Source organism: Delphinus delphis, chromosome 15 (assembly GCF_949987515.2).
Source record: "Delphinus delphis chromosome 15, mDelDel1.2, whole genome shotgun sequence".
Classification (NCBI taxonomy): domain Eukaryota; kingdom Metazoa; phylum Chordata; class Mammalia; order Artiodactyla; family Delphinidae; genus Delphinus; species Delphinus delphis.
In genome coordinates, this window is record NC_082697.1 from 83,479,154 (window position 1) to 83,531,696 (window position 52,543).

General features: G+C 54.3%; 1 protein-coding gene across 3 annotated transcripts; it reads right to left on the minus strand.

The window, feature by feature from the left end:
• Positions 1–2,316: 2,316 nt before the first annotated feature.
• On the minus strand, positions 2,317–36,205 carry GRID2IP (Grid2 interacting protein). 3 transcript variants are annotated; one of them, XM_060033201.1, is made up of 22 exons: positions 35,789–36,205; positions 27,757–27,911; positions 19,420–19,668; positions 19,105–19,190; positions 16,507–16,576; positions 15,919–16,013; positions 15,403–15,586; positions 12,705–12,859; positions 11,556–11,711; positions 11,203–11,300; positions 10,906–11,023; positions 9,777–10,132; positions 8,946–9,362; positions 7,099–7,186; positions 6,232–6,309; positions 5,522–5,718; positions 5,042–5,197; positions 4,831–4,917; positions 3,844–3,973; positions 3,636–3,754; positions 2,624–2,788; positions 2,317–2,388 (listed from the first exon to the last, which is right to left on the minus strand). In XM_060033201.1, the coding sequence occupies exons 1-22, from the start codon at positions 36,200–36,202 to the stop codon at positions 2,317–2,319; spliced, it is 3,645 nt and encodes a 1,214-aa protein (XP_059889184.1). In that variant the 5' UTR covers positions 36,203–36,205. The 3 variants fall into 3 exon arrangements, with proteins under 3 accessions (XP_059889184.1, XP_059889183.1, XP_059889182.1); XM_060033200.1 differs by lacking the exons at positions 27,757–27,911; positions 35,789–36,205 and adding an exon at positions 26,650–26,663 and having other exon boundaries at positions 11,556–11,708; XM_060033199.1 differs by lacking the exons at positions 27,757–27,911; positions 35,789–36,205 and adding an exon at positions 22,339–22,373.
• Positions 36,206–52,543: the final 16,338 nt, after the last annotated feature.

Sequence of the window (52,543 nt, forward strand, 5' to 3'; positions counted from 1 at the left end):
TGAATCCACACCCTCTGCCATGTAGTTCTGCAGCATCTCTCATCAAGAGGGGAGCCTATTTCCCCTCTCCTAGAATCTGGGCTGGACTTGTCACTTGCTTTGACAATATACTGTGGCGGAAGGGATGGTGTGACAGTTCTGAGGTTAGGCTTCCAGGGGTCTTCTGTGTCTCTGCTTGTTCTCTTAGGCCCCTGACCTTACCACGTGAACTGCCCTGGCTATTTGGCTGGAGGATGAGAGACCACATGAAGCCATCTCAACTGTCCCAACCAAGGCCCCAGACATGGCAAGAGCCCTGCATGACTAGCAAAGCTGCCCAGCTGACCCACAGAAGACTATAGACACCCAGGTGAGTCCACTGAGCCCAGCTCGGATCAGAACTGCCCAGCAGGACCCATGGACTCAAGAGCAGTAGTGGCTGCTGTTCTAAGTCACTGAGTTTTGGGACAGTTTGTTACACAGCATTGTGTGGGAAATAGGTAACAGTTACAAGGCGTTATAGGGAGGAAACCCAGCTAGCAATTGGCTTGCCAACCTGAGTCCCCTGGCGCGGGGCTGGAGCTACCTGAAGAGGGTGTGTGTTTCTAATTTGCAGGAAAATGCCATACAGGACACCTGGGCCTGGAGGGTCATGCCTATTCATGGCCTGGTGGAGTCTACAGTCTCTACGGATCTCATACTAGGATTTTAATGGACCTTTTGACATGTTTCAGAGACGAAGGCTTTGGGAAGTTATGGAAATTATCCGGCCTGAGCTGCTGGGGAGAAATGCCCTCCACTAGCCAAATCTGGGTTCATTTCCCCCACCTGAATTACACAATTTGGTTTAGATATTTTTATATGGTGGCTGTGAGCGGGGAACAAAGGAAGAACATACATGGCCTCCACAAGGGGCCTGTGGGAGACCGGGTAGAACTGGATGGGTCTGGAATACTGTCCAGGGGCAATACCAGCTATTCAATCATAGTGGAGGGAAAAAAAAGCCAGAAGATGGTTTCTAAAGTCCATTTCAGACTTCTGTGGAAGAAAGTTAAGGGAAGAGGTAACAGGAAGCTGCCTGATCCAGGATTTGTCGATTGGAGAATGGAAAGGATGAAACAAAGAAAGGAAAGGACGCCCCCAGCATCCCTCTGCCCCCAGCGTCCAGGTAGCTCCCTCCTCTCTCCCCAGTCCTCACCAGGGGCTCCAGACACACATGTAAAACAGACTCTGAGATCCCAAATATGTCCCAGGGGGTGTTACTGCCTGTAAGCCTGCTCTGCTCACACGGCCTGCTCCAGGGAACATCATCATCGCCACCCACCCAGGCGAGAAACCTGGCAGCCGGCCACCAAGTCCTGCTCACCCGTCACCTGAGCATCTCTCTGCTCTCTCTGCCCTACCGCGACACCCCCCTCCCACTCCCAGACTCCCCACTTCCAAGGCACCACTTCTAAACTGGATTTCAGTTTGTCTGCTGGGTGAAAACTTCAATTCTGCAGTCTGATATAGTCTTCCTAATGCTTTCCTGTTTCTCTGCCCAGCTTCTCTCCTGCCTTCTCCAATCCAGCCTTTTCTCTTCTGCAGCCAGCTGAGGTTTCTTCTGGCTTCCAAGACCCAGGCTAGGTGCGCACCCACCCCCCTCCCCCAGGTCCCTGGACTTGGGGCTCTCCTTCCATCCTGCCTGCCTTCGTCCAAGCAGCCCAGGAGGCCCTGGGCTGGGTGAGAGACCTCCAGGCCTTATCGTGCGCACTGGTGTGGCATGTTCAAGGGCGTCTGCCTCCTTCTCCACAGTCTAAGGTCTGCGGGGTCCGTGCTCCGCGAGGGCGTCCCCTGGGCACACTCGGAGCAGGCTCAGGAGAGGTTCAGACGGCCTTCCTTGGGGCCGGGCACCCTCTGGCCAAGACGCCGCCCTAGTGCCGCGGCCATCTCGGAATCCACCGGCTGGTGGCAGCGGCCCCTCCCCGGGACCCCGAGGTCCTGAGGGCGTGCACAGCCAGCCCTTGCTGGAAGGCCCGGGAGCGGGGAGGGGGCGGGGGTGGGGCGGAGAAGGGGGAGTGGACAAGGCGCGGGAAGCCGGCGGGACCTGGCGGCGGGTGGTTCACGCGTCCCGGGGAGTCGGCGTGCCGGCTCCGTCCCCGCGCTCCCAACCCTCGGAGCCCCGGGATCGGCCCCAAGAAGGGGTCTCCGCACCTTCGAGGGCGGCCGGAGCTCGACGGCTGAGCTAGCTGGAGATGCGCACGTGGCTGGGCCCCACTCCCGCACCCGGGACGCTCCGAGCCACGCGGGCGGCGTCCGCTCCGCGCTCGGGCCGCCGAGGACGCGAGGCCGCCGCCGTCACCAGGAGAGGGGCGAAATCATCCCAGAGCTGCGTGTGCCCTCCCCAGCCTGCAGGTCGCCGAGCGCTCGCTGGGGAGGGAGGAGCACGTGGGGACGGGGGTTGGTCAGTGGTCCCGGGACCGCCCCCTCCCTGCGTCGTCTCCCCCCACCCCCTCCCTCGCCGGGGCAGAGACCTACTGGCTCCGCCCCACTGGGGGAGCGTGTCACTCACTAGGGGCCCTTTCCCACCCCGGGCTTCACAGAGGAACCCCCTCGTTGGACCTATGGCCCTGCTCTCTCCTCAGGGCCTCCCACCGTGGCTCACCTCGAACTTGCTCATGAACTCCGCAAAGATGCCGAAAAAGGCCTCGGAAGTGGTGGCTTTGGAATCCTCGCCGAAGAAAGCCAGCGCCTTGCCCAGCTGCTCCATGGCCTCCCGCTGCAGCCCGTCCAGCGCCCGCAGCACCGGCTGGGCTGTCTCCAGGAAGGACTGATAGGCCTCTGTTAAGGAAACTGCCCCAGGTCCCTGGGGCAGGTCCCCGGGCAGTGACCCAAACAGCGACCACTCCAGTCTACCCCAGGCCCTTTGCTCACCTGGGCACCATGCCCTGGTCAGAGGCTCCAGTCCCTTTGCCCACTGCCCCCCAAGCTCGTCCTGACACCTGCCACGTCCAGTCCAGCCTTAGGCCTTTCACTTGCTCCTCTCTCTGTGGGGCAGCTCTCTCTTCCCTCCTGGCTCTGCTCAGATGCTACCACCTCTCTTCCCCAACCATCCACTTAGAGTGGCCCCCTCTCTCTGTCTCTCTCTCTTTCTATAGCATTTGTCACTGTCTGTGCTCAGTCGGAATATTCCCCTCTCCTGACTGCCTTTGGCTGGCCAGGCCTGCCAAGTCTGACAAGCCTCTCCCTGTATCTTGTGACTTAAGCCTGGACTCTGCCACCCCTGAGGACAGAGGGGGCGATGCAGCCAATCAGAAGAGCTCCTTGGGCTTCCCTGGTGGCGCAGTGGTTGAGAGTCCGCCTGCCAATGCAGGGCACGCGGGTTCGGGCCCCGGTCCGGCAAGATCCCACGTGCCGCAGAGCGGCTGGGCCCGTGGGCCATGGCCGCTGAGCCTGCGCGTCCGGGGCCTGTGCTCCGCGACGGGAGAGGCCACAACAGGGAGAGGCCCGCGTACCGCAAAAAAAAAAAAAAAAAAAGAGCTCCTTCTCAGACCCCCTTCCAGAGCCCCTGGACCCAGAGCAGCCTCTGCCCAGAATCTCTGCAGGCCACTGGAGCTACAGCCAGCTCTACCTGGCCCCCCCCGCCTAGGGTCCACTGCGGCACTGGGACAGGATACCGCCATGACCACGGCAAACTTGTCCTCGCTGGTGGGGGACATGCTCTGGCAGGCGGCCTGTATCTCACTGATGGTGCCGTGGAGGTCAGCCAGGTCACTGGTCAGGGCCCGTTGGTTCACTGTAGGGTAGGCAACAGAGCCTCGTGGGGCTGCCCTCTCAGCCCAGGACAGCGGTGCCTCTGCCTCCCTACCCATCCCCCCAGCCTACCTTTGGCAGCCAGGGGCACGGTGGGCAGGTCCTGAGCAAAGCCCAGGAGTTCGGGGAAGTGCTGGCTCAGCGATTTGGCAAGGATATGCAGGAAGGTGGACTTCCCATCCACCGTCTTGGTGGAGTTCAGCTGCAAGTGACCCCAACATATATCTTCCTCAAGGACCCCATCAGATTCCTGACCACACGGGCTCAAGTGCTCTCCTCCCTGCTTCCCCGGGGCTGTGGCGTCAGTTCCTGGCCCCCCACACTCTCCAACTCCAAAGCTCATAAGCTGATGGCTAGTAATACTTAACTCTGAAGCTGTCATCTGCTGGGATGCCACAGGCCTGTTTCCTGGCCCAGATCTTTGAGACCCCCAGGAACCAGGCCCCAGCCCCCAGCTAGGGAAGGACCCTAGGTTTTTCTGTCCTTGTGAGTTTGCCCTTGTCAAAAGATAGAGCCCAAGATTCTCTAACCCCAGGGAAAGCGGGGAGCATCACTTACAGTTCTTCCCTTTTGTGGTTTTCTGAAACCATCTGTGGCCCATCTGAGCCTCAGACACCCTAAACCATTCATATCTATAAAGGGGGTTTTTCTTTCTCTTTTTGAAAACAACCAAAGGCGTCATGGGGAAAAGTCCCAGAAACACAGGAGAAAGGCTGGATATTTGAGCTGTCCCTTCTCTGATCCTAGATCTTTCTGGGGTAGGACTGGCCTGATGGTGGTGGTGGTGTTGAGGGCACAGAATCCACCAGGTGGGACTCGCCCCTTCCTCCTGGAGCCTTCCCTCCCTGCCCTTCTCTTCTCCCACCACTCCATTTTTCCAGATCTTGAGGATTGGCTTGGAGACACCACCTTGTCCCCCCAACCCCTCAACCCCCGAACTTTGCTTCTGTTACATCCTGGCCTGCGGGCAGCCAGCTCTTCCTCCGGGGGGGATGGGGGTGGGGAAGGGCCTCAATGGTAGAGCAAACAAATCAGTGACTGTCTGACAGGCCCCCTCACCTCCGTCAGGAAGTTGATCTTGAAGCCCGTGGTCTTGTTGGTTTGGGGCTGTCCATCGTTGAGATAGTTGCCCATAGCCAACACAAACTGTGGAGAGAAAGGTGGGCAGGTCCTGCCCCACGCCCTGGCCCCTCTCTGGATGAACCTCCAGGCTGGAAGCCCCAGGGGACAGAGGGGCAGGTAGAGTGATCTGAGAAGGGGCGGTTCTGACCTCCAGGATCTTGGCGAGCTTCCGGCTGTTCTTGAGCTCGAGGGATGCCTGGCGCAAGCACTCCAGGCTGCCCCGGATCTCTTCTGTCTTCTCCTGTAGGGTGGCCTGGAAGTGGAGGCTACGCAGGCGGGTCTTGTACTCGGGAACCGACAGCATCTGACGGGAAGGCAGGGCCAGGATTCATCCATCCCGCCGGGAGACCCGCTGCCCCGGGGCAGCCGGGCGTGGGGGTCAGCGGGCTGCCCGGTATTCCCTTAGGAAAACAAGCACAACCTCTAGGGGGCACCCTCATCCCATCTACCTTGGACCCTGAGTGAGAACTGGCTGTTACAGGTGTAAAACCGGGACTCAGGCGTGAACGCGGTGGCGGGAGGGGAGCGAGACCCACGCACAAAGGCACAAAGCGAAAGCCGCGACAGAGGAGGCCGAGGCCGCTGGGCAGCCGCCCCTGATCCCGGGCGGGGGTCACGGCCGCAGCACCTGCAGGACGAACTGGTCGGGCTCGCTGAGGCGGCCGGGCGCCTCGCGGAAGGCCTGGTAGCGCTGCTCCTCGTCGGCGTCTGGCGCGAAGAGCAGCAGTTGCGCCAGGTGCGCGGGCTCCAGGCGCCGGGGCTCCATGCTCATTAGCACCTGCCGCAGCTCGGCCGGGCTCAGCTTCAGGTGCGCCAGCAGGATGGCTGCGGGCGGGGCCGCGAGGGTGAGCCGGGGCAGGGCCCGGGCGGGGAGTGGGCGGGGCTTCAAGATCCACCCTGGCTCCTGGGTGTGTTGGGGGACGGGGGGCCAGGAACCGGGGCGGAGCAGGAGCCTGCCCAGGGGCGGGGAGGGTCCTTCCCGCGACCTATTGAGGGGCGAGGGCGGGGTTCTCAAAGAGACAGAGTCGGGGCCAGGGAACTAGGGAGGGTCCTGAGACGGGAAGAGTAGGGTATGCGGTTGGAGGCGGGGCCGGAACTGGGGAGCCGATTACAGGATGAGGGCGGGGCCGATGGGGGTGGAGCCAAGGCCAGCACCTGCGCCCGGTGGGATCGGGCTGGCCGTGGGACCTGGGAGAGGGTCTTCACCGCGCGGGAGGCAGGTGTTGGGGCCCCCACGGCCTAATCTCGATCATCCACCGGAGTGGATCAAAGGCTCGGTGGCCCGGTGGGGGGTCGCGTCGTGCCCCCCACAACCACCCGGCACCCCCAGCCCCTCACAGGTGTTGTAGGCCTTCTTGTGGGACAGGATCTCCACCACCTCCTTCTTCCTGAAGGGCTCAGGCCCGGGCACCGGCTCTGGAAGGGAAACTGATGGTTTAATGAGGGGACGCCAGGCTAAGGCTGCTGTGCGAGGGCCCAGGAGGGGTGTGGCCACACCCCACAGCCCAGACGGCCCCGACCATGGACTTGACTGAATCAGCTCCACGTGTCCACACTCCCCTCACTCATGGACTCTGGGGTCCAGTCTAACACAGTGTGCGTGATGTGGCGTGTGTCCGCTCCCCGCCCCCCATCCTCTCTCCCCTGGGCCCTTGGGACTGAGCTGGTCCCATAAGGAGAACCAATCACCTCTCGACCTTGCAGATGCTTCCTGGACGGACAACGGCCTTTCTCTTCAATCCCGGGACCACTTTCCACACACAGTATCCCTGGCTGCCTGGAGCCCCACCCAACAACTACAGGGAGATACCCTGAGAGGGGTAATGGGAGAGACTTGGAAGGGATATCTGTCTACCTTATTGTGGCTGTGTGACTTGGAGCAAATTACCTAGCCCCTTTGTGCTTCCTCATCAGGAGGATGGGGGGATCACAGTCCCTACCCCACAGAATTGTCACAGGATTAATTTAGAAACAAGGGTGTCTGACATTTGGTAAGCATGCAACACATGTCAGCTCTTATTATCTCCATTTTGAGGTAGGAAACCTGAGGCTCTGAGAAGTTCAATAACTCAGGGACACAGTAAATAAATGGCGGTCCGTGCAGACCTTGGGGACTCTAAGCCCTGGGACGCCACAGAAGGTAGTGGGTGGGCTGCCACAGAGGACCTGGTATCTGGGTTCCCCTAGGGCCCTCAGGCCACTCACTAGCAGGTTTCTGGGTGCCAAAGTGGAGCTCCAGGTCGAGGTACTTCACCATGTCGCTCAGCTTATCATAGTCAGAGTCCTCCCCAAGCTGCGAGGGAGGGGGAGGTTCAGAGCGAGGAAGAACTGCCGCCCTCCACCGCCCCCACCCTCTAAGGGCTGCCTTGTGAGCTCCAGGAGGGAGAGCCTTCATCAAGCCCTGGGATAAACCCGGCGGCAGGAGGAGGCTGCAGGAGAAGCTAAATCATCCAAGTTATCAGGCGGTGAGCCCGCCCCTCCTGTGGTCAACAACACTCACACCTGCAGCACTCTCCACGCAGAAGCCAGCAAGTTGCGCTGGAGCAGGGGGTAGAGGGGCTCTAAAGAGGCTGGAGCCGACCAAGGAGGCTTAAGGGGTCTGGGTCTGTTTTGAGTGAGTTCACCAGAGCTGCTCTGGGTTCCCGATTCTGGGGAAACTAAAGCAGGGAAATGCCAGGAGCTAGGAACTGGACAGGTGGTTTTAACAAATGACCTGGGTGAGAGGTGACAGTCTAGAAGGGCCATGGCTGCAGGCCAGGGACACCTGGCATGGATTTGGACTTGGCCATGTGCATGACCTCTGTCCCTGTGTCCACCTTCAGAATCCAGTGGAAAGACCACTCTTCAGAGCAAGGCTTCAAGGACCATCTGAGGCTGGTAGGAGTGAGGTCTCCAGGGGACCCAGTAGGTCCCAGTTTGTGACTTTGTCCTGCCGAGCATCCTTATCAGCAACATGGAAAGCTTCCCTTGGAGGTGTGGGCTGAGGCCAACTTGGCTGGGAAGGCAGGAGACAGAACTGGGACCCAGGAAGCGGCAATGGGAAAAAATGACAAGCATGCCCCAGCGGAGGGTGGCTGCATGTAAGGACATGCTGTTGGTCCCAAGAAGAGGAAGGGACTAGGCTTGAGGATGACGGAGGGAATGAGCACTGCGATGGGGCAGCCCCAGAAGCTGGAGGGTTCCCAGGTCATGTTCAAAGGAGTATGATGTCCAGGTCAAAGGAGATGAGAGTACTGTTTTCTCCTCTGAACTGGTGAAGCCCCATTAGGAGTTCCATTTGGGACCTGACCTGTGACAGACTATGGGGCTAGAAACCACATTCTAGGGGAATGACCTAAAGAACAGGGATGGGGTGAACCTTGCTCATGGGACAGGCTGGTTGGTCTGTGGATAAGGAAATACACTTGCTCTGCCTGATTTCAAAGGGCAGGACATGGGAATCTTGGTGAGACAAAATTTCAGAGCAATACAAGGATGGATGGTGAAAACTGTCCAGTGAGGAAAGGGATGCCTTGACGGGTAGTGAGCTCCCCATCACTAAAGGGGTTCAAGTATATATTGGCAGTGTTGTTTGGGAGGAAGTTCAAGCATCAGAGTGAAAGGGTGGAGGCTGGTGTGCAGGGGTTCGGAACAGCTGCCCTTTTAAGAATCCTTCAGTCTTGGCTCCTGTGAATAAACTACTAATGGTAGACTGGCGGACAGTTCGGAGGTCTGTGACTCTCTAACCAGATGTCCTTCTCTTGGCTCTAAGAGCCTAAGGGAACTGTCCAAATCTCAAGTGATAGGTTTCAAGGGTGAGTGTCGTGCTGTTTCTGGATGTCCCCAGTGTGTCATTGGCTTAGGGACACAGATTGAGCTTCGGTGCCTGTGTCAGCCACCAAGGGTGGGCGTGTTCATGGGCTGGGCCTTCATTCATCCTCTGCTCAGCATGGGGACGACCAGAGGATGTTCAGCTGACGCTGGAAGAGGCCTGGAGAAGGGTCTTGCCTTCACTGCTGCTGCCCAGACCACCTCCCCCGGCGCAGAGCACTCCTGGCCCCCGGGTCACCTACCTGTCCCCAGATGGTGCCTTCCGAGTTCTCCACCTGCTCCCACCGCAGGCGCTTGACGCTCATGTGGCTGGTCTCACTGCGGCGGTGGCCCAGGCCCCGGGACAGCATGGGGGGCGCACAGGGGACAGGTGGGGGCAGGGGTGGCGGGGGTGGTGGAGGGACTGGGTGGCTGAGTTGGGTGAGGGGCTTGGCCAGCGTCGGAGCGGGGCCCCAGGGGCCATCAGGGGTGCGGGAGCTGGGCTTGGGGTCATGGAAGGGCAGGGGTGGCGGTGGCGGGGGGCTGAGTGGGGGCGGGGGGATGTGGTCGGAGATGGAGGAGTAGGTCAGGGAGCTGCCCTCCTCACTGCTGCTGATGCACTCGCTGGCACTGCTCCTCTCATTGGTGACGAAGCTGCCCTGGTCGTCGTGGAAGCTCATCTGGGGGGACAGAGCAAGGCAAGGGGAGGGTCAGGCTGGGCCCAGGGAGACTGGAGCCTGGGCCAAGGTGAGGGAGAGTGGAGTAGTCTGGGGCAGGGGGTGGCATGGCCCGGGGATGGGACAGGAGAGGCTGGGGGCTTAGCCTGAGGCTGTGGTGGGACAGCCCGACAGAGTGTAGGGAACCTGAGACAGGGCATATGGGGTGGCCTTGGACAAACAGGGTCCTAGCTTGAGCCCAGGGTGGGATAGCTCCAGCCAGGGAGCGGGGTGTCCTGGGACAGATTCTAGGATGGACTGGGGCAGGGAGAGGGGGAGCCTGGGGCACATCCCCAGGGCAGCAGGCCTCCTGCAGGAGCCTGTGGACACTGTCCCCATATAGGCCCCCGTACCCTGCACGTCTGCCCGCGTGCTCACCTCTTCGTAGTCATTCTCAGGGCTCAGGAAATCATCCACGATGGTGACCCGGGGCCCCAGCTGCTCACTCAGCGCATCCAAGAAGCGGTCAGTATCCCGGCTTGGCACAGGGTGGGCAAAGGTGAACAGCTTCCTGCGGCTGGGCGGGCGGCCGGGGTCCGGGCTGGGGGTGCTGCTGGAGCGGAGGGGCCCGGGGCCCAGCTGTGGGGAGGGCGCCCTGCTACTGTCCAAGCTGGCGTAGGGGTGGGACTCGCAGCTGCTGGGGGAGGCCAGGCCCTCTGAGCACAGCGGGTAGTAGCAGGGGGAGGGCAGGAGCCGCTCGCTGGTCCACGAGACGCTGGACAGGGTCCTGGGTCCTAGGGTGGGGGATGGAACGTGAGGACCCCTCTTGGGTCAGTACCTGGGTTCCAGGTGCGGGCTGGAGGGGAGGGGCCCCAGGGCAGGTTGGCTCTGTGTCCCTGGACACCTTCCTTTCCTCCCCTGGACACAGTGCAGGAAGACCCTGGATGGCGTTGCGTCCCCAGGCTTCCCTTAGGGTGATCAAAGGCCGGAGTGGGCAGGGGGAGTACTGCTTGGCCCCAGGACAGGCAGACCCCAGCTCATCTTGCACAGGATCCCACGGTCCCACCTGGAACCCACTGAACACAAGTCAAGGGTGAGGGGGTCTCCAGACCAAAGGTCATGGGGCACCTCCCGCACCCAGCAAGCCCTTGGCTCACAGAAACATCACCCAGGGGTCCTGCCTTCTGAACTGCCGAGAAACCATCATGTGTGTCTGTGAACAACCATCTTCCCAGCCGTGCCACTCACAGAGCAAAATGCATGCACTTCCTAGTCTATCGGACAGTCACATGTGAACCTGGGGACTCCTGTGGGGGCGGCCCTCTGCTTTTCTAGATCCATAGCAGAGGTGAGGATCAGAGGGGACATGGGAGGGGCCAGGACAACCCGGACCTTGATGGCCCCTAGCTATGGGGGTTGCCAGGGCTCCCCAGCATTCAGTCCCATAGCCACGGAGCGAAGAGGGAGGTCCAGGGATATGCCTGGAGGTGGTGGTCACACCCAGCCAGCCAGCCGGGAGGCCGGAGGCCAGAGCTGCCCTCGGGAGCCGGGGCTGGCGAGGCCCTACCTTCCGTGCCTGCCATGCTGGGCACTGGTGGGGAGGCACGGGATCTGGAGGTGGTCCCCATCTTCCCTTTGAAGCTGCTGCTCAACCGGGACTCAAGCTCTGCGTAGACAGCCGACATCTTTGGGGAGAGGAGGTGGGGATGGGTCCAGCCTGCCCTTACCTCCCCCACGTGGCCCTCACATGGCCTCAGAGGCCAGGCCTGGGTGGCCTGGGAGGCCAGGGTCTGCCCCAGCTCCCTGGGCCACCCATTCCCAGCTCCCCACTGACACCAAAAGCAGGGCAGAGAGAAGGTCTCACCATCTTGGGGTTGGGGGTCTCGGGGAGGGATGTACCATCGCCCGCCTGGCGCTCGCCTGGGATCAGAGGACGAGGCATCTCCGCGCAGTCGCTGGGCCCTGCCGGGGAATCAGGAGGGTCAAGTCCACAACACGGGGCTCTAGTGACCACCCCTGAGCTCTAAGACTCAGGCCCCAGCCCAGACCCAGCGAGGGCCTCTGGAGAAAGAACCGCCAAGCCCTGTGGGCCCAGAGGGGCCACTGCTCAGCCCATTCCCAGGGATGTCTCATCTCGCCAAGCCCATTTTGCATGTGGGAAAACCGAGCCCTGTCGCGCCCTCTCACCCACTCCAGCCTTTTGGTCCGGGGCCTCACCACAGCTGAGGCTGGCCTCCAGGCCCTGGGACCGGAGGCTGCGGCGGCACATGGAGGACGCCCTCAGGGAGCTCCGTGGTTGGGGCTCGGGCTCTGGCTCCGGCTCCAGCTCCGGCTCCGGCTCGGGTTCCAGGTCCAGTGTGGGCTCTGGCTCTGCTGTGGGACCAAAGGGGAGACAGGCCCCTTGTCCTCTCAGCCCGACAAGGAGCCTCCAAACACAGGGAGGGTGAGGGCACCCACCTGTGAGCCTGGGCCTGCTCGGCTCTAGGACAGCTGGGAACCCTAGGGTGAGAGGCGGGGCGCTGGGGTGCCAGCCTGAGGACAGACGCTGGGCAGAGGTGGCCACAACCCACCCTCAGGGCCCCTTCTCGTGCCGAGAGCCTAGGACCCCCTGATTCCCAGGTCTCAACACGCAGGCGCTGCTGCCCCTAGGGGCCTGCAAAGTGAAATGGAAGGTTCCAGGTCAGGGCAGATGTGTGGGACATCTGCTGCCCAGCCTGCACCTGAGCTCAAACCCTCAACCCCCCAACAAACTCTGGGTCCCCAGGACTAGGGTTGCTGGGCGCACAAGGGCCAGCACAGAGGAGACGGGCAGGCGAACGGCAGGTGCCCAGGGTTTAGCCCACTTTCGATGCTCACAGCCGAGTGATGAAGCGCGTGCGTGGTGTGGGCACGGGGGCACCCAGTGACGGGGCAGCAGCGGGGAGCTGAGGCTGCACGGGGCCCCGTAGGCCCTCGTGTGAGTCTGTGGGCTCCAGAGCCCACTAGGCGGGTGTGACCTGGCTGTGCGCTCACAATCCAGGTCTGTAAACAGTGTCCACGTGAACTTCTTGATCTGTGCCACACTTCCCAGGGTGCAAAGCACAGCCACTGTGGTCACCCTCATTTTGTGGGTGAGAAACCTGAGACCCTGGGCATTCGGTGGGGTGTCTGAAGTCTAAGGTTATGCTGCCTTAAGGGTCAAGTTGGCAAAGCACATCCGTGGGGCAAAGCGTGGGACCAGCCCCGGTGTGCTGGGTGTGCATCTCCAGGACAAGTGGGTGCATCTGTGTGTGGGAGGAGCCCGGGTTGGCTGTAATACCTCACAGGTGAGAACAGCAGGTGTCTGGCCTTTACCTGGCGGGCTGGGCAGGGGGAGGGGCTGCTTACCTGTCATGGCCGTGTAGCCCAGGAAGCATGCGATTTTCTCCTGGCAGAGTTCCTGCTCCTCGTAAGTCAGCAGCTGGTAGATGAACTGCCAGAGGACCTGCTTGGCGGGCGTGTCCAGCACCGGGTAGACATCAACGATCAGGGTGTCGATGTTCCTGGGGGTGGCGTGCAGGAGCAAGGGGTTCATGACTCAGGGGCTCAAGAGAGGGGGCAGGGTGGTGGACAGGGGGGCACTTCCGGGCCACAGAATTCAGCCTCATGCCCTTCCCTTCCTCCCCAAGACAGAGAAGTGGGCAGGAAGGTAGGCCCTGCGGACAGGCTGCCCAGATTCAAATCCCAGCTCTGCCACTTACCAGCCAAGTGACCTTTCTTGCTACTAATTTCTTTGTCTCAGTTTCCTCCTCTGTAAAATGGGAGATAAAAATAGCATCTACTGGGGAGTTCCCTGGTGGCCTAATGGTTAGGATTCTGGACTCACTGCTGTGGCCTGAGTTCAGTCCCTGGTCGGGGAATGGAGATCCCACAAGTTGTGCTGCATGGCCAAAAAAAAAAAAAAAAAATGAAAGCATCTACCACACAGAGCTGTTGTGAAGATTAAAACGTATAGAAAGTATTAGGAAAGCTGACTCACTATATCAGGGACTGGCAAACGATGGCCCAAGGCCCAAAATTTGGCCTGCCACCTGTTTTTGTAAAGCAAGTTTTATCGGAACATGGTTTATATAAGCCTATGGTTTATATTTTGTCTATGGCTGTTCTCAAGTTACAACAGAAGAGATGAATGGTTTCAATGGAGACTATATGGCCTGCAAAGCCTAAAATATTTGCTATCTGGACCTTTCTAGAAATAGTTTGCTGATCGCTGCATTGTATGGAAAAAATAAAACTGATCCTCATGTAACACCACACATAAAGGTGAACTCCAGGTGGATAAAAGACCAAAGTGTGGAAGGTATAATTATAAAATTAATAGAAGATAATGCAGGAGATATCTTTTGACCAAGGGGCAGGAAAGGACTTCTTAAACAAAAATTCAAAAGCCAAAGCCATAGGCCCCAAATGTATTGAATGTGATGATACAAAATCAAGAATACTTGTTCAAAGAAGCACAACTTGGAGCTGTTAATATTAGATATAATGGGGCTTCCCTGGTGGCGCAGTGGTTGAGAGTCCGCCTGCCGATGCAGGGGACACGGGTTCGTGCCCTGGTCCGGGAAGATCCCACATGCCGCGGAGCGGCTGGGCCCGTGAGCCATGGCCGCTGGGCCTGTGTGTCCGGAGCCTGTGCTCCACAACAGGAGAGGCCACAACAGTGAGAGGCCCACGTACCGCAAACACACACACACACACACACACACACAAAATATTAGATATAATGGAAGTAACAATAGAGTAACAAATGGGAGAATATATTTACAATGTCTAAAATCAACAAGGAATTGGAATCTAAGACTCACAGAGAGGAACTTCCCTGGTGGCTCAGTGGTTAAGAATCCGCCTGCCAATGCAAGGGACACGGGTTCGAGCCCTGGTCCAGGAAGATCCCATATGCCGCGGAGCAACTAAGCCCGTGCGCCACAACTACTGAGCCTGCGCTCTAAAGCCCGTGAGCCACAACTACAGAAGCCCACCTGCCTAGAGCCCGTGCTCCGCAACAAGAGAAGCCACTGCCATGAGAAGCCTGCGCACCGCAATGAAGAGTGGCCCCCGCTCGCCACAACTAGAGAAAGCCCATGTGCAGCAACGAAGACCCAATGCAGCCAAAAATAAATAAGTAAAATAAGTAAATTTATAAAAAAATAAATAAAACATAAAACAAACAGGGAACTCTGGCAAATTTAAGTTTTGCCGTTTGGAACTTTCTGGAATTTTTTCCAAATATATTTGTTCAGTGGTTGGTTGAATCTATGGATGCAGAACCCATGGATGTAAGGACCGACTGGGGGTGTTAGAACTTGGATGAATGTTGAAAACATGCTAAATGAAAGAAGCCAGACATGAAAGTCCACATATTGTATGATTCCATCATATGAAATATCCAGAACAGGGAAGTCTACAGAGACAGAAAGTAGATTAGTGGTTATTTAAGGTGAAGCAGGAGCGGCAGGGGGCGAGAGCAATAGTGAAAGGGTTGGGCTTTCCTTTTGATGAAAGTGTTCTAAGATTGAGTATGATGATGGTTACACATATTTGTGAATATACTAAGAACCAGTGCATTGTACATTCAAATGGGTGAATTGCATGATATGTGGATTATATTTCAACAAATATACATTTTTGTTTAAACAAAAAAGGGAATGAACAAGTGATGGGCTTTGCAGGGACGTGTGATAAACACTCCTGCTGCTGCTGAGGTGCAGAAAGAAAGGCGCTAAACCGAGCCTCACAGGGCGGGGCTGGTGGCAGGTGCCCGCGGCGGGGGTGTGGTGAGGGTCCCGCCAACCACCCTGCAGGGGGCGCTGCCTGCCTCCCTTTACGGAGAAGGCTGTGACTCGCCCAGGGCACTTGGCTAAGAGGTTTCAGAGTCAGGGTTTGTTCTAGGGCAGCCCTGACGGTCCCCACCCCAACTCGGGTCCTCTGAGCTTCCCTCAGGAGAAGGGGGCTTAGGAAGCTCAGGCAGGGAGACCCCGATGGTGAGACCGGGCAGGAATCGGGGTCTACCCCGGGCAGGTCCCCACCACCACCCTGGCCCAGCCACCTGTGCTGGAAGAAGCTCTCGAGGGCCCGGCAGACCCCGTAGCGCTCGGGGGGCGTGAGCAGGTGCTCCAGCTGCTGGCTGAAGGTCCTGCCCTGCACCCGGATGCTGGACGGCAGGATCTCCGCCACCCACTGCAGGGAGGTGAGCGCCGACGACGGGTTGGGAGAATCCATCGAGTCGGAGTCTACAGGGGCCACGGGAAGGAGGGGCCCGGGTGACCCAGTGTCCCCAGGCCAGGCGCGGTTTTCCTGGCAGCTGGGGCCAGGGGACCTCCCGAGCTGGGGTGAGCGCCATGCATTGGGAGGCACACCTGGGGATGTGCCCCATTGGGGGAGGAGGGAGAGCCCCAGGCAGCGTCCCTGAGGCCACCCCACTGGGTTTTGCAGCACCACCTGGAGAGGGAAGCTGCAGAGATGGGGGACAAGCAGAATCCTCTGTAGAATCATAAATCCCACCCATGGCGACCCCAGCAGGGTATGTGGGCCAAGGCGGCCAAGGGCCAGTGGGGGGTCTCACCGCTGGCGAATGGGACGAGCCCCTCCTCCACCACCAGCGTGGGCATTGCACCACTGCCCTGCAGCATGGACACCACCTTGTCGTGGGAGCAGTTCCTGCCGAGCAGAGATGGCCCAGGAGGGCCTGCCCAGGATGAGCCCTGCCCAAAGCCACCCGCCAGACCTCCCTGTCCTGCCGGCGGAGGCCACACAGCAAGCCCACGGCTGGGCCAGGACCAGAAGCCAGGGCCCTGCCTCTCCTGCTTGTTAATCTCCTCTGCAGGAGAAGCTCCAGGCCCAGGGCCAGCTGGACACTTCTGGGTACAGAAGGGGTCATGACCACGCCACCCCTGGGCAGGGTCCCCTCTTAAGGGTAAGACACACATGATCCATTCAACTCTGTGCCCCCTGCACGGAGCTGGGGTGTTTCCTGGTTGGAAGGATGATATGACATCCTGGAGAGGGTGGGAGGGTGGATTCAAGACTTCCTGTGAGAAGAGGGACACACTGGGGACCAACTGGTCAGAGGCCCATGGCCGGGGTGTCCCAAGAGTCAGGAGTCCTGGGGACTGTTTGCCACCAAGCTCCAGTGACCCCAATAGCCTCTGACCTCATGTCTAGTCCGTTGAGGAAGAGGATCCGGTCACCCGATTTGAGGGAAGCATTGTCAGCCGGGCTCCCTGGAAGCAAGGAGACAGGGTGCGGTCAGCTGAGCGGTGACCCACTCAGGGATCCCTGTGTCGTCCTCCTGTTTTACAGGCGAGAAGTGGGATGGGTGGCAGAGGAGAGCCAAATTCAGGCCAGCAGTCCCACATTAGAGCCAGCGCCCCTCTGCTCCCAGCTGCTCGAAGCAGGGAGTGATCGCCTGGCGAGGGTGGGAGTGCTCGGGACCCGGCGTGGACCACCGGTCAGCCCTGAGCTGGGGGAGGAGAGCAGAAAAGGAAGGTGTGCACACCCGCAGAGGACCCTACTCTATACTCTATTCTCGACCCCTCGTACGAAGGTCCACATCATAAATTCCTCTCTGTCTTTGTCACTAGGAGAAAATGTGTCTAGAGGGAAGCTCCTCCCTCAGGCTGGGAAACATGAAGAATTAATCATGTTTCGACATCTTGGGACCTTGCTGACACTGGAGGGACTGTCCCTCTAGAAGGCTAGCCAATCCCTAGAGATGGTACATGACTGGTCTGCAAGTGCATCTTTCCCGTGCCAACCAACCAATCCTAAGCCCATCCCGCCGCCCTTCGTCTATGGGGCTCGCACAGTCCAGGTAAACCTGCTTAGCTGGCTTACCCTGCCTCACCCATTTCTTCACCAAAAAAAAAAAAAAAAGGACTCTTGCCCACGTTTCCTCTTGCTCCCTCTGCCTTGTGACCAATCCTGGTGCTTCCCTGTGTGGCCCTTTGTGGCATGGTGTGCCGTGCCCCTTCCTCTTGGGAGCTATAACACGCCATCTTTTTAATGGCAGTCATCTCCTGACCTGTTGGCCTCACCATGTCTGAATAATAAAACCTACATTTTCAGCACATGGGAGCGGCTAATTCTCACTCTGCCTTAATGGCCCTGCAGGTCAGCCCTAACCCAGTACCTGATACCTGGAGAAGGGGGAGCTGCTAAGTTTGCTCCTGTGGATACAGACTTTTTTTTCTTTCTGCCTCTTTCATTATTCATCACTCTAAATATGATTTGGAAGCAAGTGGGGGGAAATGATAGATGCCTAAATATACTCTCAGACTGTGAGCAACTGGTTCTCTCTCGAGGTGGGACTCATCAGGAGAGGAAGGGGAATGATCAGGGAAGACTTCCTGACAGAGGGGGCCAGGGGTTTTTATTTTTCCTGGGACTGAAAAGGGGGCGAGGGCGATGGTGACAAATCCAACATGGCCTGCCTGGAAGCTTGGGCGAGGCTGCGGTGGAAAGGCCAGAGAGGTAGTAGCAAGGGATGAAAGATCACTGGATCAGGAGTCAGGAGACCCCAGGTTCTAGTCCCTGATTTGCCAGAGTCTCTCAAGCCTGTATCCCCATCTGTAAAAGCTGCCATCGAAGCACCCGTTTGGCTTCCTATGACGAGGAAGGCATGGCGTTACCAGCCTGGAGGTTGGGTTGGGGAGAACAGCACCCCTGGATTTTAACATGGCCCCAGGCCAAGTATCTCTGGCTACCCATGTGGGAGAGGCAGGGAGGTGGGGGTGGGGGTGATGGCAAAGTTGGAAGAGACATATCCAAAGAGGAGAGATTCATCATGTCTAGAGGAAGCTCCCCAGAGAGCAGCCTTGGGCCTCTTCTCTACAACAGTGTGTCAATGACTTAGTGATGTACAAATCCAAGATGGACTGGGTCTCAGAATGATCCGAAGGCCGGAACAGTGATGCAAAGGCACTGAGGCACTTTCCCAGCGATCAGAAGAACCCTTCTCACAAATCCATGCACTGGAGATGTGAGATGCAGAAGGGTAGAAAGAACTCAGCATCAGCAGGGGCACCAATGGGGCTGGTTCACTAGGCGCATCATGTTCAGGTGCTGGGAGGGGATGGGGACAGGACAGAGCAGGTGACCCAGCCCTGTGGGCTGCTTACAGGGAGGGAGAGATCAATTCGGTACCAGGAGACATGTCTGTCCACGGAGACCTTCCACAAGGGAATGGGCTGCCTCCACAATAAATTGTTTTTTTCCCTCCCTCCCCTCAACGCCCCACTGGAAGGGTAGGAAGAAGGAATTCCTTCACTGAGGAGACTGCCTTTTTCAAGATGCACCATTCCAGGAGCAAGAAGGGGCTGGCCAGGTGGGAGGAGGAGGGGAGTCCGGATTTGGGGGGCTGGGGGGCTGGATAGTGGGAAGAGGCCCTGAAGCCCTGCTGCCCGCCCAGCAAGTGCCCAGTTCCCAGGGAACGGGAATGTTGTCTGGGGCTCAGCCTGGGCGGGCAGCAGCTCTGTCCCGGCTGCCCCCGTGTCTCAGGCAGTGCCCCTTGCCCTCCCTGTGGACATAGGAAAGATCTGGATGGAGAACTTGGCTCACGTGGCGCAGGGGTGACCCTGAACTTGGAGGGGGTTCGCCCTGACTGGGGAAGGTGGATGATTTGGATCTGCTGCTCTGGGACACTCAGAGGACACAGGCTACTTGAGGTTGGTACCCGAAAGGGGGAGGGGCTGCTGAGCATCGGCCTAACAGACTCCCTCACCCCATCCTGAACAACCCACCCACACCTCACCAGGCACGACAGACTCGATCCAGACAGGTCCGTGGCCGCGAAGCGTGAAGCCGAAGCTCTTGTTGCCTTTGTAGACTCGGACCGTCCTGGGGAGAAAGAAGGGGCGGGTGGGGGGCGGGCAGCGCGCCTTCCCCTGGGGAGAGGAGCCTGGGGGGTGCAGGAGATGGCGACGTCCAGTGTCCCGCTCTCCTCCACCTCTCCTGGACCCCAACCCCCAGGTGTCCTCGCTTCGCCCCCGCGCCCTCCGCCCGGGTCTCCATGCCGAGCCCACCGACCGAGAGGCGTCCGCAGCCCGCGCCCACGCGTCTCGGGTACCTGCGCGCGCCCCCGGGGCCGGCGCGGCTGCCGAGCAGAGAGGCGGCCTTGCGCTGGGGAGGCTCGTCGGGGCGGCGCGGGGCGGCGCTGGCGCGCGTGGACACCAGGAGGCGCTCCGGCCGTTCCTCGCTGCGGCTCCGGCGCAGCCGCTGCGCGCCCTGCGCCCGCCGGGCGCGGCATAGCTTGCCCAGCAGACCCTGAGACACCACCTCGTCGAAGCGCGCCCGGTGCTTCTTGGGGATGAAGATCCTGCGGGCGAGGACAGCAGAGTCGGGGCGCGCCCCCTGATCGCGCCCTGAACTCGGCAAACCTCGGCCCAAAGACTTCTCTTCGTGGGCGCTGCCCTCGGCTCTCCCCTCCACCCAAGGGTGGCAGGGGAATCAGCAGCCCACACCCCAAGTGTCCCCCTCGGTGCCCGAACTTGCGCCCCAACGGGCCCGGGCCACACAAAGGCCACGGCGCCCTGCTTGATGCACTTCGGGGAAAGTCTCGTTCCCACTGTCCCCATTACTCTGGCCTCGGGGCCTTCAGTGCCCTCAAAGCCTGTCCGTGGACCCGTTCCTCCTCTTGCCTCTGTCTTCCCACCTCTGGCCTCTCCCAGACTCCCTCATCTCATGCCCTCGCACCGGGCCAAACAGCAGATAGGGGTCCCCACCACCCACTGTCTCCCTGCCTGATTCCAGGCAGCTCTGCTGGAGAAAACTGAAGCCACAATCCGCTCCAGGGTCAGACTTCGCCCAGACCCTCATCAGACTCCCCAGCTCCCAGCTTGCTTCTCCCAGCAGCCCTCTCTACCGCTGCCGCCTCAGAAAGCGCCAGGACCACCACATCCAGTCCTGTCTTGTACACTTTTGCCCGGGCTGTGGCCCCCACCTAGCACACTCTCTCTGCTCTTCTAGCTAAACCGGGGTCGCCCTTCAACACCCAACACTGGCCTTCCTCGTTTTGTCCAACATGTTTCAGGAGGTCTCTGCTCTCTGTGCCAGCCAGGCGCTCGGCTTCAAAGCTGAAGGCACTGTGGACCCTGCTCTAAAAGGAGTCACCCTGGAAGTGATGAGAGGCAGCGGGGAGGCTCACACAGTCCCTTGTTGGGGTCCACACCCTGGAATGTTTCCTTGGTGTCCATAGGTCTCCTCGGCAAGGCTGGAAGCTCTCAGAGGGCTGGGTCTGAAGCCTGGGTGTGACCGACAGTGACCAGCCAGGCCTCGGCACATGGTTGGGACTCAGAGACTCAGTAAACGGGGGTCTACCAGTGGCCCACCCATACTTCTGAGTAATGGCAGCAGTTAACATCCTGGTGGACTCCCTGGCCCATGGAAGAGGATTCTGAGGCTCAGAGAGGATCCCTAACTTTCCAGGGTTACTCGGCTGCCCTCAGCACAGCTGAGATGGAAGCCCAGCCTCTGGACCTCCGCACTGTGGCAGGGCTCTGTCGAGGGCCCCTGAAGGTCTGGTTGCTATCGAGGCCTCCCTGGCTGCATCCCAAGGCTCCCTTTCCTGTTCTTTCGACCAGGAGCCAGTGCCAAGGGCATGGGAGGAGGGGAGGGAGCAGAGGCCTCGCAGCCACAGCTGAAATACAACGCCTCTGATGTCGCACGGTGGCCCCCGCTAAGTTCCCCCGATCTCTGTGGGTAGTTTAATAAGGTCAGTGGACACACTAAGCTACCTGGTGGGAGGGAAGGGATGTGGATCCTCGGGGAGGAGGGTGCATCAGGGCCTGCCCCCACCCCCCAGTGAGCTCTGCTTCAGATCTGGATGTTCCAGGCAACCAGGAGGTTAGAACAATGGCCTGCTCAGCTCTGCCAGGAGAGTCATCGCCTGATACACGCATCCTTGCCCACCCCCAGTGGTTCCCGAAAATCTAGAGCCTCAGTCGCATTCCCCACATGGTCAGTCAAGGTCTCCAGAGCCTGCCTTCTCCTTCCGCCTGGCCTGCACCTTCCCCACATGCCTCGTGCTCAGGCAAAGCAGAGATGACAAGCCGGAAACTGTCTACCTTACACTTTGGCTCCGGCCCCAGCCTCCAGAAGGTATCAGCCCAACACCCCCAGCCCCTAGGTCCAACCTGCCACCCTCTAGCAGCAATAGAGGGTGGCAGCCGCCACCCTGCCCCTGCAGTGGAAACCAGGTGAGTCACCAACTGCATAGGTAGGAGAAAGTTGGGTGGCCCATTCCCTCCTTGGTGTTCTTGGGGCTGAGAAGGAAGCCAAGGCCGCCTGGTGTGCCAGACGCCCTTTCTGGCTGGTGTGGGCCCTCCATGCGGCTCAGTCTGGCTCAGGCACCCCAGCCCTGGGTCTGCTCTGAATTGACTGGCCCAGCACATCCAGATGCAGTGGGGTCTCATGGACCACTGTGGCTGATGGATTTGATGCCCCTTTGACCTGACAGCCTGGCTACAGCTGCCTCAGGACTCCCAGGTCCCTGCTACGCCAAGAAGCTTCTCTGTGGCCACAGGGCTCTTCTGGGTGCCACACAATGACCTTGCACTCAGAGTCAGTTCTCTTCTCTCTGGGGGATCAGGTCTAAATCCAACTCGATTCCTACCCGGGGCTCCCATAGGGTCCTCTCTCTCCACCACATTCCCCACCTTGTTCTCTGCCCAGTTCCCTCAATCAGTCCAGTCGTAGGAAGGAAAAAGGGCTTTTCAATCCCAGCCCTTGATCCCCGACCTGGATCCCGACCCCTAGGGCCTCGGACGGGTTCCGGGTGCCTAGCGCGGGGAACTCGCCCCTTTAATAACCTTGCGGTTTATGCCTGCCCTCCCAAGCCCCCGCCCCCAGCCAGGCTCGGTGGGTGCCCACCCAGAACAGCGAAGCCCCTCAGTGCCCCAGCCCCACCCCTTTTCAGGTCAGCCGGAGGCGGGTCCGTCGCACCAGGGTGCGCGGTTCCCGGGGGCTCCGGGCGCAGTGGGGAAACTACCGAAAGTGCCGAGAGAAGCCCTGGTCCTTCCCCATCTGAAGCCGGCGACGGCGGCGCGGCAGGCGCCGATGGGCAGGGGGTGGCGGAGCCCGCGAGCAGAGCGAGGTCGCCGAGACTCCACGCGCCTCTGCTGGGCGAGCGCGCTCGGCCCCTCCCGAGCCGGCTGGGCCCGAGGCCCCGCGCCCGCCCCCTCTCGGGTGGCCCCGCCCCGCCCGGCCCCGCCCCTTCGGGGGACCCTTCAGTCAGCTCCCCGCGAGCTGGGGCTGGTCGAGGCCGTCACGCCGCCTCCTCTGGCCCCCTCCACGAGCACCTCCCCAGGCGCCTCGCCTCCGACCCCTCGGGCCGCGGCGCTCCGGAGAGTCCCCAACACCCGAATGCAGCGAGGCCGAACCCGACCGTTCAGAGGAAGCTCCGACTGCCTTGTGCAGAGCCTGGGAAGGCTTTCTGGAGGAGGTGGACTTTGCGCTGGGACTCGAGGACTCAGCAGGTGTCATCCAGAGAGACCCTCCCTTCCCACCCAGGGGGAAGCTCCAGAGGAGAAGGGGCTAGAGAAGGAGGCCTTGAATGCCATTGTCAGCCGCTCAAGCTGCACTCCGAACAGTGAGGAGCCGCGGGAGGGTATAAGGATTTAGGGGGAGGTGGAGGGACCCCGAAGGTTTGGTACACCAGGGGAGGGGTGATGCTGGGAGGGGCACAGCAAAGGATGTTGGGATGGGACAAGTGGCCAGATTCTAAAACACAGGAAGTCAAGTTAATGAGACCTGGTGAGTGAGTGGAAATGAGGAGGGGGTGGCCAGGTTGGGGCAAGTCCCAGGTGAGGGCAGTGGGGGGAACAGAGGGCCTCCCTGGGATGGGCGTGTCCTACTGGGAGAGGGGAGGGGAGGACCAGCTAAGGGGAAGAGACGGAGATAAGGGGAAAGGGGGTCCGGACCCCTCCTCCAGCTCTGGGCCTACCACAAAGCAGGAGCAGGCCCCAGGGCCCCCACTGCATTGTCATTTCTTGCTGATCCGAGTCCTAGCTTCAGGCTGGAAAGGGTGAGAATCTGAGTTCTGAGGACCAAAGGATAGATGCCGGGGAGCCAGCCCAGGGCATCCTGGGAGAGGTTTCTCAGGGACAGCCTCAAAGTGGCAGGGCGCTGGGGGAAGGGGGGTCAGCACAAGGAGGCGGTCACCACCCAGACAGGCTGGAACCGCAGAGGCAGGAAACCCTGGGGACTTTGCCTCCGCCTCAGTCTTTGCGGGGGGGGGGGGGGGGACATCCTCCATGATCCTGCCTGCGGGTTTCCTGCAGCCCGTCACAGGGAGGCCCCTGCAGACCTGACGGTCAGTCTCTGTCCTCTATCCAGGCCATGCTGCTCAACACACTTCAGCCCTGCATGCCTGGCCCCAGGGAGGCCACCACTCTGGGGTGACCTCTCACGGCTTTATGTCTCCCCTGCAGCAGCAGGAAGCCTGAGCCGGTGCTCATTTGGTGTCCTCCCCGTGCCTGACCTCAGCCCTGCCGGGGGGAGAAGTGTCTGAAAATCCTCACGGTGAGCACAGCTCCCTGTCATCCACAGGGCCACAGCCGTCCCATCATGATCGAGCCATTTCTGGTTGTTTGGTACCAGCTGTGATGGCCCTGAGGCTGTGAAGACCGTCCACGTTGCCGTGGGCACTGGAGACGCGACCACGGAGCAGATGCTGCTGCTCGAATCCAGACACAGCCAGCAGTGCACTCGCTGCCTTGGGGCCAGGTTCCCCCCCCCCCGCCACCCCGGCACAGTGAAGTCACCAAAGGGGCCAGCAGCTGGTGCATCTGGCCGGATGACCCATGGCAGCATAGGGTGGGCCAGGCTGGTCCTGCTGAAATGTCTGCCCCGGCAAGAGGGTACTACCAAAGGCAGGTCACACCAGGGCAGTGTTTCTCAACTGGGGGTGATTTTGCCCCACAGAGGACATTTGGCATTGTCTGGAGACAGTTTTGGTTGTCACAAAATGACACGTGGGAGGAGGGCGTGCTACTGGCATCTAGTGAGCAGAGGCCAGGGATGCGGCTAAGCGTCCTACAACATGCAGGACAGCCCCCAGCAACAGAGAAACATGGGGCCCCAAATGTCGATTGTGCCATGGTCAAGGAACCTCTCTAGGGAGAAAGAGACCTTCCCTAGGGGAACCAATTTAACGGAGCATATACTAGATGCCTGGCGCTTCCCCTACACAGTGTCATAGAATTTTCCAAGGAGCTTTGTATGATGGTGTCGCTGACACTTGTCATTAAAGCAGAGGAGGGTGAAGGAGGTGCTCTCACCCTATCCCCCAGATTCTCAACTAATCTCTTCTCTGCTTTGCCACTGGCAGAGTCCACTTACATGCTTTCCTACCAAGAACCCCATGGGAAACACGTAGAAATGACCAACCCCATTTTTATGGATGAAGTGTAGAGGTTAGTGAAACTGCCCAAGGTCACACAGCCAGTGAGTGGACTGGGGGCTCGCTAGGTCTGCTGGGATTCAAAACACAGCTTCCTCCACCACCTCAGCTGTTTCCTCTCCCGACCCCTACCCCTGACCCTTTCCTTCTTTGCATTTTTTCCTGAAACACTAGCAGAGCACAAAGCTGACTTTGCTTTCCTGTTCCCTCCTATCCACGTCACGCTTTCCAAACTACCTGGCCTGTCCTAATTAGAAAGCCATTTTATCACTTCATCAGACTGGAATCCCTTTGGGGATAGACCCAAATTAGGCTCTGAGCCACAGGAGTAACTGCTGTCGTAAAGAAAGATAAGACCCTTTACTTACAACATCGCCACTGACCCAAATCTCACCCTCACAGCCATGCTAAGATGATGAGGCCATGCTGAATATTAAGTCGTATTTGATATCCATTAAATTCAATGTTAAAGAGTGACATGTGGCTAGTGGCTACTGCACTGGATGGCCCAACTTCATGGTCTCACTGCTCCTTCTCCTTTCTCCCCAAGTCTTCCAGTTGGGCCACTGGGACCACCCCTCAGAGGCCACACGGTGATTTGGGTGGGTTCCAGCCTCTGTCGAGTGTGCACACACATGAGCACAACACACGCGCACACGTGTATCTTTACCTACCCTTTGCTGCTGCACCTCTCGTTCAAGCCTTGTCTCTCCTCAGTTGGGGGGTCCCAAGGCCAGAGCCCTTCATGGCCCTCTACCAAGGCAGGGTGGGTCACAGCTGGGCACAGTTGGGCACCCAGAGCCCTTCATGGCCCTCTACCAAGGCAGGGTGGGTCACAGCTGGGCACAGCTGGGTACCCAGGGTTGGGTTGTGTGTGGTACCACCCTCGCCTTGGCTCTCCGGGCTCCACCTCTGTGGCTAGACGCCTGGCCCTGATGAACTGTCTTCCCACCTCCACAGGGCACAGGCCACACCCCACCGGCCACTGTCTAAGCTCCAGCTCCGGAACTTGCTGCCTGCTCCAGGCAGCCTGCCCTGACTGCCCTGTGCTGAGTCCATTCTCAGCTGCCCCTCAGCTGATGCTCAGCTCTCAGAATCACAGAAAACTGTCTGATTCCTCCCTGCCTCCTCTGAGCTCTCTCGGGAAGGAGCTGCGTGGGGATCATCACTTCATCCCTGGAACCCAGTACATGGGCACCAGAGTACACCAGTACACCAGAGGGGTGGTGGAGGGGGGGTGGGGAGGTAGGGGGATGGGTGGCTGAAGCCAGGCTGCCAGGGTACCCCTCTCCCTGCAGAGCCCAGCTGGGCACCGCCCCCCCCTCCAGCAGCCTCCCCAATTTTCCTGTCGCCCTTGACGCTCGGACAAGAGGCTGCTGTTTCATCCTCCCCAGCAGCGCCCCGGGGACGGGGACGCTGCGGGGACTGGGCATCCCAGGTGTCCAGGGTTCCCGGTTCCCAGGCTCTAAATCGGGCATGCCCAAGGGAGTGCCTCTCCACCCCGACTCTTCCTGACCCTCTGCCGGCCGCTCGGGGGACGAGCCGCGGACAGGAAAGGCGGGCGTAGGGGCTGTCCCGGGAGGCAGACCGGCTGACCCGGCAGAGGCGGCAGGGACGGAAGCCTGGGCAGCGCCGGAGGGAGATGAGGGACCGAGGGGGCCTCCAGCTGAGTCTGGCGGCTAACAGCCTTAAGACACGCATGCCAACTTCCCAGGCACAGCCTGGCCGCCCGGCCCCTGGCCCAGCACTGGTGCGGAGGGGCGGGGTGGGGGGCTGCCCGCCCATCACCTCCCCGGGGAGCCCTCAGCGCCAGCGCATCATCTGCTCTGCAAATTTGGCTCTAGAAATAACTTTTTTTCTCTCCGGATTTTCCCAGCAAGGGGCAGGCCCCTAACTCACCCCAGGCAGCTCATGGTGGCCTCTTTTGGTGGCCTTCTGTGCTCTGCTGCAGAGCGGAGACGCTGCGCCCGGGCTTGGGGAGTGGGGGTGGCCAGCCCGGTCCCTGACATTGGCCAGGCCCAGAGGGAGGGGCAGGCTGCGGGGTGAATGGCAGCGAGGGGAGGGGGCGGGCTGAGCCCAGGAAGGGGGAGGGGCGGGGGTGGGGGAGCGTCACAGGCCCTGGAGGCAGGGGGTGGAGAGCCAGCCCCGCAGGACCCGTGCAGGGAACACATCATTCAGGCCCACGGGGGCCTGATCAAAGCTGTGCGGTGCAGGGCAGGATGGGGGTGGAGGTGGGGGGCCGGTTTCGGGAGATTCCCAGGCCACTCCAGGTGTGGACCCACCAGGAGATTTTTTTTTTTTTTCCTGAAGGAGGAATTTAGAAGGTCCAAAGCTGAGCAGAAAGTGCACAGCTGACTGGTTCATGTTCTTGTGACTGCTATTCATTTGCTGTGTGACTTTGGGCCAGTCCCTTAACCTCTCTGAGCCTCAGTCTACCTCTGTGGAATGGGGACAATAACAGTGCTGGTGGGATTCAGCGAGAGAGTGTTCGTCTAGGGACCTGGCGAGGTTCTTGGCATGCAGCTGTCATCATCAAAGGGCAGAGAGAACACACTGTTTATAGGATGGGGAGGGGGGCAGTGCCCGGGATGGACACAGCACAGCTCCAGGCTTCCTTGCCTTGACACTGCGCCATTACTCCCTCGCAGTGAAGAACTAGGAGTGTCTTGGTGTCGCACTGGAGATTTCTGCGATCTGGGTTTGGGGACAGAGCAGGGCAGACTGTGACTTGAGCTCAGGGGGTGGGTCTTCTCTGCAGCCCGTCCCAGCCCAGCAGTTAGCAGCCCTTTCCTTCTCACTCAAAGTGATGCCCTGGCGGCCAGCAAAGCCAACAGCTGCCCTTCCCAGCAGCCTTCGGGGTCACTGGCCCACCCATATCCTGGAGCTGAGGGGGTGTTGGGGTCCAGCTCAGGGGCGGGCCACGCAGCAACAGCAGCAGCGGAGCCCGGGGTGGTGGTGGGAGAGTGGGCACCCCTGCTTGCCCATCCTGCCCCCCAGTTGAGGTACCTGAGGTTCTCCAGGAGGGGCCCACGGGCCTCGAGGGGCAGCACCAGGGTGAGCGCCCACACCAGCTCATCCACCCGCTGCTCAGCCGCGAACTGCTTCAGAGCAGCGAACATCCGCTCCTTGGTCATCGGCTGGTCCCCCAAGATTTCATCCACCTGCGGGGAAGGGTCTGATGAGTGGCCACCAGGGTCCCAGGGCAGAACACCAGGGAATCAGTCACCTCCCTCCCTTTCTCCCCCAGGACAGCTGACATGGCAGCCCCTTCTGGGCCCCCGTGAGAGCTCCTTACCCAGACCATGCCATTTCAGAGCTCACAGTAGCCCAATGAGGTGGGCGGGGCCAGTATCTTTGTTCTGTATCTAAGGAAACTGAGGCTGCTAGGGGTGGGGTGACTTACTCAAGGCCATGGAGTCAGGATTCAAACCCAGAGACAGACCTACTGAATATCGTAAGGATTAAAGGACTCCATGTAAGGGCTTAAAACACGTGCCAAGCGCTCTGTAATTGCTGGTTACTATCATCATAACACTATATCCCCTTCCACCATACTCTTCCGCCGAGAGATCCCACAGAGAACATTCTGGCTCCACAAAAAAGCCCTGGAGTGCACGCGTCACCCCCAATTCTGGTTTCCTCAATGCTCCCTCTGGACTTTTGTTTTCTTCACCTTAGAGTGCAAACCAGCTGAGGCCAGACAGAGCACATCTACTCAGAGGAGCCTACCGGACATGGGCAGTAAGAGTGTCCAAAGCCTAAAAACGCGCCTGTCATTTTACCCAATGATCGTGCGTCGACGAATGTATCCTTGACGTGTCCTGACAAGTGCACGACGATATATGAGTGAAGAGGTTCACCTCTGCATTGTTCATGATACTGAGACATTGGAAGCAGTATAAATATCTGACATTACAGGCTAAATAATTGTAGCGCATCCGTTTGGGGGATATTTCCTTGGCTATGCAGCCAAGATGGGAGGCAATCCCCAACCAGGTGAGAGGCAAGGTCCTGGGCCTGATGTTGCAGCCTCGGGCAATCGGAGGCTCTGGCCCAGGGCTTTTGCTCTTGAAGGAATGATGCAGAGATGTGGGGACACGGAGCTTGTACAGGGCAGTGGCAGAGCCCTGTAGCGCGCCCTGAGCAGACTCATCCTGAAGGGTGTTTAGGACAGCTGCGCTCCAGGTGGCCCATCCCTTCTTGGTCCTAAGCCTAGGTCTCCAGCACTGATTCTATGAACGCTTCCTCCCACAAATTCCTTTTCTGCCTCAGTTAGCAGAGTCAACTTCTGTTGTTTCACAGCCAAGTTCACTCCATGCTCTGCAATATTGGATATCGTTGATTCTAGGGTGAGCACTTTTTTTAAAAAAATTTTAACATCTCTGAAATCAGGTTGTGTCCTACGGCTAGCTGTCATTCCTGTGCATGTATGAATTTGGTCATAGGTTTCATATTGTTACTTCCATTGAGTTATATACATTGCGAGTACTAAATATGTCCAAATAAGTCTAAAAGCCCTCTTCCACTAACTACAAATTAAGTGACAAGAAGATAAGGAAGCATGTGTCATGGGTCAGTTGGCAGGGATTTTTCTTTCTTGGTGGTAAATAAAACAAGTGCATCTTGCGATCGACAGTGTTTAAGGTTTGATGCAATGTGGTACCATTTGGCCAGAGAGAATGATGCTGTAGGTCTTTATTTAAAAACCATGAAATGGGGAGTGATGGCTAATGGGTGCAGGGCTTCTTTCTGGGGTGATTAAAAAGTTCTAAAATTGTGGTGATGGTTGCAGAGCTCTGTGAATATACTAAAAACCACTGAAGTGTACACTTTAAATGAATAAATTGTATGATATATGAATACATCTCAATAAAGCTGTTATAAAATACATAGAAAATGTTTGTGATAAACAGGTAAGTGAAAAAAACAGGTTATCAAATGGAACACACGGTGTTACATTTTTATCATAGATAATTACACATATGTCTGCACAGGGAATATGCACTAAGGTTTATAGTGATTTTGATTATTTTTGTTTGTTTGTTTGTTTTTTGCGGTACGCAGGCCTCTCACTGTTGTGGCCTCTCCTGTTGTGGAGCACAGGCTCCGGACGCATAGGCTCAGCAGCCATGGCTCACGGGCCCAGCCGCTCCGCGGCATGTAGGGATTTTCCCAGACCGGGGCACGAACCCGTGTCCCCTGCATCGGCAGGCGGACTCTCAACCACTGCGCCACCAGGGAAGCCCTGATTTTGATTATTTTTATGTCAATGGTTTCCATTTTTTAAACAGTGAGCTTATATGACTTATACAGTCAGGAAAAGGCATACATGTTGTCATTGCTTCTTTTTTTCCCTTTATTTTTTACTGTGGTAAAAATGCACATAACATAAAATTTACCACTGTAACCATTTTCATATGTACAATTCAGTGGCATTAAGTACATTCACAATGTGGTGTAACCATCACCACCTTCTAGTTCCAGGACATTCTCATCACCCCAAATGGAAACGCTGTACCCATTAAGCGGTCACTCCCCATTCCCTCCTTCCCCAGCCCCGGGCAGCCACTAATCTATTTTTCTGTTCTACGGATGCTCATACCAAATATTTCTTATGACTGGAATCATATACTATGTGGGCTTTTGTGCCTGGCACCAATACTTTTTTTTTTTTTTTTTTTGCCTCACCGCATGTGGGATCTTAGTTCCCCGACTAGGGATCGAACCTGCGCCCCCTGCAGTGGAAGCACAGCGTCCTAACCACTGGACTGTCAGGGAATTCCCACTTATACTTTTAAAAATGCAGCAGTTAACCATTGTCTGTCCATACTCCAGGAGATCCCTGCCTTGTTAGTCCAGGGTCTGGGGGTGCCTCTGGGTACTGACATCCTGAGCTAACCCTGAAGCAGGGGTGGGAGGCTGGGCCACTTGGTGAGCCTGAGAGTTTGCCATGCATCTCTCTCAGGACCGTGCAGGTGCAATTTCAGCCAGAAGTGGGCTGTTCAGTACTCCCTTCCATCCACCTCCAAACTTCTCAACAGACCCAGCATCCCTCCCCTCCACCCTCCACTCTCCTGGGCAAGGCCAACCCACAAGGCCACAGACATTCCACTGCACACACACACACACACACACACACACACACACACACACACCAGAGTCCCCACCCTCTCTTCCTGCCACCTACTTGTCACTCAGCTATCAGCTTGAAAGTCCCCTCCTCAGGGAGCCTTCCCTGACCACTCCGTTCAAGGGGCCCCCATCACTCTCTCATCTCCCTGTTTATTTCCTCCCTTAATTGATCATCATCTGAAATAACTGTTTATTGATTTGGCCACTTGCTCATTGTTCCTTTCCCCACAGGCATGTCAGCAGCTATGAGAGCAGGCTCCCCTCCAGTCCTGTTCACAGCTGTTTCCCCAGCCCTTGCTCATCAGACGGCTGTAATCAACCGCGGCAAAATGCATGGATTTCAGTGTCTCCACAGCCTCCTTCCCTTCAGCTCATACAAATGTTCACATCTTTCCCAGTAAATCAAGTCCTCCCTGATCCCACAACCCCACCATCCTCTTCTTTTTCCTGCTCAGAACTGTCTATACTTGCTCTTTCCATATGACTGTCCTTACCCGCCACAGTCTACCCCTTGACTTGCCGCAAGTGCTCCCTGACACCGCTCTGGACAAGGACCCCAAATGGTGACGGCTAGATCTTGATCTTCAGCCCAGAGCTTGCTCCTGAACTTCAGAACTGTACATCCAGCTGCTTTCTACGTGGTAGCACAAGGGGATTAAGGAAGGCTTTCCAGAGGTGGTGACACCATAGAGGATGAGCAAGTATTAGCAGGTGGCTTCCAGGGCATCCAGCCAGAGGCCACATTCTGTGCATGCCTGAGTCCCGGCACCTGCACACCGGGTCTCCCTCACCAGGTGTGATGGCCCGAGACATAGACCTGACATCTTACTCCTATCCAGACCCGAGCACAGGGCTTGGTGCATTCAGTGAGCGTTTACAGGACTGAACCAAAGAGCTGGCAAGTGGCCAGCCATTCTCGAGGCGCATTTCCTGCAGCTTCCCCGCCGACCTTTCTTTCCCTCTCGGTGCGTGGGGCAGGCTGCAGTACCAGGCATCCCTCCTCGAGAACCCGCCAGACCGAGGAAGGTTAGTGGCTTTGATATCAAAGTCAGCTGCAGCCTCGATTCAAAGGAGAACATGGCTAGGGGGAAAGATGTTTTATGTAAGAAAGAGGAAAAAATAGTTCCTCCCTCCTGGGGCCCCTGCCACAGTGCGGTTTTGGTGTCAGCTATTACCGAGATGCTCTCAACCTACATCTAAGCATGATGCGCCATCACGGGACACTAATGGATTTTCTATTAAATATCAGACTCTTCAAGGAGGACAATCTGGGGCAGGAAGAGTGCTGGCGAGAATCTGGGAGCTGATTGTTCAAAACCAATGGCGGATGGTGGGGGGAGGCGCTCCACAGACACTGTTGATCTTCCTGGGGCTGTCTTTTTTGGGGATTTGTGGAGCTGCTTGGGGAGCTCTAACCAGAATCTACCACTCTCCATTCCCTCTTGCCAGAAAATGCACCACAGCTGACCTGGGCAGCTGGTCAGATTCCTCCCTCGGTCACGACCCCTGGCCCTGCTTCCTGGCCAAGTCTGCATGTCCACCCTGCCCTTCTGGGGCCTCTGATGGGCCCCCTTCCGACTCTCCAGGGATTGCATGGAGTCTGGGACAGACCTTTGGTTCTACAGCAGGTCATCTGGCATTACAGCAGACTTTTCTAGTTGCTATGGTCTGAATGTTTGTGTCCCCCCAAAATTTGTACGTTGAAAACCTAATGCCCCAGGCGATGGTATTAGGAGGTGGGGCCTTTGGGATGTGATGAGGTCATGAGGGTGGAGGTCTCATGAATGGAATTAGTGCCCTTATAAAAGAGCCCCAAAGAGCTCCCTCGCCCCTTTCACCATGTGAGGACAAAACCAGAAATCTGCAATCCAAAGAGGGCCCTCGCTCAACCATGCTGGCACCCTGTTCTCAAATTTCCAGACTCCAGAGCTGTGAGAGATAGATTCCTGTTTATGAGTCACCCAATCTGTGGTAGTTTTTTACAACAGCTGGAATGGATTCAGGTGCTAGCGCTCACCAATATCTCTAGGTCTCCCCTCCTTCCTGGACACACAGAGGACTACACTTCCCAGCATCCTTTGGAAGCAGCAGTGTGACTGGTTCTAGCCAATGAGCATTGACGGGAGGTGCAGTGGGTGGATTCCTCCCTTAAGAGTTGAGGCCCAATCTTCTTTTCTTTTTTAATGAATATTTTCTTAATTTTTTTAGTAGTTACCATTAAATTATTAACACATGTATTTAACTAAACAACAACAACAACAAAATGACCCGAAGTCTGACATTAATCTCTGGCCCCTTCCTAGATAAGAAAAGAAATTTACGACACTTTACTATGGAACACAGCTCGCCTCCGCCTATCACCCTATCACATTCCTTGTTAGTATTGCTTAGAATTTTAATTTTGTGAGGCACAATCTTTTATGCTCTCTTCCTCTTCTATGGGAATCTTTGAGCTTCATGTTGAGATGGAGGAGTCTGGAATGCTGGGACCTCATGTAGAGGTCAGCCCTCTGGACACTTAGAGGACTAAAAGTGGGGGTAAAAATAAACTGTGGTGGGTGTGAAGGCATCCATAGCTTTGATGTTTGTTGTTACGGGCGAGCTTATTATGGAGACAGGAAAAAGTCACATCTTTTGAGGAGCTGGACTCTGGTGACCTAGGAAGGCCAGAGCTGAGTCCTGTGTGTATGTGTGAGTGACTGCCTGGACCTGGCTAGAGGCTGGCCTGCTTGGGGGAATGGGGCTGAAAGGCTCAGCTGAGGTCCTGCCCAGACAAGGGGTTATGCTGGGGCACATGGTAGAGGTGAGGCTCCTGAGGGGGGTCAGTGTAGAAGGAGGACTGGGCCAAGCTTAGGTAGGTGCCGGAAGAGGCCAGGTGGGTGGGGATCTGATACCTGGGCAGTGAGCTGGGAGCCACTTGGGCAATGGCCAAACTCCAGCATGGCTTCCTGGCCCCTTCGCCCCCAAACCCCATGGCCAAACCCTGCCAAGGGCAGGACTGAGCAAATCCACTTCCATGGAGGACAAGGAATGGTATCTGAACTCAAGTGTCCCAAGTACCAAGCAGGTACTAAGTTTCCAGGACATTGGGCTTGGCATCCACATGGGGCCTGAACCCTAGGCAGGGTGAGGGGAGTGTCTAGGCTCCAGACTCCTTCCCAGCTCACTTGTTGTTCAGTTGGAGTTTCAGTCAAATGAGGGCCTTTGGACCACATCTGAAGGCCCTGGAGCATAGGTATATGAGGGCGGATGGCCTGAGGTAGTTGCTGCCCTGAGACCTTCCCGGTAGACATGATCGTACTGGGCAGCCTCTTCCTCATATATGTGTCACATCCCAGGTTTCTTGGGATTCTGGCCTGAGGCCAACACCATCCTCAGTCTTTCCTTCCCAGCCCCGGGTCCCCACCTCTCCTGGTGGCTACCCCTCACTTCCTGAAGGTGACTCAGGCCTTGGGCTCCTCTTTCGGCTGGAGGCCTTGGCCATTTCAGGCTCCTAACTCTCAGTCCTCAGGGAAGTCCTAACTTTCCACCTGAGAACACTCAGAGCCTGTGTGTGCCAAAGTCTGACAGGCGATGCCTTTGGAGGTTTGGGGGACCCAAACCTGGGCCTCCTGTGGCCAACCTGCCATCCAGACTGCTGTGCAGGGCCAGATCCCGGTTTTGTGGGGGCTTGAAATAGGTGTGGTTCTTTTATTTATTTATTTATGTTTGGCTGCGTTGGGTCTTCGTTGCTGCGCACGGGCTTTTCTCTAGTTGCGGTGAGTGGGGGCTACTCTTCGTTGCGGTGCGCAGGCTTCTCGTGTGGTGGCTTCTCTTGTTGCAGAGCACGGGCTCTAGGCACACGGGCTTCAGTAGTTGTGGCACAGGGGCTCAGTAGTTGTGTCTCACGGGCTTCATTGCTCCGCGGCATGTGGGATCTTCCCGGACCAGGGTTGGAACCCGTGTCTCCTGCATTGGCAGGCGGATTCTTAACCACTGTGCCACCAGGGAAGCCCAGGTGTGGCTCTTTTGAAAATAACACTATGTACTATGGTCTGAGTGTTTGTGTCCCCCTCCCCAATATATATATTGAAATTTTAACCCCCAAAGATGGGGCCTTTGGGAGATGTTTCGGTAATGAGGGTAGAGCCCTCTTTAAGGGATTAATGTTCTTCTGAAAGAGACCCAGCAGAGATCCCTAGCCCCTTCCGCTCTGTGAGGACACAGCAAGAAGGCCACTGTCTGTGACCCAGGAGGTGGGTCGTCACCAGACACTGATCTGCTGGCACTGTGATCTTGCACTTCCCAGCCTCCAGAACTGTGAGAAATAAACTCCTGTTGTTTGTAAGCCACTCACACTCTTGACAGTTCATTATAGCCGCCGCAGTAGACTAAGGCAGCATGTTACTAATACAGGCAACAGAAAGAATGATCCACTACCACACACACCAGGGATGAAAGTCACAGATATAACATCACCATAAGAAGCCCAGCACCAAAGAGTACATGTTATATAATTCCATTTATGTGACGTTCACAAACAGGCAAAAGTCATCTAGAACGATGGAAGACAGAAGAGTAGCTACCTCTGGTTGGGGCAGATAGACAGGGAAAGGATCACACGAGAACCTTCTCATGAAGGAGAGGGTGAAGGAATCATTCTATGTTCTGCATTCTATTACTGTCTTTATGCTATGAATCTACAGGTTGATCAGGGTGGTAGTTATAAGGGTGTATGCCTAGGTAAGATTTACTGAGCTGTGCATCCGTATTACCTCAATAAATAAAGAAAAGCCACTCCCACAAATCAAGCCCCTGACGTGCCCCGCCCACAGTGCCCGCCCCCCAGAACAATAGCCCCTAGAGCCCCACCCTCAGACCACCCCGCCTCCTAGGGCCCCGCCCCGTCCTGCCCTGGGCGTCCTACCTTGCGGCTGAACTCCTGGGCTTTGCGCCTGCGCTCTCGGTGCACGGCGTCAGGGCGTTTGCGGCCGGCCAGTCGTAGCAGCTCGCGGCCCACAGAGAGGCCGCGGCCGGAGCGAGGGGCCCGCGAGGCTGTGGTCAGGGCTGCACAGCCGGATCCCGCGCTGGGGCCGCCGTCGGGGCCGGGGAGCACGCCCAGGCTGGGCGGCACGCGCGGGCAGCGCCGGGCCAGGCGCACGAGGCGCTCGCGGCTCAGGCCGCCCACGGCCAGCCCCTCCACCTCCAGGATCTGGTCCCCAGGCCGCAGACCCCCGGTGTGTGCGCTGCTCCCTTCGGCCACCTCCAGGACGAAGCAGGGACCCGAGCCGCCCAGCCGGAAGCCGAAGTCCTCAGGCCAGCCCTGGTTGGTGGCTGGCATGGCAGTGGTGTCCGAGCAGCTGGAGAGGGAGAGAGACTGCACACTGGGCTGCGTGCCACTCAAAGACTCAAAGCCTGTGCTAGTCCGAGTCTCTACTTCTTCCTCTCTGCCTCCGTGTGGAGGATGAGTTCTTAGGATATTGTCTGAACCCTTGGATCCAGTTGTGCCCGATTCACCAACTTCCATGGGACAATGGGACTTCCCAGTGGTATGAGCTCACAAATTCCTACTGACTTTGGGGGTTATTTGCTCTTTGAATTGCCCTCCTTGAGGAAGCGTGATATGACAGATTTGGGGGCTCTGGGCTCCTGGCCTTACGACAGGCTCGGGGTAGGGGAGGTGACTCTGTCCTCCAAAAGCAGATGATTGTGTGGGCTGGAGACGCAAACACATCATGGGGAGGTGAGGGTGACACGTCATAGGTGAGGCTTAGTTTTCTGGGTAAGAGTCCGTAGTTCTGAGATCTTCTTGATGCTGGCTTAGAAGAATCTCTGAGGGCTGGATTTTGAAGGCCCTGGTCTCGGTACCCCTCGGCCCTCCGAAGGTGTTTGGAGAGCCCTCCACCCACACTATGGGTGTCATCCTCCCACTGGCTCCCTCTCCCAGGAGCTGGCCTCTCCCAGGACACCTGGGGAACACTTCTTAGAACCGTTGGGGGGCAGGGAGGAGGTCCAGGCTTCCAAGAGCATCAGGGACTCTGGGAGGAAATGTCCCTGAGTGACATTCAGTGAGAACCTGTGTCACCTGCCACCAGAGTGCACGGTGTGAGAACTCCTCACACTTGGTGGGGTGGAAGCTGCCATTCCCCGAGGCCGGCAGGCTCACTCCCGAGCCCACCCCAGGGGACCTGGTCCTCTTCCGCCAGGCAGTGGTGCTACCATGGGGCCTCAGGGACACTTACACTGTCACACGGTGGTCTCACTGGACTACTGGGTCCACCGGGCCCAGGCGGGGTGGGGGCATCCCCGTGTCTTGGAGGGGCCTGAGCTCAGTTCTTGTACCATGAGAGAAGCAGTCAGCTCCTCCACGATCAAAGAGGGGCTGGCTGGAAACTGTGCGCACCTATTCTGACCAGCGACCTCTGGCAGGGCTGCCTATTAGAGGCCAGAGCAGGCAACTCCTAACACATCTACACCCAACCTGGGGAGCCTGCACAACCAAAGAGGCTGCCAGCAAGCGAACCCTGCTGGGCATTTGAGCTGTGTCCAGCCCTCCAGTGCGTCCGCAGAGCTGCAGGTTGACCAAAGCCCTCTCTCACCCATGCAGAGCTCCCCGTCTGGGTCACTCTCCTCTCTCATCTTCCCCTGGAAACAGGACTCCAGGCTCCCAACAGGGCTTACGAGAGGCAGGCATCCCAGGGCTGCCCATCCCAGAATATTGGGTCCCTCACCTCCCTCCAGGTTTGCTCACCTTCCTCCCTGGTGACGGCAGTGGCTGCAGTGACAGAGCACAGCGCTCGCGGGACACCTGGGGACACTTGCTTGTTGCCGGCCCTCCGCTGCTCAGGGCCTTAGCATCGGTTACTGATGCGTCCGAGGTGACAGCTGGAGTTTCTAAGGCAAAGTGATCCTCTCAGTAACCCGAGAAGGCCCCGGTTACCAGGTGGACCAGCAGGATGGTTGGACAGCTTGGCCAGGGCCCAGAGTGGCCGGCCCCTGCTGTAGGGTCCTGGGGGATGCGCAGTGGTCCTCAGGCAGGAGTGAAGACTGACTGGAGCCGGGCCTGGGGCCAGGTCCACCCCTGAGGTCACAGAGCTTGGCAGGTGGGTCAAGAGGATTCAACTGGGCTGTTTGGGGGTGAGGGTGACGGCACAGGGGACTGATGAGACTCACTGGGGCATGGAGATCCAGTCCCCACAGAGGACACCACCTCCGGAGCCCCACAGGCCAGGTTTATTGGCAGGAGAAGGGGAGACCCAGTCCAGAAAAAGATGTTTGGATGGGAGAAAAGATGCTGACCTAAGTAATTTTGGAAACGAGCAGGGTCTGTAAAACGAAAGGCAAAAGGAACTGTGCATAACACTGTGCTCTAGTCGGGAAAGTTGTTCCCTACAGGGGTGCAGGTTGACAATTCTGAAATCACACTGTACGTGCACACTGGCACTGAACAGTTAAGTCAGTGGATCGTGGGAGCCAGGATTCTCCCTGTTGGAGTGGGAGATTACAGATGAGCAAAGGGGAAAAGCTGGAATGACCCGCGAGGCACTGGATTAGTCAGGAACAGCAGTAGGAACTCATGCTTAACCTACTATTGCAGCAGATAGATATACAGAGAAATCTTTACAGATACGCGCATATGCATAGGTTAGTACCTGCACGTAAGTTTGCTTGCTCTGTCAGCTGAGAAGGCTTAGAAGCAAGGACATCCCAGCAGCAATGAGCACATCCAGTGCCAGATCTTGATTTCTAATATCGTTGCCCAGTAAAAGGAGCCCGGGCTCCCTGGAGAAATGACCGATTCGAGGGCTGGGGCAGGAAATATAGGTGAGCCTGGAGCATCTTCTAGTGCTGGAGAGTAAGGAAGTGCTAAACACACACACACACACACACACACACACACACACACACACACACACACACACACGATGGGGTTTGTCAAAGGGACACAGGAGCTGAAGGAAAGGGTTCCCTGTGGCCAAAACTGGAACGATTTGAGCAAAAAAGTAAATAACATAGTGTTGGGTTACAACCCAAAGTATATAATAAATATCTGCAAGTTTACACTGATATAAGCAATTGATTAAATAAATGAGGAAAAGAGACATATCTCCTGTGCAGAAGAATTCCAGATAATTTAGACGGCTATTTCTCCTTATGGAGGTGGAACGGAACTCCCCACCCCTAAATGTGGGCTTAGCGTAGTGACTTCTTTCCAAAGAGGACAAATGCGAGGGTGGGGAGAGAGTATTTTGCAGTGGAGAAACCCGACGAACATGACCTCAGTCAGGTGATCAAGGTCACCACCAGCAGGGAAAAATCAGGTTGGTAGCACGGACCCTTTATCTGCTGTGATGGGAATGGCACTTTGCCTCTGTGGACTTCTCTGCAAAACCCGTAATCAGTCTGACTACGAGAAAAACTTCAGGCAAACCCAAATTGGGAGACATTCTGAAAATACGTAGCTCTTCAAAATGGTCAAGGTCATCAAAAACGAGAAAAGTATGAGAAACTGTCACAGACTGGAGGAGGCTAAGGAGACCTGATGACTAGATGCAACATGGGATCCTGGGACGGAGAAAGCACGTTAGGTGAAAAGTTAAGGAAATCTGAATTAGCTAATAATAATGGGTCAGTATCAGTTCATTAGGGGTGACAAATCGACCATAGTAATGTAAGATGACAGCAATAGGGGACATTGGGTACGGGGTAAGATGGAACTCTGTACTGTCTTCCCAACTTTCTGCAAACCTAAAACTGTTCTAAAATTAAAAGTTTATTTTTAAATCCTTTTCTCAGGATGTGGGGAATGGGGATCAGACAGATCAGAAGGTACTCTTAATAGGTCACCATGATTGAATTGGATGCTTTCCAGAGTTTGCTTTAACCATAGGTGCTCCAAGTTACTGTGTGTGTGTGTGTGTGTGTGTGTGTGAGAGAGAGAGAGAGAGAGAGAGAGAGAAGTGTGTATATGTGTGCTCTAGTCTCATGTACATTATAAATTCTGCTAGGAAGCTTACAGTATATACTCATTGGAAAAAAAAAAAAAACTGTGAGTGAACAAGAGTGTCCCCGGAGCCTGGTGGAAGAGTGACTGATGCTGTAATTGAGTACGTCTTCAAGCACAACTCTGAGGGCCTGTTAGGCTGCAGAACTGTTGTGCTGCATGGTAATTGGACACAAACCAGGGCAGTCACATGGCTGATTCACTTGGGTTGCTCTTTTGTCCTCCTGACTAACAAAGTCTATATGGTACAAAATTAAGTTACCTAACAGCACTGATGGGAATGTAAAATGGTACAACCATTATGGAATACTGTTTCTTAAAAAGCTAAACATACTAAACATTTTTCAAATGACCCACCCATCCCACTCCTGGGTATAGATTTATCCAAGGGAAATGAAAGCATATGCCCACGCAAAGACTTGGACATGAATCCATCGACAGATGAATGGATAAGGAAGATGTGGTACATATATGCGATGGAATACTACTCGGCCATAAAAAAGAATGAAATAATGCCATTTGCAGCAACATGGATGGACCTAGGGATTATCATACTAAGTGAAGGAAGTCAGAAACAGAAAGACAAATACCTATGATATCACTTCTATGTGATCTAAGTATATCAAAATATGAATCTAAAATATGACACAAATGAACTTGTCTAAGAGACAGAAACAGACAGACATAGCAAATTGGTAGTTGTCAAGGGGGAGTGTGTGGGGGGGGATGGAGTGGGAGTTTGGGATGAGCAGATGCAAACTATTACATATAGAATGAATAAACAACAAGGTCCTACTGTATAGCACAGGGAACTGTATTCAATATCCTGTGATAAACCATAATGGAAAAGAATATGAAAAAGAGTGTGTGTATGTATGTGTGTGTATATATATATATATATATATATATATGTTTATATATATATTCTGCTATACAGTAAACTGAATCACTTTGCTGTACAGCAGAAATTAACACAACATTGTAAATCAACTCTACTTCAATAAAATAAATTTTTAAAAAAAGACTTGTACATGAATGTTTATAGCAGCACTATTCACACAGCCAAAAACTGGAAACAATCTTAATACCTATGTACTGGCGAGTAGAGACACAGATTGTGGTCTATCTCTACCATGGAATGCTACTCAGTAATAAAAAGAAATGAACTACTGATACAATCAACAACAAGGATGAACCTCAAAAGCTCCATGGTGAAAGAAGCTGGTAATGAAAGGCTCTATGATTCCATTTATATTAAAATCTATAACATACAAGCTGACCTATAACATTGGAAAGCAGATGAGTGATTTCTGGGGCCGAGGTAGAGGCAAGGATGAACCGCAAAGGGGTGTGAGAAAACTTCTGGAGAAGATGGAAATGTTCTGTATTTTGATTGCGGTGGTAATTTGGCAGGGATGTGCCTGTCAAAACTCACTGAACTGTATGCTTTAAATGTATGCAATTTCTTATATATAAATTATACCTCGATAAAGGTGATGTTTAGAAACTTGAATTACTTGAGGGGTACGCTCCTAAACCCTGTAACTTATGTAGGCTGGGAAAGTAACACACACTGAGCCAGACCCCATCATGCGCCAGCAGTTGTCATGTATTTGTTACCTCATGTGATGGTCACGACTCTCCCAACGAAGTCAGAATTGTTAGCCCCAGTTCAGAGAGGAGAAAACAGAGCTTCAGAGAGTTAAGTGACTTGTCCAGGGCCACACAAGCTCATGAGTGGCTGAGATGGTGTTTGACCATCTCTGCCCTCCTCCACCTGAGCCCTCAGGGAGACTCATGGTCCTACAGAACTGACCTCAGATGAATGCACATCTCCGCCCCCCAAGCCTAGATACTTTCTCCATGCTCCTCCGGGTTCCACCTTCTTTTGCCCAGCATGTCCCAGTAGGCTCACGATGTGTCCTGGGCATTTCCCACCCCAATCTCAGAAGGTCCAGCCAAGCTGTGGGCATGCCAGCAGGTGCGGTGGGGGGGAGGCCAGACCCAGGTTTCCAGGGTTTCGTGGGAGTCAGGGAGGGGGATGTCTGTAGGTGTGGAGGAAGGAACCTCTGGAGACCCTTGGCGGGTGCTGCTGAAAAGAGCAGGCACCCTCGACTCCTCTCTTTATTTTACATCCCAAATTCAAACATCATCGAATCCTCCGGACTCTATCTTGGACTTTAAAATGATAACCAGAACCTACCTGCTTCTCTCCACTTCCCCTGCTGCCATCCTGGTCCAAGCCGCCATCATCCCTCTCCTGGACTGGTTCCTCAGCCTCCTCACTGGGCTTCCCGTGCCCCCGGCACTCTATGGTCAATGTAACAGCCAGAATGATCTGTTGAATTGAAGTTAGATCGCGTCACTCTTCTGCTCAAAACCCAGCCCAGCACTAATTCCTCACAGTGGCCTGTAGGACCCCACCCAGTCAGGCCCCTCGCAAATCCCTGGCTTTCCCGCTGCTACACTACGCTTTGCTTTCTCCCTCTGTGCAAGGGCCAGGCATGTTCCCACCTCAGGGCCTTTGCACTAGCTCTTCCCTCTGCCTAGATTGTTTTCCTTCATATGTCTGCACGTGCCCCTCCCCCTCCCCCTTAGAATCTGTTCCGGTGTCTCCTGTTCTGTGAGTGGTTCCCTAGCACTCCTTCTGTCCGCTGCTTTCTGTTTTCCCTCCCCCACAGCACTCTCACCACTTGACCTGCCGTGTGGCCTATTGATTTAACTTTTTTATTGTCTGTTTCTCCCCATTAACGTGCAAGCCCCAGGAGAGCAGGGATTTCCATCACTTTTGTTCATTGCTGTACCTGTAGTACCTAAAACAGTGCTCGGCTGCGTAGCAGGCGCTCAATAAATATTTGTAAAATGAATGAATACATGAATAAAACCTTGGGCTTCCCTGGTGGCACAGGGGGTAAGAATCTGCCTGCCAGTGCCGGGGACATGGGTTCGAGCCCTGGTCCGGGAGGATCCCACATACCGCGGAGCAGCTAATCCCCTGCGCCACAACTACTGAGCCTGTGCTCTAGAGCCCGCGAGCCACAACTACTGAGCCCGCGTGCCACAAGTATTGAACGCTGCGCGCCTAGAGCCTGTGCTCCGCAACAAGAGAAGCCACCGCAATGAGAAGCCCGCGTACCGCAACGAAGAGTAGACCCCGCCTGCGGCAACTAGAGAAAGCCCGTGCGCAGCAATGAAGACCCAATGCAGCCAAAAATAAATAAATAAAGCCACGCTGTATGCCTCAAACAGAAGGCAGTGCATTCTCTCCCCAAGGCTGCCGTTAGTAATCTTTTTTTAAAAAAATAAATTTATCTTATTTATTTATTTTTTGCTCTGTTGGGTCTTCATTGCTGCGCGTTGTCTTTCTCTGGTTGCGGCGAGCGGGGGCTACTTTTCGTTGCGGCGCATGGGCTTCTCTATGCGGTGGCTTCTGCTGTTGTGGAGCACAGCCTCTAGGCACACGGGCTTCAGTAGCTGTGGCACACGGGCTTAGTTGCTCTGGGGAATTGTTGGATCTTCCTGGACCAGGGATCAAACCCATGTCCTACTGCTTTGGCAAGCGGATTCTCAACCACTGCGCCACCAGGGAAGCCCCTGCCCTTAGTAACCTTAAGAGAATCTCCAGGATGGGCCCCAGTATCGCACATGGTAAGTATTGTGATCATTATTATATCCAGTATTATTAGGTTCTTCTGACAATTCAGTTGTGTTCCCCAAAGTCACAAACCACTTAAAATAGAAACTTTATATTTTAGAGTAGTTTTATTTAGAGTAGTTTTAGATTCACAGACAAATTTCAAAAATAGTACAGTGCCCATATACCCCATATTCAATGTCCCCTATCGCTGACATCTTACATTAGTTACATGTTACATTTGTCAAAACCGATGAACTAAAATTGATCCACTATTATCGGCTAATTCAGATTTCCTTAGTTTTCACCTAAGGTGCTTTATCCGTCCCAGGATCCCATCCAAGATGCCGCATTTAGTCGTCATGTCTCTTTGGGTCCCTCCAATCTGTGGCAGTTTCCTTGGTTTTGATGACCTTGACAGGTTTTTGTTTGTTTGTTTTTGGAAGTAGCTTACAAGAGATTCATTAAATATGTTCTTTAGTACTTTTTTTTTTTTTTTTTAACCTTGACAGTTTTGAAGAGGATTGGTCAGCTGTTCCACAGAATGTTCCTCTCTTGGGTATGCCTGATATTTTCTCATAGTTAGACTGGTTGTGGGTTTTGGGGAGGAAGACCAGAGAAGCAAACTGCGATTCTCATCACGTCGTATCAAGGGAACATGCTATCAACGTGATTTACATGCTGTTAACCTTGATCACCTGACTGAGGTCCCGTTTGTCAGGTTTCTCCCCTGTACAGCTCTCCCTCCCCCACCCCTGCGTACTGCCTTCTTTGGAAGTCACTTAAAGTTGGGGAGTTATGCTCTACATAAATTATTTGGGATCCTTCTGCATAGGAGACATGTCTCTTCTCCTCTATTGATTTATTCAATCATTTGTATCTGTATAGACTCATGGATATTTTATTTTATACTGTTTCATAATCCAGTCCTACATTATTTATTTTGTTGCTCAAATCATGTATGTTTTACACTGTCTTATTTTCTGCTGCTACAACGCAGGCCAGGCTCATCCCACCCCTAGAATCAGCCATTTCTCTGAGGAGCTCTGGTTTCTTTTCTCAAAGAATGGTGTTAGAAGCTAAGATCTGGCACTGGATGGGCTCATTCCTACTGGGGTGTCCTTGCTTCTGCACCTTTAGTCATATAGTCTCCACTCAGTTCCCAAGTTAGGTCAGCATCTTTTCCCCTCATTCCCTTCATTGAGTTTATTTCATACATTTGTAATACAGTTTGATTTGGGGGGGTCGCATTCTGTATTTCATCTTGGGATGCCCTAACTTCCCAAACGATTTTTTAAATTTGCATACATTAAGGTTCACTCTTTGTGCTATAACTTTCCACGGATTTTGACACATGATTAATGTCATGTGTCCACCATTACTATAGCCTATAGGAGTTTCACTGCCCTAAAATACCCCCTGTGCTTGATCAATCCTGCTCCCTCAGTCCACTGGCAACCACTGATCTCTTTACTGTCTCTTTAGTTCTGCCTTTTTCAGATTGTCATATAGATGGAATCAAACAGCCTTTTTAGACTGGCTTTTTTCATTTAGTAATATGCGTTTAAGATTCATCCATGTTTTTGTGTCTTGACTTTTGTACATCATTTCATTGTTTGCATGGGTCACCATCCATTCACCTATGAAGGGCATCTTGGTTGCCTCCAGTTTGGGGCTATTACTAGTAAATCTACTATAAACATTCACATACAGGCTTTTGTGTAGACATAAATCAGTTGGGTAAATATCTAGGAGTTGTACATAAATACAAACGATTGCTGTATCATATGGCAAGACAGACTTTAGCTTTGTCAAACTGTCTCCAAAGTGACTGTTATCATGTTGCATTCCACCATCAGTGAATGAGAGTTCCTGTTGTTTCACATCCTTATAGGCAATGGGTATTGTAAAGGTTATTTTGGGTTTTAGCCCTAGTAGGTATATAGTGGTATCTCATTGATATTTTAATTTGCTTCTTCCTAATGTCAGATGATGTTGAACATCTTTTCATGTGCTTATCTGCCATCTATGTATCTTCTGTGGTGAGGTGTCTGTTCAGATATTTTGTCTGTTTAAAATTTTTGTTGAGTTTTAAGAGTTTTTTGGTGTGTGTTTTGGATACAAGTCCTTCACCTGTTATGTGATTTACAAATATTTTCTCCAGTGGGTAATTTGTATTTTAATTCTCTTAACAGTGTTATTCACAGAGCCAAATTTTAAATTTGAATAAAGTCCAGTTTATTAAATTTGCAGGGGGAAGATTATGCTTTTGGTGCTGTACCTAGAAACCCATCACCAAACCCGAGGTTGTACAGATTTTCTCCTAAGTTTTTTCTTCCAGCAAACTTTGGAAACATCCAGCCCAGCCCTGGCGCCCTGTTAAGAGTATATTGTAGTTGATCTGACTCCCCCCATAAGAAGATGCTTTTTTCTCCTTAAATAATCCACAGGAATATGACCGCGAACACCACAAAATGGATCTTGTTCGTTATGGCTGAATTGTGTCCCCTCAAGTTCATATGTCGAATTCCTAACCCCTGTACCTCCAAATGCGACTGCATTTGGAGATAAATCTTTAAAGAAGTGATTAAATTAAAATAAGGCTGTTAAGGTGGCCCCTAACCCAATCTGACTGGTGTCCCTATAAGAAGTGGACATTTGGACACAAAGAGACAACGAGGGATTCATGTGCACAGAGGAAAGACCATGTGAGGACACAGCACCAAGGACAGAGGCTTCAGGAGAAACCAACCCTACCAACACCTTGATCTCAGATCTTGAAATCTGTGTGAAAATTAATCCCTATTGTTTGAGCCACCCAGTCTGTGGTATTTTTAAGGCAGCCCTAGCAAACTTGTGCATTGCTGTAGTGAAGTTTCATCAGAATATGGTTAAAAGGCTCTTCACTCAGGATGTGTTAAGAGCTAGGTAAGTGGCCTTGGCCAAGGAGAGCAAATGTGGGCAAACAGGGATTGAGTGGGAAGACCCAGACATCAGTTTAAAATTGGCTCGTGTCTTCCTCTCTCCATGCCAAGTCTACCCTGACACACCCAGCCACTCAGGACTGAGGACTGGGCACTGATATCTTGCAGTCACGTCATGCACTCCTACCCAAAGCCTCTGAGTATATCTGCACTGTATCCTTAGGACCTTGGGTAACAAAGCCAGGGGAATAGGCAACAGCCTACTGAGGGGATGGAGGGGTTGGTCCAGATGATTGTCCATCCCTGTGACATGAGAGCTGAAGTTGACCAGAGTCATAATGGAATTTTGATGACTGGCCTCAACTTGGCTAGTGTATTAGTCAGGGTGATGCATGCTGGCTGTGGTACCAAACGACCTGCAGTCTCAGTGGCTTAACATAATAAAGTTTTATTTATTGCCTACATCACAGTCTGGCATGGGTTGGGTGGCTTTCCTGGGTCGGGGGTGGGGGCTACCTCCAGGAAAAGACGCAGTGTTCTAGATCCTTCTATCTTGTGATGCCGACATCGTAAACATGTGGTCACTTCTGTAGAAGTCATTATAGAAGGGGAAGAGATTGCCAGAGGGTTGTGCAGGAATGTTTTAAGGGCATGGTCTAGAAGTGACCTACATTTCTTCTGCCTGCTTTTCAATGCCCAGAACAAACTTCAAAGGAGCCTGGGAGATGTCACCTTCCCTTGTGCCCAGGAAGAGGAAGCCGGGTGGTAAGCACCTGGCATTGTCCCTACCACAGATAAAGACACTCATCTTCCCACCCAGCCTGCAAATGTTGGGATGCTGGGGAAGATGATGGGTGGGGACTCAGCCTCCAGAGTCAGGGATGCTGGTTGCCACAATCGTTTCAATCCAACAAGATAGTAGGAGAGTTGGCTTAGCGGTAAACAGGGTAAAAGTTGGGGGCTTACTTGACCACGGATCTGGTGTGAATTAAGGATGGGAGTTGTTGGGGGTGCTCTTTGGAGAGGAGTGTGGTGTGATGAGCAGCATTTGGGACTGTAAATCCCACCACCATGTCACAGGAAGCGTTAGCAAAGCAACAGTGAAGAACAAAGTAGCTGTCACGTCCGGGTCCAGGCAGGATTGACTCTGCTCAGCCCCTGGCACAAGCCTTGGCCTGAGCTGCATGTAGAGCTGGTCTGTGAGCCAAGTGCCGATAGGAGCCTCTCCTGGCACCCCTGCTTCCACGACGGAAGTAAGATCCACCCACTGGTGCACCTTGTCTTTCTTATGCTCATTTCCCCTTTGTCTTGTTTCCCCTCTACTCACTTGAAAGTTATTTTATCTTGTTTTGTATGTCTATGTAAACCATCTCCAGTCCTGCCAGGAATAAGACAGCACCTGTCCTTGAATAAATGTGGTGGAGAATAGTTTGAGATTTGGAGAAGTCGTCCTGCCTATCCCTTATACCTGTTGCTCTTCCCCCAGTCGTCAAGGTAGCTTTAGATGGGAACTTGGGGTGTGTGTGTGATGGGGAGATTTAGCCTTAAAAGAGCACCTTTTGGTCTTTCACCCTCTTTAGTGGACTTTAGTGTGTCTGGTGAAAGATCAAGTTCTGAAATACAAACTTTTCTTTTTTTTTGGTGTCAAGTTGGGGATTTTGGAAGGGGAAAAAAATTATTGCAAAAACCTATGGTTTACACCATAAACCATAGAGTGAGACTGCTTTCACTGGGACCAAGAGCCTCTTTCACACCCAAAAGAAGTAAGAATTGGAGCAGTGGGCAAGGAGGGAGGCTCAGGAGAACGCTTGGAGGAGCAGACTCACCGCCCCACTAGAACCCAGGTCATGGGAGCCAAGCTCGGTCCAGTTATGGGGAAACGAAGGAGGTTGCGTTTGGCACAGCTGACTTTGGGGGCAGTTTGAGCTCATCTCAGCTGCACACACTCCCTCGGCGCCCCGCTCCACTCCTGGGAGCGCCATCAGAGTGGGACGGTCAGGGTGATGCACAACCTCACTGTGTTGTGTGTGTGACAAACTACACACTCTGTGTATCCCAGGAGCCTCTCCCTCCGGTCCCCTGGCTTCGGGCTAATGTTCAGGACTGCTTCCCAACACGGCAGGATCCGGATCGGCCTTCTCCAGGCTGCAGTTTGTAAGCTGTTAATCCTGTGGATTCTGGAGCTCCTAGCCCTCAACGTGCCATCTGTAGCAAGAGGAGTTGCTGTGGTAGCTCAGGGGACCGGAGGGGCCGCCAGAGCCTGTGCCAGGATAGGGAGCACCTCACTTCCCCAGGGACATTTCTTCACGTCTGTGGGATGCTCATTCCAGGGCCTCCCATTTGCCTCCCCTGTTGGAGCGCCCCTGGAGAGATCAGAGAACACTTCCTCCTTTGGCTTCCATGGCGGCCCTCTTGGTGGACCCCCCTAACTTGGATGTCTTTGCCAGCCCCTCTTTTCCTGCCACCCCGTGATGCTGGAGAGCCTCTGCCTCTTCTCTCTTTACGCCTCTTGCTCTTCCTAAGGAATTGCATCTCTTCTGGGTGACCTTGCAGAACTGTGAGATTGCAGCTTTGTGGCTAGAATTTCCTCCCTCTTCCTTTGAATACACATTTTCTCGAACTTACACCAGGGGACGGCTAGCCAGGAAGGAATTTTATTAATATATTTGCCTTTGAGTCTGGGAGACGAAGGGCGTCCACCACGAGCTCCTGCTACGCCCCACTCATCCCACGTTTTCACTGTGGCAACTTATTTCATCCTGGGCTCACTCTTAACTGGGGGAACGTTTTTTACTTATTGTGCCCATCATCCCAGATACAACTTATTAGATACCCACTTATTGAGTGCCTACCCAGCATCCATGCCCTTTCTAGTATTACCCAGGTCTCTGTCTGGAATCTTCCTCTCCCCTGAGCAGCTCACGTGATTTGCAAGAAATTGATCTCCCCTGCAGCTTCAGCAGGGGGCCTTGTTTAACTCACCAAAAGGCACAGTCCCTTTTCCCAGCCCTTCAAGGTGCAGGAGTGAGCCTCTGCTTCAAGCCAGCCAGGGTGAATCTCAGCACTCCTACTTGGAACACCAGGGTAAACATCTGGAAGTGAATGGGGAAGCGCGAAACCCCAGCTGTGGCTGGCAGCTATCCCACCACCAGAAGGAAAGCTGGTCTGAGGATGAAGCTGATACTTGGATGACAGAGTGAGGGACAAAAAGAACCTCTATCCTTGATGATGTCACTGAGCTGCTGATTCAAACCATTCCTGAAGCCTGCACCATCTCTTGATATTCCAGTGACAGAGGCCAAGGAATCTCCTTTGTTGTTTATTCCCATCTGAGTTGGGCTTACTGGTGCTTGCAACATAAAGAACTCTGATACCCCAAACCTCTTCAGAGGTCAGAAGTACTTCCCACTTTGTTCTCCTGTATTGATCACATTTGTTAACATGTGTAGCAGTGGCCAGTGTTGATTGAATGTGCTTTACGTGCATTATCTCATTTAAGCCTCCCAACAACGCTTTGAGGTAGAGTCTCTTATCCTTACTTGACTGATGAGGAAACAGACTCACAGTGGTTAAGTAAAAACCATACAGCTAGACGAGGTGGATCTTGGACTGGAGCCCAGGAAGCCTGATTCCTGAGCTCATCTTCTTCTTTTTTTTTTTTAAATAAATTTACGTATTTATTTTTGGCTATGCTGGGTCTTCTTTTCTGTGCGAGGACTTTCTCCAGTTGCGGCGAGTGGGGGCCACTCTTCATCGCGGTGCGCGGGCCTCTCACTGTCACGGCCTCTCCCGTTGCGGAGCACAGGCTCCAGACGCGCAGGCTCAGTAGTTGTGGCTCACGGGCCTAGCTGCTCCGCGGCATGTGGGATCTTCCCAGACCAGGGCTCGAACCCATGTCCCCTGCATTGGCAGGCAGATTCTTAACCACTGCGCCACCAGGGAAGCCCCTGCACTCATCTGCTTAACCCCTACATGACTTCCCACTGAATATTTTCATTCTGAATTTCCTCCTGGGATGACACTCATGTCTGCCCTTCACAGGGCCCAGTGTCAGTCCTGATTTGCTTGGTGTCGAGAGCATTAACAAGGAAGTCATGACTCTGGGACCCTGACCAAGAAGTGCTCCTCATTTCTTCCCCACTGCTCTGAGACAGTATTCACAACATCATCCCTTGTCTTTCTCCAGCCTCTTTCTGTGTAACATACAAACCAAACAAGTGAAGAACAAACTGTATACTTTATGTGAAGGGAGGGGCCATCCTCCATCAGTCAGCCTGGAATCTCTTGCTTGTCTGCCTTTTCTTTGGGCTGTCAGGTGGCTTCTCTTTTCTGAAAATGTCTCAGGGTCAGCCAGAGACAGCTCAGCCCCAGCTCAATGTCCGGGGCTGGACTCTCCTTTTGCTCAACACTGCTAACCAGGGGATGACCAGATTCCAACTGCAAAACTAATTCTTGGTCTCAACTGGGGTAGAAAACGAGAATTTCTGTTGAGAGGCATTAAGGTAGGTAGCTAGAGATAGGCTCTCCAGATTTAGGAAATAAAAATACGAGACTCCCAGTTAATTTGAATTTCAGATAAACAAAGGGTAATTTTTTAGTATAGCTATTCTTATTCCCTCTTTTGAGAGATACCACAGTTGACAGTGGACTGCAGTATTGGTGCCCGGAATGACAGAGCATTTGGGGTGAGGAGAGCTGAACAGGGCACAGGCTTAAGACAAGACCAGAAGTGATCAGGAAATAGAGATTCTGCTCGGACAATCCCTTTGAACTGAGAGCTGAACACAGTTACCTTAAGGGGCAGCAGTCAAGGAAGCAAAGGCCCATTGGAAAGTATTAAGTTGGCCACACGTATGTAATGCTTCAAGCTGGTTAATGGTGACACTCTATGGCCCCACCTACTGGCCAGAAGAATTTTTGTTTTGGTTGCTATCCAGGATATAGATTTTCCTTTGGGTAGAATTCATCCTTTTTCTTTCATTCATTCAACACATTTTTACTGAGCATCTACTATGAACGAGGCACTAAAATAGCTGATATGGATACAATAGTAAGCAAATACAGACCCAATGCTTGTCATCCAAAAAAAATACTTTGGTCATGTTCCTTTATATATTTTTTCTCCATTGTAAAATTCCTCCTGACCAATAAATCACTGTTTGTAAGCAAGCATCATGTGCTATATTTGTCTCTGCAAGGGTAGCTATGAAGTCCCGTATCCCCTTTCCAAAGTATTGCTTCAGTCATTCCCTTGGGGACAAGAGATGGCGGTATAAAATGTGGTTGATCCTGTCAACCGATCTTGTAGCAGGTAAAAAACTGATACCACAGGTCCAGTTTCAGGGGTTGACAGGAGGGCCTAGGAATGCTCCAAAGAGGGATTCTTTGCTACATGTTTCATGGGTGATACAATCCTTCCTATCACACTTGAATTAAAATTTTGGATTTAGGCTTAAGTAGCATGTATTCTCCTCTGCTATTTATAAAAGTACAAGTGTCAAGGTTCATGCTTGGAGGTTTTGAAGAACAGAGGGAAAAAATAAAATGCCAGAAATACATGAGTTTCAGGAACTGACTGACCGCTGAGATATGTGTCCTGAGAAAGTAATTCAACTGAATAAAAATAAAAGCTATGAATATGAATACTTGCAAAACTATAATACTGAAAAGTAGGAAATAATACAAATGTCCAATGATAAGATTAAGTTCATTATGTTGTATCCCTGAGTAATAATTAAAATTATCTAGATAGAGTAAAAGAATTTATGATAAACTAAATTTAAAAAGCAAAATTTAAAAATTGTCTAGACACTACAGTTACAGCTATGTAAACCTTTTAAACGCATATAAAGTTCACATTTTCATGTTTATAGAAACACACAATAATAAAGTAGCAGTTATGATAGTAAAATACAGTCTTTTTCTTTGCTGTTTATTTCTACATTTCTATAAAATTTTAAATGAGTTTAAAGAGAAAAATATGAGGTAGGGGAAAAAGAGCTGAGTGACTACCTGTTTCTTTTAGGATTAGGATGTCTTCAACTGCAAGTTACAGAAAATGTAACTCAACATAGTTTAAAAAAATAAAGGGGACATCTAACTAGGAGGTCCAGCTGTGGT

Coding starts and splice junctions, on each gene's coding strand:
- GRID2IP (XM_060033201.1), bottom strand. CDS start 36,202: ATGCCAGCCACCAACCAGGGCTGGCCTGAGGACTTCGGCTTCCGGCTG. Junction 6,310..7,098: donor TGGCACCCAGAAACCTGCTA/GTGAGTGGCCTG, acceptor TTTCCCTTCCAG/AGCCGGTGCCCGGGCCTGAG. Junction 2,789..3,635: donor AGTTTGCCGTGGTCATGGCG/GTATCCTGTCCC, acceptor GAGGCCTATCAG/TCCTTCCTGGAGACAGCCCA.